Source organism: Coptis chinensis, chromosome 4, assembly GCF_015680905.1.
Source record: "Coptis chinensis isolate HL-2020 chromosome 4, ASM1568090v1, whole genome shotgun sequence".
NCBI lineage: Eukaryota > Viridiplantae > Streptophyta > Magnoliopsida > Ranunculales > Ranunculaceae > Coptis > Coptis chinensis.
In genome coordinates this window covers 3,584,041-3,652,787 of record NC_141459.1, presented here as the reverse complement: position 1 = coordinate 3,652,787, position 68,747 = coordinate 3,584,041, and the positions used below count along the sequence as shown (strand labels likewise).

Sequence of the window (68,747 nt, the reverse complement as noted above, 5' to 3'; positions counted from 1 at the left end):
AATGTATAAATCTTTGTACGTGTATGTTTACCAACAGCCATACTCCTCAAAATATATATATATATATCAAAACTAAGCGTATGCCATGATTGTTCCCCAATAACAGTGCCATCTAGGTCGATCAAATTAATATTTTTTTGTTTAATCTCAAAGTTCCACTAATAGAGAATTAAATATACAACTAATCTAAATCCCAGTAATAAATCAATTATATAAAATTAAGGTTTAGACTACTCACTGCGGATACGCTCTGTTGCCGAAAGAAATCCCCAAAGAAGAAACCTTCATTTTCTTCTTTGAGTAAAACTTCTCTCTCTCTCTCCACTATTTAAAACTCTCCCTCTCTCCCCTCTTTAAAACTCTCCGTGTAAACTCCTGTGTAAATACCCTTTTTTTCAAAAACCCCTTAAAAATAGGGAATGGGGTTTATCCTTTTTATCTTATCTCTTTCTAATCTTTATCCTTTTTATTTTTATCTTATCTCTTATTATTATTACTATTTATTATACTAGGAAAATATTAAATAAAAACACGGGGTGTTATAATATCTGTATTAGTATGTTTTGTATTTTAGGGCTACTCATACCACATTGTTTATAATGCTGACCCGATTTGCATGTTTGTTTATCGGGTGTGTTCATAAAATAAACCCAGTTGATAAGTCTTGACAGGATTAGTGTTGAAGAAGGTTGGTTGCTACTTATGGTTTGCGTTAGCGTCGCATTCAGGATATATTTTGTTTTCCCTTAAGGTGTAATAGATTTTAGTTGATACAATGTTTTTGTATTTTCAGTTGTAATTATAATTAAAGAGTTGTTGAAATCAGTTGTAATTATAATTAAAGAGTTGTCGAAAGGAAATTTGCAATTTAATCATATTTGTGAATTTTTGTAATGAATAGGACTTTTGTTTATTAAAAAAATTTATTGGTTTCAAATTATTAGAATAATTAAATAGATGAAGGGTTTTTGGAAGTGAAGAGTGCATCACACCTCAAAAATCGAAGAGTCGAGAACAAATATTGTTTTTTCAAATTCTGTCGAAATTCGGGGTGTGACAAAGAGTCACACCTCAGTGGTGTCAGCTAACTCTTGATAGGAAAGGGGGTATCTGTAGGGGTAATATTCCGTCAGTATCCTAAAGACATGTGGTAGAGTGAGATTACACTGAAGGATCGTTATTAGAAAGGGAATATAGCATAAGATAATGGCTCTAGAACTGATTTGGTTAGTTCTGGTCAATTCCTACGAGTTCAAGACAGTTCCTTTAGTTTGACTAATCAGTTCCGCAAAGTAGTTCGGGAACTAGGCAGGTCAGTTTCGGAATTGGTCTAGAACTGGATGACAACCTTGTGCAACTGTATTTTAGAAGGACTCTTGGACATGTTTAGAATAGGTGTTCCATTTATAGCAGACTTCTAGGTCTAAATGCTTATTATGGAAACCTAGTCCAACTATGTCTCCTTCTATGTGATATCTTCTATTCTGATGTTGATCCTATCTTGACAAGAAAAGAGTAAACCCAAGCGAGAGGATGGTTTCTTGAGAGTGAAGAAAACCTTATTCTAGGGTCTTCCATAAGTCACTATATATAGGAGGCAACAGTATGGGAATGGGGGATGGATCCCTAATGGCCAAGATACAGAGGCGGCTCTCTGAGGCCGACTTCTGGTCATCTCTTCTTCCCCACTCAATATGCTATTCAACCACATAAAGAACTACGATAGACTTTATTCCTGAAAGAGGATACGTAGGCAGCCACTAGTGCCGGCTCATTGATAAGTGCCCAAAACTGTAGTTTTATCCCCTTTAATAATATTACGCCATTTAGACCAATTATGCTTATAATAAATAAGAGTTAGTACTGTTTACGTGTGTTTGTGTATTTCAGGTATTGGAGTCAAATATGTGAAGAAAGATGTCACTTTTGCAATAAAAATGAGAAAAAGTTGGTTGCTAAGAAGTTCTATGATTAAAGCCCAAGTTTCAAGGAGAAAAAGCCTTTTTAAAGCCCAGTCGAAGCTGAAAAGTCAAAGTCAATGCGGGCAGAAATAGAGTAGAAAAATCAATATAACTTCCACAGGCTGTATCTTTGGACTCAAACCTCATAATTGGGCCTATTATATGTCAAAATAACCAGCTCGGAAAGAACTTTCTAATAGTCTAGGCCTTAATCTAATCAGAGAAGAAAAAGTGGACAAAAAAGTCTATTACAATAATTTCCAGTAGAGAAACCCTTTTTAGACATATGTAATTAGGTTTTGGGCTTGATTTAATGGCCCAAAACATAACTCTAAAGCCCATGTACAAAATTGTAAACCTAGCTCTCTCCTATATAAAGAGGACTAAGGCTAAACTCTCTACTCTACCATTAGATAATAAATTAGTTGTCTTCTTTAGTTTTAAAACCTAATTATTGTTTTCTAGCCTAGACACCATTAATAAAGCCAAGTTATTTATATTGTTTCAATTATGTCTTATTCTTATTCTTTTAATTATGATAGTCTAATGAATCTCAGCTAAACCCCCATTAGAGGGGTTTGATTAAAGCTTTGATGAAGACTTGATGTATTAGTGTAGAATAAGTTGTAGTAATATATTTCACTCTAGAAGGTAGTTAATTCACCATGAGAATGAGTTTAAATTGTCTCATATGCTGATTTTTATTTGGTAGAGATTGCTATGAATAATTAGGGATTAAAAAGACCTAACATTTATGTGAAAATATAAAGATTAGGATTACAACAAATCTATACTAACATATTAAGAATTAATCAAGGTGGAATCAAATCCCCCTAATCTCTTCTTCTTATTCACATCTTGTCAATTAAATTGTCATAGCATAAGTTAGAATATCTTAATTAGCTAATTTCACCATATTAGTATAATTTTATCATTGCTCTCATTGATATTATAAAATTGTTAACTTAGAGAAATTATTACGTCTAATAAACTAGGAGTGGAACGAATTCTGACTCCCTTTTATTATAAGATAATCGAGAGTAGAACTTTGATAAACAACTAGAGTAAATGCATGTTTTTACTTCTTCTTAGAATAAATCATTATTCTATAGGATAAAAAATAGTTTTTATAACTAAGGCGCCGCTGCCATCTTAGTTTTGTTAGATTAGTTTCCCATTGTGTTTTCAATTCTCCCAATATCCCAATTCACCCACCCACCCGATTGTTTGGTTATAACTGTGGATGTTGTTTTTTAGAAAAAAAAAAAAAAAAAAAAATCGAACAGTACCTTGAACGTGCCCGCCCTCTTGTTCTTTGGAATTTTTTTCAAACATTACCCTGAGCCCCTTGTGTGTACCCTATTTTGAGCCACGCCCTTATGAAGAAAAGCCCGATTTTCACAGGTTAGTTGCAGACTCTCCTTTTGTTCAAATTATTTTATATTCAATGTTTCCAACTTCTTACATATACTGAGATCGCGTATACAAGACACTATTCATACGCGTAGCAAGGAGGCATTCAGGTACTCCTTCTTTCACTCCTCATCTCTACTGTTAGAGAAGTTTTAATTATAGCATATCAAGTTGTTGTTTGACTGCTGCTAGTGGTTTTTTCATATTGGCCTTAGCTTTGCATGAGATTAAGGTCCGATACGAAAAAACTGTCTAACGTGATCTATCGTAAACGTCAACGCACACGCCTATCTAGAATACCACACATTTCACCTGCATTAATGGCTGACGAAACAGAGACTTCTCTCTCTGATTTTTACAAAGCCCTAAACGATAGCCCTAAGTCATGCATCATTCTTGCAGACCTAGTGGGGGATTTTTGAATTCCCCCGAATATATTTAATTTGTTACTGGTTTTTCATGGGTTAGACCACGAGAAGCCTTATCAGCATATGCGTAGGATAGAACAAGTTCTTACCACATTTCATCATCCTACCGTAGGTTCAAAACAAATTAAACTAAGGGTGTTTCCTTTCACCCTAACTGACAAGACATCATCTTGGTTAACTGCCCAAACGCCTAATTCTGTGGACTCATAGGCTAAACTTGTTCAATTGTTCATGGAACATTTTTACCCACTGAAGACAGATGAAATGCTTCAAAAGATTCATTTCTTCTGCCAGAATCCTCATGAATCCTTTTCAAAAGCCTGAGAACATTTCACTGATATTCTTATCGAGTGTCCACATCATAACCTTGCGAAAGACACTCTAGTTTGTGCCTTTTTCAAAGGACTTTTACATCATCATAAAAGGTTCTTGATATAATGAGTGGAGGTAGTTTCCTTAGTAAAGGAGCCTCAGAGGCTTATAGGTTTTAAAAGATCAATCTAAGTGTAATAATAACTGGGGGGTCATGACATCCCCCGCTCCGCTAATTCTTCTTCCATAGTTAAGGCTACCAGTATGTTTGAGGTTAAATCTTATCTAAAGCTTAAAACTTTAATCGAATCTCTCACAAAAAAGGTAGAAGCTATTTTTGTTCACCAAAAGCCTACTCTTGTCATGAACGTCAACTCTATTCCATGTAATTTCTATTTGAGTCATGAGCATCCCGACTCCTATTGTCCTCTCGTCTATGAACAACCATCCGCACAGCCAGACAATATTTGTTCCATTAATAGCGAACCTAATGCACCTTGGAGACAAAACCTCAACTTCGGTTGGCGAAATAATCAACAAGTTACACCTCCAGGGTTTAATAATCAAAATATTATGCCAGCGAACAACTACAACCAAGCTCCATCGAGACAAGGACAAGGACAAGGACAAGGCAATTATAATAATTATAATAATAATAGAGGTATCGTTCTGGTTAATAACAACTATCGCAACCCACCCGTTAATAATCAACGTGAGATAGTTTCTGTCACACCACCTGTGGCCACTGCACCTTCACAACCAGATCGTTTCGAAGCCTACATGCAAGCTAACCAACAGATTTTAAAATCCATACAACAGTTAACCCAAGAAAAAGCCCAACCGAAAGGTGTGTTTTTAGGTCAAGTTATACCAAATCCGAAAACGCCAAACACAGCTTTTGAAGTAACCGGTAATATTGGTAATGATAATTTTAACGTAGGTGAGTTAAATGTCATCACCACTCTCCGTTATGGCAGAGTGGTTAATAACATCGTAACTATGCCCATTAATATACCACCAGTGGTTGTTGAAAATAAAAAATTACTAAATACTGATATAGAAACTGAAGATCCTACTCCGGTAGATGTACCAGTTAAACCACAACCCAAGAGGAAAGCGGCCCAGGTTAAAACTCTTATCGATCTATATGCTAAATATAGAGAGAAACCATTGTTTCCCCAGAGACTAGACATGTTAAACAAGGATACAAATTTTGACGAGATTAGAGAAGTTTTTAAAAATCTAACGATAAACCTACCTTTTCTTGAAGCTATTAAAAAATTATCACAACATGCTAAGTTTCTAAAAGAGTTATGCACTACTAGGCGAAAAACAAACATTCCAAAAGACGTCTTTTTAATTGAACAATTTCCCACTATTTCTGAACATAATGGAATCGTTAAGTACAAGGACCCTGGTCGTCCTACTGTACAATGCACTTTAGGGGATACCCACACGACGACTGCGCTATTAGACCTGGGGGCGAGTGTTAACTTACTCCCTTATTATCTATATAAATAAATAGGTCTACAAGAGATGCAACGTAACCAACTAAAATGATGTTGCAATTAACTAATCGTTCTATTAAGTATCCTAAGGGTGTGGTTGAAAACGTGCTGGTTAAAGTTCAAGATTTTTACTACCTAGTAGACTTCGTTATCCTCTACACAGAAGTCGCTAACGACTCTATTCCTATCATCTTAGGGTGTCATTTCTTGGCAACTGCCAACGCACTCATAAACTGCCGTGATGGTTCGATGTCCATGTCCTTTGGCCATCTTTCTGTTGAGGTAAATGTTTTCAAAATGATACAATAGTTACCCGATACGACTATTAATGGAGAAGTTAGCATGATCGAGAGCTTAGCTCAAGATTATTTCAACAACATGTTTCCAGATAATCGAATGCATCAATTTCTTTCTTTCGGAAGTTTCGACTCTGACGCTTTCGTCCCCACACTAGTAGATACCCCTCTTATGGACAAAGACAAAGATCACAATTTCGACTCTTTGGACGAGATTTATGACTTTCTCAAAGATGCAGATGAATATCATAATTATGTGGATATGACCAAGCTAGATGAAGAATTCGACGAGTTCCTTAGAGCCTGTGATGATCCACCCTCTCAAGAACTACCTAGAGCACCACCCGCCTCGATTCCCCTCCCTCCACCTTTCCAAAGGAACCTTGAGTTTACACTTAATCTTTTTGATTCTCCTATGCTTCATGACTTCCTGAACCCATCTGGTAAGGACATAATACCCAAGAAAGAGTCACTTGACATTTTCATTTTCAGATGTGTGATAATACCAACTCATGCTACTAATGAGTTTTGTGCTAAACCCACAATCTCATTTTTTCCATTCCTTCCTTCTAAAACTTTTCCATATCCCACATATATTCCACAACCATCCATATTTTCACGATCATTCACTTGGCTACCCTTTCATTGGAGAAAAAAGAAGACATTGCATGCTAAGTTAGGTTCTAGATCATTCGGTATTCACTCTCATTCCACTACGCCACATCATAGGAAATCTTGGTGCCTAATTCTATTTGAGTTTGCAGTACATGTTAATTATTTATGGACACCGCAACTCTTTAGATTGTTGATATATTATAAATTGCATGTTAATACTTGTTTTAGATAAAATTTCGAGTGTCTGACTATAAACGACTCATTTTATTCTTTGGTGTATTCCTTTTCAATCATATATATTGGTAAGTGCACCATTAAGGTAATCGGGCCCTCCCTTTGGAGTATGTGGCTGTAAGTATCGGATCCTAAGTCCACGTTTAACGTAATTCACGCTTTCCACTCTTGCATGTTTTCTCGGTTTTTAAGTCATGCTTCTCTATGGAGTGATTCATGTCTTTATTGTTTTATTGTTTCCCTTTATATTAAACCTTATTCATAAAAAATAAAAAATAAATATTAAAACCCTATAAACAGTAATCTAGCAAGTCTCGGGAATTTGACTTTAAAATACCCACGTTTTTAAACAAATTTTCTAAACCCTGTTTTCAAAAATTTGTTTGGAGGTGGGGTGTTTGGTCTTTCCATTCTTGAACACTCAACTTTCTATTCTTATCCCTTCCTCATCTCATGGCTAGTTCGTTGATTGTATTATTGTTGCTATAGGAAATTTCCCTATTTTTAGTAGAATAATTTTTTGTTTTCAGTTGTTAAGTTAAGTAGTTAATTTTGGATTATGTATTTGGTTGTTAATTATTTGAATTACAAGTTAGTTGAAATTTTGTCCGAGCATGCTATCTATTTTTTATGAATCCCACATTCCTGACTTGTTTGGGGGTGGTATTATTTGCTTAGCATTGTATTTTATCTTATCCACCTGTATTTGGAATTTAATATGGGAAGGTTTTGAGAATATAGTTTGTGTGAGCATGTTGCTAATATGGTGTAGCTAGAATTAGCTACTCTTGGATTGTGCAACCTCAAGGATTAGAAATTTGGATGATTGCTATTTTTAATTCCATCCTAAAAGCTATAGGTTTGGTTTTAGAGCCTGTTTCTATTTTGGTTTTAGAAAATTTCTTTTTCCATCATATTTCCTTATCAATTTGGACAACTTATGGAACTTAGATTAAGAAACTAGTGCTCTATAAATACATAGTTCACTCTAAACTTAACACCACACTTCTCACTTTTCACTTCTCACTTCTCACTTTCACTTTCACTTCATACCACTTCCAAGACTTAGAGGCCAAGACGCCCCTTTCTTTTGCCTATACGTAGCGCCCGCGCCCAAGGACCTTGAACGCAGAGGTATTTGGTTGCTATGAAATCTCCTCAAAACATACCGAGCAGTCCTTCAAAGAATTTCTTGAGAGCGACACCTATGGATCTTGGTTTAGCGACTTGATTGTCGTCGGGATGGCGACCTCTAATGGTAAGTCTTGATGAAACTTATTCTCCTCGCGACTTATCGCTTATTTCTATGACCGGATAGGAAACAAGTGCTATCAGACTCATCACCACCAAGTGTTTGTCCATTAACAACACGGGGATTTAAAATAAACAGCTCCAATAAAGTTTCGTTTACAATCATTATCGAGTTTAATTTAAAACTATTATCTCGCTGAGTCCAAATCTGGTACACTCCAAAAAGTGGAAATGAGTTATTCTTTACAAAACCTCCAGAAAATGGAACTGAGATTTTCAACAATTTTATCCGGAGTTCTACTCTTTGGAATAGTTACAGTGTCCGGATTATCCAGTACAAGAATTGCACAACCTAGTTGCAAAAATATCAAAATATTAACTTAGAATTGCAATTTAAAGAGTATAAAAGGCATGTACCTCCAAATACTTACGATGTTGTGGTTTTAGTAACAGCCTCATTGTATCCAACATCACAATTACCTTGCTATCTTTATTACATATTGCTGCACACACCAAAAAAGTTTGGGATGAGCAGGTTTTAGATAGAGAATTATTACTTAGGGAAATGCTAAAAATGCTGAAGCACGCATTACTCTTCTGATCATACTCTCAAACCACAATCAAACAATCAACAAAACAACAAAAGGGTAGAACGATACAATTTTAAACATACCTGAAAAGAAACTAATAGAAGATTGGCAAGACCAGACGTGAAACAATAACACGGTGAGAATGCATCCATACAATGCCCACGACAAAAAACAAACGTATAAAACCCTTCTTCCAAATAATCTTCATTGGATAATTTGGCGACATTCGTCCAAAAGGAGATAAGAAAGCATTTAAAACATCTACCATTCACCATACAACTCACTTAAACATTTGAAACCGCGCAATACATATTACCTTTCGTTTGCTGAATATTACGATCTCCTCTACGGTTAAGCCGCAAAGAAACGGACCGTTGAGCTTCCATGTCCATTCTTCAGGGTCTGTTTGTGGAGATCATGAGAAAACGAAATTACCCATTCACTGTTTCACCGGCCTTCTTTCTTCAAAACCCTTTTTTTTTATTTGGAATTATTTTGCCTCACTATATTGAGAGAGGAATTTGAAGAGGGAGATTCAAGGAAAAGAGCCTGAAAATGAGGGGTTTTGTTTCTATTTTTGGGTTATTATTTCCGTGAACAATTTTGAAAGGATCTTTGGCAAATAAATTGAAGTAGCATCTCTATCTCTAAGATAAGATATGGGGAGAGTTTTTGGTTTTCTGTTCCTATTGTCTCGAGTTTTTTGTTTTTTTTTTTTTTTGGTAACAACTGGACAATTGAATAGAGGAGAAAAGGGCGTGGATTTACTTTTTTTCCAGCCGAACTTTTGTGAAATCTGACGTGTCCAGTTTAGAGTAAAAAGGGGACTGACGTGTTTCACTGGGAACATTCTCGAGTGTTCAGTATTAATGGTCTTTGATAGTGCAAGTGGATAATTAAATAATTGCTAGCCCAAATCCTCAATTGTGGTCTGTCGATATACAAATTAGTTCTTCAGACAACACCAGGAAACAAAACGAAAAAAAAGGAAAAACTCCTGTATGTTCTTCGATCTTACTAGTTTAATGGAAAACTACCTAAGGGAAACTGAAACAAACTAATAAGAAGAACATCCTGCAGTTTTGTGTTGATCAACCCAATAATTGTTCTTGCCTGAGTGCCTGACGTTAAATCAATGAGCAATATGATAATTTTTTTTTGTTTGAAGAAACAAAACTAATTCACTTTTTTGGCACTAAATCACTAATATGTGATCCTTGGAAGTCCTGATTCCTGATGCAACCGCCCACATTATATGAAAAAAAAAAAAAAAAAAAAAACAGTATACTTGAGACTTGAGGCTTGAGACGAAATTTATAAACCACCAATATCTCACTATTTTGATTTGTAAATATTGGTGTCTAAATATTGTATAGTCCTTTCCCACTAACGACGTCTCTTTAACAGACTCTTTTATGACTCTTGCTGCTTAAGTAGTATAGTCATGGATGGGGACATATTTCTTTCATCACAACTTTGACTTGAATCTGTAGCAATAAACAAAATATAGCTGCGCAAGGCAGTTTCTGATTTATTTGTGTCATATGATGGCGAAGTTGAATATGATTTGCACCGGCCTTTGGAATCTTTGTGAATGACAACTTGGTTTGATTCAATATCACACAACTATCTAGTTTCTCAAAGCATCTTTAGCAGAGCAACCAAAAAAACACCAAACAACTTTAAGAGCAACATCAAAAAAACATCAAGCAACTACGCGGTTTTGTCAAAACCGCGCCACTGAAGCCCAACTAACAGGCCCAAGCCCACGCGGTTTTGGCAAAACCGCGCAGTGTTCAGAACACCGCTTGCTACTTCTATATAAAATGACTCCAAAGCGGTGGTTCAATCACTTTCACCTCTTCTCACAATTATAAAACTCTTTCCTTAGTTAAAAAAAAACAAAAACCTACCTAAACTCTTAAAATTTGATATGGATCCTTTTGAACCTTTCGACGGTGATGATTGGCGATTAATGCAGGCGACATTGGTGATGAGGGAGAAGAATCACGATTGGGGAGAAGAACCCGAGGATGTCGCTACGACCGATAGACATCCCTATGTCTTTGGAGTATCGGATGAGCGACTTTGATTGGCAATTTACACTGGAGAAGCACTTGATATGGAAGTTGTGTTTTTACACGAGATACAAAACATGTGTCGAGTCGCGATTGGCTAATACTTCGGGTAATTAATTAGTTTTGATTAAATATTTTGAATATTAATTAGTTGAGTTGGACCAATTAATTATTTATCTTTATACGCATTATTTTTTTATATAATATCAACATGTTGTTGACTATGGAGTTAGATCGGCTTTACTTGGTGTTAGAGAGTGGTGGAAGGTTATTAGGAGTTTGGATGAGTTTGTACATATTAGAGATAGTATTTTGTATACACCTTTGGGTATTTTGATTGATAATGGATTATGAGAAGGCCGATGATTGGCAAGTTAATGGTCATAACTTTAGTAGAAAGATGGTGGAGTAGAACTTCATACATTTCATTTTCCTTGTCGCGGAGTTAGGGTTCACACCACTAGACTTCACTATGATTTCTGGGTTGAGTATCGGTATAGGCCAACCGATACCTTTTCATATAAATTATGAGAATATGGATAGTATGCTTATGAGTTTTCCTCGTTTGGGTGCGGATGCTTATGATTCTTCTGGGATTAAACTATCTCATATTAAGATTGCATATATGGAACCCTCTTGCATCGATACACGGCGGAGTTAGCTTTGGATCGTTCTAGGGTAGTGAGGGTCCCGTCGGTATGTTAGGGCTTTTTTGATGTTTTTTAATTATTGGGCATGTTTTGTTTCCCAATGGTCATTCTACGGTACGACTGGGATATTATGCTTATGTATTTGATTTGCATACTATGAGAGATTATGACCTGGGTAGCTCAGTATATGCCACATTGATATCAGCATTAGATAAAGCTTCACACGACATTCGGAAGTAGAAGTCCTCAGATTGCAGGATTTACGGGACTTTTAGAGATTTGGTTTTATGAGTACTTTCGATGTCTTTGTCCTAACATACACATGATTGCTGATGCTCGCCCTAGATTTGCTAGTTGGTCGGGGCCTCACTTAACTTCAGAATGAGGGCGATTAGGAATAATATCGTATGGCTCGTGCTTTCGATTGATATTAGATCATTGTCATCTATTGAGTGGAGACCTTGACGTTTGTCTCTTGCCTTTGACGATCGGTTATGCGGCATGCTTGTGTATTGTCACATCCGCGAGTTGTTTTTGCCACCGCGTATTTGTCGGGTTTGGTATTGTGGCGGCGGATGTTGGAGGCGGATATTTGGGCGTTATGGAGTTTCCATGTGCTCCCATGCCGGATGTTAGTGATGCAAAGTCGTGGGGTAGAATTCAAGTTTATGAAGTTCATGCCGGTGGTGGTCCTTGGCGGATCGTCTTCTTTTGTTGTTGAAGCGATGGCCGTCGTATTATAGATAGTGGAACGGTGTCTCCATGGGTCCGTTATTTGTTGCCTCTGTTGGTAATTAGCAACTTTGAGTTTGTGGGCTGGAAGGGATGAGGCGTGAGCTCACGTATTCCTCATCCGCCACCTATTTACAACCAACAACCTCTGAATGCATATCATCAAACTCCTATGTCTGCCAATAATCCTCAGATATTTGCCGTGTGTGGACTGATGGGGAGCCTACTTATATTTCCATTTACGAGGTGCCTCATACTTGTTTCTCGAAGTTAGAGCCGCGATATTGATCAAGATACCATGGTGAGTTTAATTGTTTTATTTATCTTCTTCATTATATATATAATATGTACTCCTTTAATGTATTTTATTGGATTTTTAGGCCGAGGTTCTAGAAAGATATGAGAACCGAGGGTTCTTATGTTTGATGGGATGAGGGCGCCTGTATCATTATAGCCAAGAAAAGAGGAGGCATATTCTCGGACATATCGGCAATCCCCGTGCATATGACAAGACTTCGAAAGCGTATGAGGATATGTAGCAAGTGTACGCACGATCAACATTAGGGATATGAGGAACTTCAGTGAAGAAGTTAACCTCCGTCGCGAGCGAGAGAAGATCATAATTCTCGATTAGGAACTTAGAGGGAGCGGCGGAACGTCAAAAAGAGAGATGAGAGATTGAGTGGTAAAGGGTGGTAAGAAGAGAGCTAAATAAATTTGATGTAATATGATAGGTTTTGGATTATTTTGGATATTATATGATTATATTATAATCATAGATTTTGGACTGCATAATCATAATCATAGGTTTTTAATTTCTTTAATTTTTTCGATTTTGAATTACAATTCTTAATTTCTTCAATTGCACAATTGTTAATTTCTTAACTTCTATGCACAACTCATAAATTTTCAAGTCCTATGCACCACAGTTCTAATTTTCAGAAAAAACGACGGTTTTGGCAAAACCCGTCCATCAGTTTGAAGCCCAGAACCAGCAGTTTTGCCAAAACAGCGCCATAGAAGCCCATATATAGCCCAAGCCCACGCGGTGTTGGAAAACCAGCGGTTTTAAGAAACAGCGTGAGTGATTTGATCTAAAGACCAAATCTGGAACCAAATATTGGTCGATTTGGTAGTTTGGTTTGGTGTTTTTTTGGTGTTTTCATCAATATGTAGTTTTCCTGAAGTTGAAAAAACACCAAATTCTAGATTGATGCTAGGTTGATATCACTGCTAAAGATGCTCTCAGAAACACAGAACTTTCACCTTAATTACTAATAAGAGTGTCAAAAATGAAAAATAAAAACTAATAACATGACCGTGTCTTAACCGGGTTGACTGTGTCCGAGCGGGTGGTAGGTGCGTCCGTGTTTTAGAGCTTGAGATCTGTTACAGCTTTTAGCTTTTAGATAAGTGTCGGTGGTAAGGCCTACAAGTTACGTTCTTTTAACGCCACAAGCCCGCCACTAATATTTGTACTGCGTGGCCAAGGTTGTGCCACTAACTTCTAAAAAAAGATCCCCGTTGCCATTAAATTAAATGCACAATAAAATTACATACACTGCCACTTCCTAAAAAGGAACCTGAAAAAAAATTCGTGTGTATAACACGGTCTAACACAAAAGGATTGGCTGAAATGGCTGCAAGATATTTATTATTTTTAAGATCACTACTAAACCTTTAAAAAAAACACCCAACATTTAAATGACAACGAATAATCAAACCACGTGGTGTAAGTATAAAGTATAAACCACTAAACAAATCAATTAATGGAACATGGAATAATTCTAGAAGAACAACCAATTATTCATAGTTTTTCTTCAGGTGAACTAGGTAATGCCACGTAGCAACCTGGAATATATATCACTGATAAAAACCTAGTGTCATTTCTCTCTCTCTCTTCATTATCTTCATTATCAGATAAAAAAAAAAAAAGGGGGTAGGTGGTGATTGACAGTAGTTAGAAATGTGGCGAAGTGTATCCCGGCAAATTACATCATCCTTAAGAAAGAAACCTTTTGTTTCTAGATTCTTCTCTTCTGGATCGGTAAGTCTTTGAAATATATATATATATAATTTTCCGATTTTATTGATTTGATTTGATTGAAATATGTTACTGTTAATGTTTGTTTGTAGAGTGGAGGAGGATATACAATAGTAGATCATACGTACGACGCGATTGTGGTAGGGGCAGGTGGTGCTGGGCTTAGAGCTGCTATTGGACTATCTGAGCATGGATTCAATACCGCTTGTATTACTAAACTTTTTCCAACTCGTTCTCATACCGTTGCCGCTCAGGTATATTGTTCTTTCAACATTTGGATTGATTTTTGTTAAACAGAGTTTTGCAAAATACAACAATTCTCTCATATATTCTTCTCCAAGTTCGGAGACAATATATAGATACACTTACATCCTCAAAGAAAGGAAACAACCTATATAACGTAAACTAAATATTCCTATACTTAAAATACAATCTACCAGATTACAGAATCAATCTGATATATTACACCTCATATCAGGGCCGGCCCTGGGTTTCAAGGGGCCCTATTCAAGCTCCCAAAAATGGGGCCTATATATTAATAAAAAAAAAAATAACAACAAACTCGCAAAATATTTTTTTCTTACCAAATCACTTCTGACTGTCCAAGGGGATATGGAGGACATGGACCAAGCATCACAGAGTCAGACACTACCTTCTCATAAAACTTAATTGCACGGTCCAGATCAGTCACACGAAGCATAACTTGACACAATGGCTCTGGAGTCGGTCCCCTCTGGATTAGCTCAAAAGTATAGTCATCCGGATCCTTCACAAAAGCAATGACTGTCTCCCCACCTAAAACTGCACCAGGTTCACATATGACCATTCCTTCTTTGGCTCGTACATTTTCAACTAATTTATGAATCTGTAAATGAATGAAGTTAAGAAATTCAAGTTTCCATATATATCAACGACTATATAATCATTCTAATCTCCACCTCAAACAAAACTCACATCTTCAGTTGCTATAGCAAAATGTCCAAAGCCTGATACAATATCATAGCTATCCTTTCCATAGTCTACAAATCAGCATAGGCAAAACTCGCAGACTCGCAGGTGCAGCTTCTTTCACTCTTCAAATTTTCTCAACTAAATTGGGTGTGACTGACTTAAAGAAGTACATCATTGAAAAAGTGTAAAATTTAGTGGAACATGGCAAATTATTGACAGAGTATGGTAGAGAAAATGCCAAGCGTAACAATTCATTATGCAGACAGATCGTGCAAAGTTGCATAATGCATTGGCCTTTGGAATAAAATAAAAAGCTGGTCAGGAACGAAACAAAGGAAGAACAAATCCACATGGATGTTTTCACATGGTCTTGTGCAAAACTGCAAATACCTAGTGCAAAAGTGCATTAGAAACTAAGCATTAACATGACATGGGAGACTAAGGAGAAACAAGTTACCGTGGGGTGGGGGAGGGGGATGGGGGAAATGGAAAACCAAAGTCTCTCAAATCTCAGTTCTCATATAGTCATAATACATAATCCAGCTAAGTGTTACCCATCTTGTGCAAAAGCATCAATAATATATATAACTACTTAAAGGATACCATGTAATAAAGTATATGGCTTTCTCTTTCACTAATCTTATAGCCAATAAAAAAACTACTAATAAACTACTATTAATCAAAAATAGATCTTGAAACATATTTACTTGCGAAATCACTGATTGCGCTTGCATAGTCAATTTTCTCCACCAATCCTTTCTCAATGGACAACATAGCTAACCCATTCAATCTTTCTTGTGACATGCTTGATCGCAGGTAAGATTTTATCAATTTCAACTTTGAAAAGTTTCGTTCTTCAGATGCAACTGTAACTGGTATGGTTACTAATATTCTGTAAGAAATCCATGCATTTGGAAAACAACTAGTTGTTAATTTCAAATGATCCAACACATCAACCGCCTTCTTTATGCTTTTTGGCAAATCTTCTCTCAATATATGTAGTTCAGAAAATAACTCTCCCATCAATATCAGATAATGTGTCGTGCTTCAGATACTTTTCAAGGTTCTCACAAGAAGCTTTTAAACTTGTATTATTTACAGACTTCAACTTCTTCAAATCATACAAAAACCCAAAAGTTCTTTCAAAATTTTGAAATTCTTCAAATCGACTCCTTAATGAAGAAAGAGCTTGGTCAACTATATATATAAAGTAGTGGACTCTGAACAACTCTTCAGCAGATTGTGGCAGTTCTTCAGTAGCATTCTCATCAAATTGTCTCTTTCTACGAATGATATACGTTTTTCACGAAAAACAGGTTCAACTTGCATGGCAGTAGCGATCTCCTTAGCTTTTACCATAGGTTCATCAAATCCAGTTATTCTATACCTCTCAAAATATGAAATGAGCCCTTCCAATTTCTTTATAATTGCATCCATGTGCATGTCTTCCTTTTGCCAGAGTTTGCTAACAGAGTTAACCTGTAACAATACATTGTACCAAATAATCATGTCAACCAAGAATTCAAAATTTTCCAGCTCGTGTGTTGCTAAAGACTCAGCATCACTTTTTGTCTTTGGATCATCACTAGTATCAAGCAAGTGAAGTAAAGCATCTCAAATTTGTGGAGCCTGCTCTTTTATCGCTGCAACACTGTCCAAACGGCTTTTCCAACGTGTTGGTGCCAATGTCTTAAGAGTAAGACCACCTTGAACCTTATCTTTAAAAACTTGCCACCGCGTTGTAGATGAAGAAAACACCGAATATATACGTTGCACCACTCCGAAAAAATATACAACTTTTGGACAAGAGTTCGCCATATCACATAGAACAAGATTAAGTGTGTGACAACCACATGGAGTATAGAATGCTCTAGGATTAACTTTGAGCAATCTATTTTGTACACCTTTGTGTTTCCCTTTCATATTGGATCCATTATCATAACCTTGGCCTCTAATATTACCAATGTCGAGTTCAAGAATATCTAGCATATCTTTCAGTTTATTAAAAAGTCTTAGACCCGATGTGTCATCCACTTTCCAAAATTCTAAAAAATATTTTTCCACCTTCATTGGACTTATTGAAATATCCACACACCGTACAATAAGAGACATTTGTTTTTCATGACTTATATCAGGTGTACAATCAAGGATGACTGAGAAATACTTTGCATCTTGGATTTTCTTCACTATTGCACCTTTTTAACCTCACCTGCCAACATTTCTATCAATTCATTTTGAATCTTGTGACCAAGATAATGATGATGAATTTCATGCTTTTGGATACGTTGGAGGTGTTTCTGGATAACCAGATCAAATTTAAATTTACCCATCATTTCAATTATACTCAAAAAAATTCTATTGTTCTCTTCATAAATCTTCTCATGCTTCCCGCAAAATGACAAATTATTCTTAGTAAGAGTTTTCACAACAAGTACCCTCTGTAAAAATTTCCTTAAATGTTCTCTTTCCTTTGAAATCTGATCTTGAAGATGTTTATCAATAGTTTCATTCTTGTCTAGTCGATCCACCAATTCAATCCAATATTTAAGTCGTCTTTTGTGCTCAGGATGTTACTCATGTTGTTTAAGCTTTGTTGTAAGATTTCTCCAATTGTCATATCCTTCATGAGTTAACAGAGTAAACTTTCCATTTTGCTTGAACAATTTACAACAAAAGCAATATACCTTGTCTAAAACATGTGAATTAGGGCAAGGATCGGGTTGGGTTCGGGTCAGATATGGTTATATCCGAATCCGAATACTCAATTAAATCCGAAATTTAATATCTGAACCCGACTTGAACCTGACCGACCCGATCGGATAACACTAAAAATTCAAAAAAAGTCCAAAAATTATATCCGAACTTGAACCTGACATACATGAATCCGACCCGAATACATAAACGGATATGAAAATCGACTCGAACTCGATATATTCGATAATCGGGTTGGGTTGGATTCGGGTTTACCCAACCTGATTCCCTGCCCTGATGTAAAATGTGAATAGACGAGTCAACTTTTATCTTGCTTCTCCCCATTCTCCAAATGTCGAGTGTAATAAGAGGAAGAAAATTGCCTCTTTTCAGAATTTCTAGGAAAATTACGACTATGATCTTACTGGACCCTTTTGTACAAGTTTCTAAATTTTTGGTCAATCTTATTCCAATTTCCTGGATCATAATAATTCACCAGTCCTTCATAATTATTATCGGTTTGTGCATGTTCTTCAATCACCACATTTTCAGATTCCACATTATCCAACTCTTCATTAACCGGTTTCTCATTTACCAATTCTTCAAACCCTTCATTAATTCGTTCCTCATTTATCAACTCTTCATGCCTTTCATTAATTTGTTCTTCATGTACCAACCTTTGATGCTCCTCAAGCATTTGTTCATCATTTACTTCTTCTCCATTGCCATTGTCATTCTCATGTATCTCGTTAACAAGATTTGCATTTGAACTCTCTGCTGTTTGAACTCTCTGCTTGTTTCGTAATCATAAAGAATTTTTTTATAGCTCCTGCTTGAGTTTGAGCCAATGCTTCCATTCTTTGTTTCTTTTTTCATTACCAAATGGATACGCTCTAGTCCCCGCCATTCGAAAAATCCAAAGAAAAACAACCTGATAGTCTGATACGTCTTTTCACAATTCCGTTAAAGTGGCTTGGCGCTTGTCTACTTAAAAACTTGATGAATGATAACGGATAACCTTGTTCAAATAATTTAATATCCAATTGAAAAAACAATAGGAGAAATTAAATAATCCCTCCTACTAGTTAAAAAAAGCAGTGAAAGCACCAACAAGCCATGCCTTGTTCATATTAAATAATCCCTAACTTAAAAAAGAAAGGATTGATTTGGATTGTACAAAAAAAAGAAATTAGAAATATCAAATACCTGATGAAAAAACCCTTTATGAATTTAAAAGGCAAACCACGAAAAACAAAGGCCAAAAAGAGGGAAGATAATACGGAAGGATAATTGGGTTGTGCTTCTTTTACATTGAATCGGACTTTTGTGCAAGTGGACTTTTTTTTTGGTGGGCTAAATCAACTTTTAAGTTGACACAGTAGTGGGTTTAAGTGGCGGACGGGGCCTTTATATTTAGCAAACATTTGGGGGCCCTATGCAAGGCCTTAGGCAGCATAGGCCCAGGGCCGCCCTGCCTCATATACAGCTCATGCCGACACTCCCCTCAAGTTGGAGCATAGATATCCATCATGCTCAACTTGTCAATAATACTATGAAACACCCTTCCCGAAACTGCTTTTGTGAGCATGTCGGCTAACTGACTTTCAGAATGGACAAATGAAAACTGTATGATCTTGTGATCGAGTTTCTCTTTGATAAAATCACGATCAACTTCAACATGTTTAGTGCGATCGTGTTGTACATGATTCTGTGCAATTTCAATTGTTGCCTTATTATCACAATGAAGATTCATAGGTTGTTTATATTCAATTCCCAAGTCTTCTAATACACCTCTGATCCACAACAACTTGCATATACCATGAGCCATACCACGGAATTCAGCTTCTGCACTTGATCTGGACACGACTTTCTGCTTCTTGCTCCTCCAGGTTACAAGGTTACCCTCAACAAAAGTAAAATACCCAGATGTGGATCTTCTATCTATTTGATCCCCTGCCCAATTAGAGTCCATGTATCCTTCAATGTTGGAAACATCATTTTTTGAGAATAGGAGTCCTTTTCTTGGAGCATTCTTCAGGTATCTTAAGATCCAATATACTGCATTCATATGTTCCTCCCTTGGTGCATGCATGAACTGACTTACCATGCTCACGGCATAAGCTTTATCCGGCCTCATGTGTGACAAATAGATTAATCTTCCAACTAACCTCTGATAACGACCTTTGTCTGCTGGAGCTTGATCTGGAAAAAATCTAAGCTTGTGATTCATCTCTATAGGCGTTTCTACTGGTTTGCAAGCAGGCATTCCAGTTTCAGTCAGAAGATCTAGCACATATTTCCGTTGTGAAAGGAAAATTCCGCGATTTTGATCTAGCAACCTCAATTCCCAAAAAATATCTGAGTTGTCCGAGATCTTTCATTTCAAATATAGTAGCCAAATACTCTTGTAATGCTGTCATTTCGCATGGGTTGTCTTCTGTTAGAACCCTATCATCAACATACACAATCAAAGCTGTTACCTTCCCTTCTTTGTGTTTTATAAACAAAGTATGGTCTGAATTGCTTTGTTTATAGTTGAATGCCTTTATTGTAAAAGAGAACCTCCCAAACCAAGCTCTTGGTGACTGTTTCATCCCGTACAATGATTTCTTCAATTTACAAACATTAGTTCTACATGAGGAACTATGTTTAACTCCAGGTGGCAAATCCATGTAGACCTCCTCCTCTAAATCTCCATTGAGAAACGCATTTTTGACATCGATTTGGTGCAGAGGCTAATCGGATTAGCTGCTATGGATATAAGAATGCAAATTGTGTTGATCTTCGCCACTGGTGCAGAAGTCTCTTGATAATCCAAACCGAACCTTTGTGTATACCTTTTTGCAACTAACCTTGCTTTATACCTATCAATACTACTATCTGCTTTAAGTTTCACCATGAACACTCATCTACATCCAATTGTTTTCTTTTCTTTGGGCAAAGGGGCAAGTTCCCAAGTCGCATTCTTCTGTAGCACCTCCATTTCCTCATTCATTGCCTTTGTCCATTTTGGATCAGCTAATGCATCTTGCACACTACTAGGAATAGATACAATGAATAATTGATTAACAGTAAATGCATACGATTGAGACAATCTATGAATCTATGGGAAACGTATGGTTGCTAATTGGGTACTTGGTCGTGGCTTTCGGATTAGGTTCATATTGTTTCTTGGGAACTCCCATATTTGATTTTTGTGAATACTTGGAAGTAATACATTTTGTAAAATCATGTATTTCATTAGATTCATCAATACTGGGTTTCGAAGTTACCTGAGGTTGATTCTAGGTTGATTCTTCAGTTGCCGGTGTAGACATAGGCAACTCTGAAGGAATTGATGACTCTGCCATATCGGGTTTATTTCTGGTGTTGGTTGCACTAACACATCACTCTCAATTCCAGAAATACTCTCATAGCCTTGCTGACCATCATTTCCAAGCCATTCATTTACTTTTTCTATAAATTCATCTCCTCTTCCATCTCCTTGTGAAACATTCTCTTCAGTATAGTTCTCTCCCTGAAGAGAAGGTCCATAAACTCCCCTCGAGTAATAAGGTTCTGTTTTAACGAAACGAGGCATCCAAAGTTACATGTAGTTTTCGGGTTTGAGGATCATACCACCTATATCCTTTTTGAAACTCAGAATAGCCAACAAACACACATCGTTTTGCACATGGATCAAGTTTATTTCGTAGGCTTTTTGGAATGTGAGCATATACAGTACAACCAAAGATTCCTGGTTCAAAATTTGGAAGGTGAGGAATCGAAAGTAAGAAGTGCATTTTTTTGGGGGGTCTAAAAGTCGATAACTCTAGAGGGTGTTCCATTAATGAGATAAGCAGCGGATTTCACAGCCTGTCCCCAATAAAACTCGAGGCATTTTCATGCCAAAAAGAGATGCACAAACCATTTCTAGCAATTGTCTATTTTTCCTCTCCGCCAATCCATTTTCCTGCTGAGTATAGGTGCAAGAGGTCTGATGACGGATTCCAAGATGACTCATAAATGTGCCAAAAGATGTATCTACGTATTCAGTACCATTGTCGGATTGTAGAACACAAATCTGTTTTTGGTACTGGGTGCCAACCATATTATGAAATTCCTGAAAAGCTGTGTATACATCACCCATTCTGTTAAGCAAAGACACCCAATTCATTCTAGTGCATTCATCAATAAATGAATAACCGCAAATCAATAAATGTAACAAAGTAATTGGCTTTAGAAATAGAAGGGATCTTTACAGGACCCCAAATATCAGACTGAATAACCGCAAAAGGTACTGAACTTTTATTCAAACTTGGTAAATATGGAATACAATGGCTCTTAGCCAATTCACAAGTGTCACACTTGAAATCTAAATCATTCAAAACTGAAAAAAGGTGTGGTTTTAACTTCCTTAGATAACCAAAAGAAAGGTATCCGAGTCTCCGGTGCCACAACCATATGGTTGTTCGAGCTGTCTCTTTGCTACTAGTTTGATTTGCCTCTGAATTTCGGCCCCCCATTTTCTGTCAACTCCAAATAGTAGAGTTTGCCTCGTCTAGCACCAGAACCAAGAATCTTCTAGTTAGAATGTCCTGAAAAACACAAAAAGAGGTCCAAAATGTTACAGTACAAGCAAGGGTGGAGGTAATTTGACCAACAGATAACAGATTATATTCAAGGGATGGAACAACAAGAAATGTATCTAAAGTGAGAGTAGTGGATAAGATGATAGAACCTTCTCCAGTACTGGGAGAGGCACTACCATTGGCTGTGGAGATAATCGATTGAGAAGGGAAACAAAATTGTAATTGATTGGAATCCCTAGTCATATGATCGGATGCACCTGTATCAATAATCCAAGTATTATTCTTAGAAGGTGTAGAGAATACAGAAGCCTTACTAACAACGCTTGGGTGAGCAACATTTGCGGTGGGTGGTGATTGATCGTCATCGGTAGATGCCATCATAGCTTGTCCTGTAATCTTCTTTCGAGGTTTCTTTGTGAAGTCCCACCACTCAGGATAGCCAATTAGTTTATAGCATCGCTGTTTAGAATGACCTGTTTCACCACAATGAGAACATACCAGGCCGCTAGATTTACCAAGTGTTTGATTGTTACGATTCTTTGAAGAGCCCCATGATGGTCCTTGTCGAGTATGATTAGCCAACATAGCCGAGCTTTCAAAGATTGGACGAGAACCTCCCATTGTTTGTTTCTGTTGGTGTTCTCTCCTGACATATGCATATGTACTTTCTAAATCGAGTTTTGGGTCTTTTCGTAAGATTTCTCCACGGACCTGACCAAATTCGGAATCAAGTCCACTGAGAAAAATATGAACTCGAAACCTAGCCATGGCATAATGCAACTTGACCACCCCTTCAATAGTTCCTTCTTGAGAGATAGTCCTGTGATCAATTTCCTGGAAAATAGCAACAAGTTCATTATAGTAGGTTGACAATGGTCGACCACTTTGGATGGTATTAAAGGACCTCTGTTTTAATTAAAAAATACAGGTTTCATCCGATCCATCATAGAAGGTTTTTGATACCGCCTCCCATATTTCCTTGGCTGTGGAAGACAAATAAATCGCGGCATCAGCGACGGACTCATTGAGTCAATAAACCAACTTTTGACTTTGTGATTTCCAGTAATCCATGTTCCAAGATTTGGATCTCCAAGTATTGGTTTTTTCGTTTCTCCGGTGAGGTATCCAACTTTGCTGCGAGTGCCAATATGCATCTCCATAAGTTGGGACCATAATGAGTAATTGGTTTCATCGAGTGTAATACTAGCAGGAAACGTAGAGTTGTCTTGATGGACAATGATCTGTGGTGCTGGTGTTGAGACTAGTTTGGTTCATTTGCTTGTAGTGATGGCCATCAGACTCACTACAGATTTACGCCATTCGGAAAAAAAAATTCCCACAATATCGAACTGCTCCTCATACTATGTTAAACAGAGTTTTGCAAAATACAATAATTCTCTCGTATATTCTTCTCCAAGTTAGGAGGCAATATATAGATACACTTACATCCTCAAAGAAAGGAAACAACCTATCTAAGGTAACTAAATATTCCTATACTTAAAGTACAATCTACCAGATTACAGAATCAATCTAATATATTACACCTCATATACAGCTCATGCCGCCAATTTTTTTTTTATTATTATTTTATCTAATGATTTGGATCGTATGTAGGGAGGTATAAATGCGGCATTAGGTAATATGACTGAGGATGACTGGAGGTGGCATATGTATGATACAGTGAAAGGAAGTGATTGGCTAGGTGATGATGTTCTTCATTTTATTTATTTGGATTGGAAAGTCTTTCTCTGTAATTGACCATCAAGGTTCAATTATATTATTAAAATATGGTCTCATTGATCTTTTGGTTCAAACAAGATATTACACTCCTATTCTGGTCCGTGATGAATACGGATTGGTTGATGCAGATGGGAGTCTATAATTAGCTGATGGGAGGATTTTGTTGTTTTTTCTTTTTCATTTTCTTATGTAACATGTGGCATAGGGTATCTCATCCACTTCTAAAAAGTGGAAGAAATGCTTCTCTGAGATAACAGGGGCTAGAAATAGTGAGATTTGTGTTTCTTTTCCCTTTATAGTTTATGAATTGTAGCTCATTAAATAACTCTTTATTTTGGAAGTTAGACAACATCTAGTCATTTACTTTGGAGATTAGACATTTGTTGTTTTGACACTGATATGGAGAAGCGTCTGGAAGACAACATTCAATCACTTCTTTGTACTGCGTTTGTAGTTTGTGCGATCTGGTGTTTACTGTGATTGTAAAGGAATTTAACTTATAATTAGCCCAGAAAAATGAAACCAATGCATGTGTACTGGGTTTGTCCTGGAATTTCTTCAAACATATGTAATATAAGGGTTTCTGTATGTTTAGAACATTTGCTTTAGCTATTGTTGTTATAAATCCAACCCAAGGAAATAGATAATGGGTACATGTTGCTTTAAGTTTATAGGGTCACTTGGAAAACGGTTCTTCTTGTTACCTATCTATCTGTGATTCGATTTTCTTTGAGAGCCCTAGTTTCAAGTTTATCCATTGGGGTTGAACTATTGCAGGTGATCAGGATGCTATTCACTATATGTGTAGAGAGGCGCCAAAAGCAGTGATAGAACTTGAAAATTATGGATTACCATTTTCTCGAACCGAAGAGGGGAAAATATATCAACGTGCATTTGCTGGCCAGAGCCTGGATTTTGGAAAAGGTAATCAGTTGCATGTTTCAGTAGAAGAGAAGAAACTTTCTGGTATGTGATCATTGTCAGATCTAATTTTGCTAGTTGTATGCTGCTATTACAGGTGGACAGGCCTATCGTTCTGCCTGTGCTGCTGATCGTACTGGTCATGCCTTGCTGCACACATTGTATGGTCAGGCGATGAAACACAACACACAGTTCTTTGTAGAATACTTCGCCTTGGATCTAATCATGGACAGTAGTGGTAAATGCTTGATAGTTTCTTAGGTTCTCGCATATTAAATTATACCAATTTCCATGATGCTATTTCAATCACAAGTTGTTTTTCGCCTTTGTCGTTATTGAAAATGGTGTAATGCAATCTAAGCTTTTGCATATGTGTGTGATATGCCAAATTGGCAAGTTTTAAATAGTAAAGTTTTGCTGGGGTTGTTCTCTTTTCAGTGGTGTTGCTTGTCCAATAAAGTGGCACAATTGGAGTATATTCTTATGACTTATGGACTATTTTTATTGTCAATATCTTCAGGTACATGTCAGGGAGTAATTGCACTAAATATGGAGGATGGGACTCTACACCGGTTCCGTGCTGCTTCCACAATTTTGGCCACTGGGGTACTAATCCTAGTTTATATTGCTTTCTCTCATTGACATTGGTTCAATATTATATTTTACTTAAAATTTATACTCCATCAGGGTTATGGTAGAGCATACTTCTCTGCAACCTCAGCTCATACATGCACTGGAGATGGCAATGCGATGGTCGCACGTGCTGGGTTGCCTCTTGAGGTTTGTGTCTTTCGTGAATTTTGAAATTTTTAATTCCGTTGGGTACTGTAATTACGAAAGTTCTACTTTACACCACAAACGTATTTATCTCCTTTTCCTTGCAGGATCTTGAGTTTGTGCAGTTCCACCCCACGGGTATCTATGGCTCTGGTTGCCTCATAACAGAAGGTATCTACTCTTTTTATATAGAATAAATGGTAGAGCAAATTTCACAATAGCCGCCCCTGATAATTGGGTTAAGTCACATAAGCAGAATTGATAGCGATTTTTGGTTTTTATTGATTGTATGTTTGGTATCATCAGGAAAGCTTGAATTACTCTTCTTGAATATAAGCAAGGAATGACCATACCTTTTGAACCTATTCATTTATGTCATTTTTTCTGTTATATCTTCATTCTTGATTTTTATTGAACTTGCAGGATCTCGTGGTGAAGGGGGTACCCTTAGGAATAGTGAAGGTGAACGTTTCATGGAACGGTATGCCCCTACTGCAAAGGATCTTGCATCAAGAGATATTGTATCACGAGCCATGACCATGGAAATTCGAGAGGGGCGTGGTGTAGGTATGCAGTTGTCTTAGTTTGATGATCTTATTATCTTCAATTGTAACAGTAGTAACACACCCAAATAAGGAATAGAAAAAAGGAAAAAAAAAATGTAGTTATTTTTGGTAATTATTTTGAGTTGCATCAAGTACAAGTAATTCCTTCCAGTTGCCATTCTTTCTTCTACTTTCTTGTAATGTGGTTTTGATTGTCTACAGGACCACTGAAAGACCATATCTATCTCCACCTGAATCACTTACCGCCAGAGGTACTAAAGGAAAGACTTCCTGGAATTTCTGAAACGGCTGCCATTTTTGCGGGTGTTGATGTTACCAGGGAACCTATTCCTGTGCTAGCTACTGTTCACTACAATATGGGAGGTATCCCAACAAATTACCATGGCGAGGTAAGAATGATATGCGTGATGAATGAAGTTGACATGAGGCTTAAGTTCAAATATATATTCATTTCAAGCAATTGGCGTGCGCTACTCTCTAGGTTGTTCAAATCAAAGGGGATGACCCAGATTCGCTGGTTCCTGGACTAATGGCCGCTGGTGAAGCTGCTTGTGCGTCAGTACATGGTGCTAATCGACTTGGCGCAAATGCTTTGCTTGACATTGTCGTTTTCGGTCGAGCTTGTGCAAACAGGGTTGCAGAAATTTCTAGGCCAGGCAAGTGGTTTACATGTTACAAGATTGCTGCTGTCACATTTGTTTTGAATTCTGAATTAATTTAGTGTAATTTAATTGTCATCTTGTAGGCCAGAAGCAGAAACCTTTGGAAGCTGATGCCGGGGAGAAAACCATTACATGGCTGGATAAAATAAGGAACTCAAATGGTTCATTGCTTACGTCAAAGATTCGTTTGGACATGCAAAGGGTTATGCAAAATAATGCTGCTGTTTTCCGTACGTGTGAAACTTTAGAAGAAGGTAAGTATTGTAGCTTCTCTAACTTATGAGAAAATTGCTTTGGATTTTCTGTTGAACTGGAGCTAGTTTAGACTATCTTTCCACTAGCACCCTTTGTTCAACTTGTCTGTTCTCCCAGATATTGTGTCATTACAGAAGTCTTCAACTGTGCACTCGTTAATATTATGTTGGAGGGGCAACAAGGATGCATTTGTCTGTCACTCAACTTTTGTTAACCATATTAATCTTCTTTGTGGCATCTTCCTTTTTTACTTCGTCAGGTTGCCAGTTAATTGACAAAGCATGGGAGAGCTTCCATGATGTAAAGTTGAAGGATAGGAGTCTGATATGGTGAGTATATATACATCCATCTTAATTGATGGTTACATTTTGCAAAATTAAAGATATATGATGGATCAAAATTTTGACTATTATATTGGCAGGAACACTGAGTTGATAGAGACAATTGAACTGGAAAACCTTTTGATAAATGCATGTATCACCATGCATTCGGCTGAGGCTAGGAAAGAGAGCAGAGGAGCGCATGCCCGTGAAGATTTTACGGTCAGTTCATGCTGTCTGCCAATTATTCCTCACCTATTTTATATTTGTAGTACGCAAGTAAAGTTAATATTATTTCTTTTTGGTTGCAGAAAAGGGACGATGAGAATTGGTTGAAACATACTTTGGGGTAAGTTGGTTTTCCAATCACATTGATCAGTAGGTTTTCTTTAAATTTCTGACTAGTAGTGGTTCCTACATAGTTTAAAAGAGTTTGAATATAAATATCGAGATCTGAAGAGTTGTGAATTGAAAAGTTTTTATTTGAAGGAGAAGGTTCACAAAATATACGTGCATGCATGCTTCACGGATTTTGCTTTTCAGACCTATTGTGATTGACAACCACGTGCATCTATGGGCTATCTGGGCCAGGCAAACTACAGTAGTGCTCACCACTAGGTGGATGTTATTAAGGATACACATATGCCATTGCATGTGTATCCTTAAATAGATGTAACTCACCACATTGAAATGTTCTAATAGCATGGTTTATCATGATGGTTTTATAGTCAAATTTAAGGGTCTGACGGTCCCGAGTGTCAATTGAGTTTCAGTTTTTTCGTAATATGTTTATTGTATCGTCTTGGGTGGTTGACTCCTGTCTCGTGCTGTTGCTATATATATACTGCTGAAAATGTATGCATGATCAATTCTGTTCATTTCCTTGCCATTGGAACTGATATTTACGTGAAACTGCAGATATTGGGAGAATGGGAAGATTCGACTAGATTACAGACCTGTTCATATGAACACATTAGATGATGAAATTGAGTCATTCCCTCCAAAAGCTCGTGTGTATTAAAAAACTCCTACCTCTTACTGGGGATGAGTATAAAATAGATTGTAATGAAGTGTTGTTGCACAGCCAAGCTTCAAGGCAATGATTGTAGCCATACATCAGAGTGATTATCTAATGTTATGATTTATATCATTTAACACTTATTAATATTTGTGCTTTTTTTAGCCCCAGCAAAATCTCAACTAATAATTAGTCTAGTAAGTAGTAACTCCTGGTACTTTTACACCCTATATGTGTTTATGGAGACGAGTATTCATTTTGGTTTTATTTTTCTAATAGTAATCTTGTTAAGAAATTTATACAGGACATGCTTCTCAAGTTGTGACGTTTCCTCATTATTGGATTCCAGCTTTGTTTTCCTTTTAGTTGATCCTGGAAGTTATTTTTTCTATAACAGTGCTTCTAATGCAAAGAAGATCACCTGCATGATCCTCAAAGGAATTAAGGTTCCTGAGTGTTGTACAGGATTGTAATGTCAATTATTGTCCTATATTTACTAGGGCAACTGATAGGATTAAATCTACAATTTCCCATAAGAAAGATAGAATTTCCTTGGGATTGAGGGCCAGAGTACATGGAGTGTGTATTTTGCTCGTTCTGGATGGTGACTGGTATGGTTTCTTTCACGCAATGCCACTCTTTTTTGTTCTAAGCCAACAGAAGTTGGACTAAAACGTGGCCGATTGATCCAATGCAATGTAATACGTTTTCTTTCACCTAGATTGTTCCGTAGGGCTGCTACCTCCTTTAGATAGATAATGTAGCCCTGGGTTTCTTGCTCTGTGCTTTGTCACTATATTAACTAACAATTCATAATTTCCAAGTCGTTTAATTCCCTAGTTCCCAAATCCCCAATATATTTCTCATTGTAAGAGAACTTTTAAAATAAGGCTGCAGTTCATAGATCAGTTCTATCGTTAGTGTATGATGATGATCTTGAACGTAACGATCTTGATCAAAATTTGCAGCTGATGAAACTTGGATTGTTTATTAAACGAGTTTTAAGCTAAGTTCAAGTTTGGTTCGTATATTATATGTCGGTAAAATTTTTGAGTGTGTTGGGGTTAATACCGATACCAATTGATTCCCACTACACAGATAATTTGTAATATAAAATATTTCTACTCCAGACAAATTCTAAATATCAACTATAACCTAGCTAACATGCCCAACTCTCTAAACAACTATCAACAACAAATAATAATGTAAAGATAAAAACAAGTATACCACAATACAAAGATATACTGTGGTTCGGCTAATGGTGTCTACTTCCACAAGAGCTAATCATTTTATAAAGTGGGAAGGACGATTGCAATCACTCCTTTCAATCTCTCACCTTACTAGATCACTCCCCTCTCTGTACAGGCTTGTCTCTCTGTAAAGGTTTTCTCTCAAACTTGATTGCTCTCAAGATTTGGTTTTCTCTCTCTGTGTTGTCTTTTTCGTGTGTTAGGTTTTCTCAAAAACCCAAACCTTATATTGCAAATTCGCGGTTTCGCAAAAATAGAAACTTGCTGAAAAATAGACATGAGCGTATGGCCCTTGTCAAAAAAAATTCGTAGCACCTCTTTATGATTTTTCCTCGAACAAAAAATCCAGTAACATGCGCTTTGGTGCTTAGGTTAACTGACCGGCTTGGTCGTCGCTCAACCTTCTTTACGCAAACATTACTGATTTTCCTTCTCTTCTTCATGTGAGGGATAACTCCAACAGGGTGATGATACTAGAGATCTGGGGCTCGAACCCCGCCAGCATCAAAGAGTTACTGATCTCATTTAAAATAGATTTGCCAATAAATAAATAAAAAACTTGGTTCGTATATTATAGACATAATGACCTAAAAATACAATGTACTTTATTGTTTTTTACATTAAATATAACGTATTTTTTTTCTTGTCTAAAAATACAATGTACTATCAATTTTTTACAATCGATACTAACTATTAAATTTGGTTGGACGGAATGTGGTTTAGCTGTTATATATTAAGGAAAAGACTTGAATACCCTCAACAACAATTCAAATTTTCATTATGTACCAAAATTTGAGTCGAACTTAAAAATTGAAGTACTTTAAATATAATTGATTGTAGAAAATTTAAACTTAAACTTTTGCAATTCATGCTTCAAAAGAAACCCAACACGAAGACTTAAACTTGGAACATATCTTTAAAAACAACACCCAACTTCATGCCTCAACACTAGCTTTCCTTGCAGCCCAACCTCATTACTTAAAAACTCAACCAAACAACCATTGAAATCCCTCAAAACATTCTCGGTTTTGATTCATCGACGCCCCAACACCGATAACACTTTGAATCAACGATAGCAAAGCAGGTTTGCCTTTAAAACTCTCACTTCTCAATAATATAACAAATTTAGACAATACCCTTTGTAAATGAGCTGGTTCTCAATCACTATAAGCTTCAATAGCTCATGTTAAACAAAGGGTAGAACCCATTTGTGAATTATAATATTGTTCAATTCAAACAACATTGTCTCCATTAATTTCAAGTACAGTGTATGGCTGGAAAGTATGTGTTATGAACTCGTACTAGACAATTGAATATTTGATTTGTTGTTAAGGGTATTCAAGTCTTTTTCTAGATAAGAAGGACATTGAGGGTATTTTAGCCATATTGATCAAATAAAACGACAGGTGTAATTCGCGTGATTTTTTATAACGGCTAAATCACACCAATCAAATTTAACAGATAGTATCAATTGTAAAAAATTGAAAATACATTGTATTTCTAGGCAAGAAAAAAAATATATTGTATTTAATGTAAAAAACAAGAAACTATTTTGTAATTTTAGGTCATTATGTGTATATTATATGAAGTTATGAACGAGCCTAAGATGAACAAGTAGCGAGCTTTACCGCATGAGGGCAATATATGAACATACCAAGTCGAATTTAAGCAAACTCGTTTATATAACGAGCTTTCACATAAGCTCCCGTCGGCTCGTGTATAGTAAATAAATAAATGAACCCGAGCTTATCAATTAGTGTGCAGCTCCGCTCGAATTCCACCCCTAGGGCAATGGCCAGTGCACATTCTTGCTATGTATTCGAGAGAGGTCTAATTCCACGACGAATTAATTTACAAGCAAGGACTCTACCTTGCACTTCATGCAAGTAATCTGTCGTGGCAGCGTGCTTGACACTTCTCAAGGTGGTGCTATATCATTTCTGAATTATTTTGGTGCATTTATTAAATTAGTTTTCTTTTCTATTATCAAAAGGAAGGGTTCTAGGAACATATTTTATCTTGACATATAAACAAATTCAAAATCGTTAGGGCATTTATAAGTTTCGGATTAGATTAATATTTTGTAGATATGATCTCCTAACTATTTTAAACATTATCACAAATAATCAAAAAAATCAAAAAAATTTAAACTTGTCAAATAATTAAGAGATCATATCTACAAAATAGCCAAACCTCTGATTTGGCTTCCACTACCTTAATCCATGTTGATAGCAGGATAATTTAAAATATAATATTTTAACTCATTACATCCCCATAATGGCGAGCTGACAAAGAGTCGCGATCAATTACTTGGTGCAATAGTGCAAGTGAATAATTAAATAATTGCTAGCCCAAGTCCTCAATTGTGGTCTGTCGATAAATTCTTCAGACAACATCAGGAAACAAAACGAAAAAAAAACGAAAAACTCCTGTATGTTCTTCGATCTTATTAGTTTAACGGAAAACGACCTAAGGGAAAGTGAAACAAACTAATAAGAAGAACATCCTGCAGTTTTGTGTTGATCAACCCAATAATTTTTCTTGCCTGACGTTAAATCAATGAGCAATATGATGATTTTCTTTTGTTTGAAGAAACAAAACTAATTCACTTTTTTGGCACTAATATGTGATCCTTGGAAGTCCTGACTCCTGATGCAACCGCCCACATTATATGAAAAAAGAAAAGAAAAAAAAAATAGTATACGTAAAGACTTGAGAGTTGAGATGAAATTTATAAACCACCAATATCTCACTATTTTGATTTTGTAAATATTGGTGTCTAAATAATTGTATAGTCCTTTCCCACTAACAACGTCTCTTTAACAGACACTCTTTTATGACTCTTGCCGCTTAAGTAGTATAGTCATGGATGGGGACATATTTCTTTCATCACAACTTTGACTTGAATCTGTGGCAATAAACAAAATATAGCTGCGCAAGATGGGCAGCGCAGTTCCTGATTTATTTGTGTCATGATGGCGAAATTGAATATGATTTGCACCGGCCTTTGGTGTCTTTGTGAATGACAACTTGGTTTGATTCGATGTCACAACTATCTAGCTTCTCTGATGCACAAAACTTCCACCTTAATAACTAAAAAGAACACCAAAAATGAAAACTAATATCTTAATAGAAGAGTATGTTGGTTAAATTTTAGTTAATGGAAAATAAATAAAATAAATTGGAAAGGAAAGTAAAAACTGGGAAAATAAATAATCATGTTTGTTTGCAAAAGTTATGGAAATGAATAATTGTATTATTGGAGAGTCCTTGCTATCCATTTCCTTTTCTTTTCTCAAAATTTTCAAGAGTTAGTTATGAACACAATTTTTTTTCCATTTACATGATTTTGTTTCTTTATGGAAAAGCTTAGTTTCTTTCCATGGGTAAACAAACACCTTACAAACTATAAAAAAGGTTGACCACTCTTATTTTCCTTTCTTTTTCACAGTGTCTCCATTATAACAAACACACCCTAAATGAAATTCCCAACATAAACTTCTAATGAAAAGTGTGATTAATTTACTTATCACAACAACCTTTGAATATGTGTTGATTAAACTTTTTGCTTCGCAATTAGAAATGTTCTGTGCTTGCTCATTTGTTTTTCCCTTGGAAAAATGCATGTGACAATACAATAGTTGAAGTATTAACGATCTCTGTTGAGAATTTAGGGGTAGAAATATTTTCATCCTTGTTAGACTTTGTTCTTACAGGGAGTGATTATCAAGGACAAAACTGCCGAAAACGTAACTCTCAAGGAAACTTTTTTTTTTTGGTAACTCACAAGGACCGGGTAGATGAAAGGTCAAGTATACTCTTGACACGAAATAAAAAATAGATTGGGTAGATGAAATGTCAAGTATACCCCTGACTCGAAATAATTAACAGCCCGGTCCAGACGAAACGACATGGTGTATTCAGTATGAACAATCATTGTTCATACCTTTAAGCAGGTGTGAACACTCATTGTTCATACCCACAATTACAAACATTAGCTATGAACAATGAGTGTTCATACCTATTGGAGCTATGAACAATGATCCAATAGGTATGAACATTGATCCAGTTATGAACATGGATTGTTCATACCTATTTGGGAGTATGAAAAATCATTGTTCATACATCAAAAGTGTTCATATATCAAACATGAACAATCATTGTTCATGACTACTTTTAATTTTTTTTCAATTGGTAGGTATGAACATTGATTGTTCACAGTCCTTAGGTATGGACATTCAATGTTCATAGTCCTTGGGTATGAACATTGATTGGGTATAAACATTCAATGTTCATAGTCCTTGGGTTTGAACATTCAATGTTCATAGTGAACATTCAATGTTCATAATCTTTTGGGTATGAACATTCAATGTTCATAGTCCTTGGGTATGAACATTGATTGAGTATGAATATTTGATGTTCATAGTCCTTTGGGTATGAACATTCGATGTTCATAGTGAACATCATAATGTTCATATGAACATTCAATGAACATTGATTGGGTATGAACATTGAACAATGTTCATAGTCCTTTGGGTATGAACATTCGATGGTATGAACATTCAATATTCATAGTCTTTGGGTGAACATCAAAATATTGATTGGGTGTGAACATTGAATATTCATAGTATTTGGGTATGAACATTGATTGGGTGTGAACATTCAATGTTCATACATCAATATATTGTATAAGGTACATTCACCTATTTGGATATGAACAATTATTATTCATACACCAGCAGAAGGTGTGAATACTCATTGTTCATAGTAAAATGGCAGAAATGGTAAAATCAAAAAATATTTATTTTAAATCCAGGTCATTTGTCCTTGAGGGTTATTTTCACCGAAGGTTATAATTGACATTTAAAAAAATGTAAAAATGCGGGGCCAACTTATTTTGTTTTTTAGGGTTATTAATTTTGAAATAGTGGGTTCATGAGTTACTTTTCCCCAAAATTTGTCCTTGTGAATTACTCACAAAAAACCGTGTTCTCTATACTTCATTTTCTCCAAAATTGGGCCGTGGGACCAATTTCTTGTTGTTCTTAAGTACAAAGTCCAATTGATCTACAAAGATCAATTAGAAACAAAGAACGAAAACATCTTTAGGTATTCTCTTTATTTTTTATTATATTTTTCCCATTGAGCCGAGTGAAATCAAATTGGAAATTGATATTTTCATGTGACCATTCCCATTTGTATGACCATTGATGCAGGACAATAACATTAGTTTCTACTTAGGATTATAATTATAATTAGGATAATAATTATTTATTTTAGCACTTCCTAAATAGATTACGAGTTCCACTTTAGTAGCATTTCTATTTCCATTAGCCTTGTAAAGTCTATAAATACAGAACAATTAAAGTTTGTATTTAATGTATTTAAGAAATTCAATTATTCAATATATCAAACAATTTATTAAATTTTCTAGTATCTTTTACTTTTTTAATCGCTTTCACTTCATCACCCATGAAACTAAGGTAAGAATGATGATGATGATAAATTGAACCTAGGAAATTTGTTTAATATAAAAACAAATTACTATATCTTCTACACTTATAATAAGGAAATTAAAATCAGATTTTGTGTTTAATCTCCCTCGTCAAAAAACCGGTACATAAAACCTAACAAAACACCCCTCCTTTCTAAAACAAATTAAACTGACAAAAATGCCCCCCGACACCACTGTAAACAACCCTCGCATCTCTTTCCTCTTTTTCACATTTGAAAATTTTTCCCCACACCATAAACCCTCACCGCTCTTTTCTCTCTCTATTTTCCAACATGCACCACCGTAAACTCTCTTTACTCTTTCTCTATTTCCCGACACCACCGTAAAACAAAGTTGATAAAATGGTCGAAGAGAGAAAATACCTAAAAGTAGTAGAAAAAGGAAACAATGTTCAACTTCTAACAAAAGAAAGAAAGAAGAAGAAGGTTAGTAGCGAGGAAAAGTTGATAAAAGTCATAGATTTGGTAATAATTTGTTACTATGCATTCTTATATTTTCGTAGTAGTCAATTCAAAAATTTATGTTGTTAGAGTTTTATTTTTAAATTTTCATAGATGCATTTGTTATTAATTGTTTCTCTCATTATAACATAAGAAGAAGTTGTACAAGACATTTAGATCTTCCGCAGTAGCTTTCTGCTGGGTCTTGTGCAAGTTTTTAAGGAAAATCTTAGAGATGACCATATTGCGAAGCTAAGAGAAACACCATTTGTAAAGTTCTTTATGGTGTTTCACGATGGTACAATAACGAAGACAATGTTAGAGAAGCACAACCATTGCATAATCAAAGTCTTACAAGCCTACTTGAAGAAAATGCGAAAATTCAAATTCGGAAAAAATAAGTGGGTGGAGCTGACTCCAGAAGATGTAGCTGTTACTTTTGGCCTTCTAGTGTAGGAAAAGATAGTGACATTCCAGTCGATAACACTTAGGCAGAATGCTATTGAAGCTTCACCGTTTATGTAAAGATACTGGAAAAATGAAGCCAAAATAACAACTGTGGTTGTATTAGCTACATTGAAAAAATTTGTCAACAAAGAAGATAATGAATCTGTTGAAGACGTTGCTAGACTAATAATCATATACATGGTTATGACCATGTTTGTCAGTAACGGAGCAAGTGGAATTGGATGGTCATTTCCAACACATGTGGAGTCTTTTGATGTGATGTGGAGTGTTGCATGGGCCACATCTATCCACAAAGAGTTGATGACCAAGGTTCATAAATGGGATAGTAAATCTCCATTCACTATATCAGGATGTGTTATTCAGCTCTTGAGAGGAAGAAACAAGTTGGATGGAAAAGAGGAAAGCAAAGAGACAAAATCAGATGGAGAGGAGGAAAGCGGAGACACAAAATCAGATGAAGAGGAGGATAAAAAAGGTGAGGGAGAACCTAACTCGATGTTTAAGAAAGTTAAGGAAAGGGAGAGGATGAAGAAAACATCAATGATATATGAGTTCGGAGATATTGAGAAGCAAAAAAGGAAGACTAAAGTTACTGAACCAGTGATTGATGTAGATGATTTCGAGACTCCACCACCATGCATGGGAAAACCTATATCTACTTGATAAAGAAAAGATGTCGTTGGTGGAAAGCTTCTTCTAAAAAGCAAACCAGAAGTAAAATTTATTTTTCTAAAATATATGTAAGTTTTTATGTTTTCTTATCATCTATGTAGTTGCACTAAACTTTTTGATCGTGTATGTTGTAGTACAATTGCGTGGATGGACATCCAAATGCATTTGAAAATACATGGGGAACAATTAAACCACATGATGTTGAACTTTTTCATCAGTGATAAGATAATTCTTTGATTATTCAAATCTTTTGAAATGAAAAAACTTGTAATTTAGTTATTTTTCTTATCGTTTATGGTAGATTATTGATTGGTACATGCACTTCCACCTCCCCAAGGAAGTGGTGAAGCTAATTGGATGTTCTCCACCAAAGTGTCTCTATTTCTCATCATTTGCATGGGTAAGCATCTTCCATGTAATTTAATTACTAAAGTTGAATGTGTAGTATGTGGTTAGTATGCATTCTTATATTTGCAGACTAAATTCACAAAATCTCTGGTGATGTAGGTTGTGGTTACTCTGAATTCTTATATTTTCATAGTAGTTTTAGTCTTGAAGTTGAATGTGTAGTCTGTGGTTAGTCTGCATTCTTATATTTGCAGACTAAGTTCACAAAATCTCTGGTGATGTAGTCTGTGGTTACTCTGTATTCTTATATATGCGTAGTAGTTTTAGTCTTGAAGTTGAATATGTAGTAAAAAAATGTCTGTGGTTACTCTGTATTCTTATATATGCGTAGTAGTTTTAGTCTTGAAGTTGAATATGTAGTCTGTGGTTAGTCTGTATTCTTATATTTGTAGACTAAATTAACAAAATCTCTGGTGATGTTGTCTGTGGTTACTCTGCATTATTATATTTGCATAGTAGTTTTAGTCTTGAAGTTTAATATGTAGTCTATGGTTAGTCTGCATTCTTATATTTGCAGACTAAATTCACAAAATCTCTGAAGATGTAGTCCGTGATTACTCTGCATTCTTATATTTGCGTAGTAATTTTAGTCTTAAAGTTGAATGTGTAGTTTGTGGTTAGTCTGCATTCTTATATTTGCAGACTAAATTCACAAAATCTCTGAAGATGTAGTCTGTGGTTACTCTGCATTCTTATATTTGCGTAGTAGTTTTAGTCTGCACTTTTAAGTTTGCATAGTAATATAACTTCTTTTTGCCTAACACTTGAGTTTTTATATTGAAGTCAGTTACAATTATAACACATAATACTCTTACTATGCAAACTTCAGAGTGCATAGTAAAAATGTAAAGTGTTAAAACATTATTGTTTAGTGATGCATTCTTATTTATTGTAGTTGGCTTTAAGAGATCAACAGAAACAAGGCATGAGGGTCTATGTCAGAGATGTTCTAAAACAGTCGGATAGCAAGGTCGCCCATTTGTTTTTCATCATAAATAGTCCAAGCTGAGAAAGTACAAAGATGGTCACCATTGGACTTTGCTTCATGTTGATACTCTGAATTGGGAATGGACGCACTATGACTCTTTAAGGCCAAAGAACTACAAGAATAGAAAATACATTCCGTTAGAAGATGTTGAAGTTTTGGTAAGTGAAATGTTATTTTAAGTTACTATGTAAATTTAAGTTTACATAGGTAAGTTACTATGTAAATATAGATTTGCATATATATTTATATTTACATAGTTTTGGTAATGTTTTGTTCAAGTTAATGTAGCAAGAGAGGGTGGTGGAAGCTATTAGATGTAGGCGTTAGGAGCTAAGGTTGCCAGATGTGGATTTGATGAAAGATATCAAACTTGGAGCATGCCCACAACAAGGAGCATCATAAGAACTTAACTTCCCAAACTTAAATGTATTTTTAATCTCTTATCTCTTATCTGAAACTTCTTTTTTGGCATTTTCAGTTTAGATTGTGGATTTTTCGTCATTATGTTCGTGAAGGCTTGCAAGATATAACGGTAGAAGACGCGAGACAATTAAGGGTTGACCTGACATATGAGATTGAATCAAGCCAACAAGAAAAATAGGATCTAAAAGAAGAATGCAAGAAATGAAGAGCTAGTTTTCCGTATTTCTAGTTGATTACGTTGTGTTTATTTGTGGTAAAACATTGGAACCATTCTAACTTGGGAGTGTCCGATTATGATGCACTATTACTGTTAATGTGTTGGAGTTGTTTAGTATTCAGGTTCTGCATATTCTGTCTTTGCTGGATTATATTTTTTTGTATGGTTACTCTGTCAAAACATTTTAGTATGATGGATGAAATGTTTATAGCTTTTCTGAAAATATTATGTGTGCACAGTCCCTTTCTCTGTCAGGTTAAGCACCAATATAATTATACTATCTATATTTGTGAATCCAAGGTTACTTGAAAATCACTCTTTGTCCTAATAACATACTTCATTATGGTTTATTAAGATAAACTATTTATTTTCGTCACAAACACATAATCTCCAAACACCTGGCGATCACCATTTCATTCTCTATCCCTAAATTGGATAGCAAAGCTAGCTCAAACATCTACTAGTTGATGCTATATAAATTTAACTAGCCACTAATTTATACATATTGACTATGTAAAACTACAGTTACATAGTTTTGCAATGGGAATAATCCAGAAAGTTAAAAAAGTTACTATGTAAATTTAAGTTTTCATAGGTCAAGTTACTATGTAAATATAGATTTACATATATAATGAGTATGTAAACATACATTTACATATATTCTGTCAGTGTCATGCTAATTTCATTCCCAAAAGTTACTATGTAAATTTAAGTTTTCATAGCTTTAGTGACTATGCAAATATAGTTTTACATATATATGCCTATGTAAAAATACATTTACATATATTTGGTCAGGTGTCGAGAACTTTTCAATCCCAAAAGTTACTATATGTTTGGGTAAGAACTCACGCGTAAACACACCAATAATCTTGTTGGAGAGGTTGTTATGGAATGAGAGAGATTATAATGGCTACCTATGTATCCAAATCGCTTTCTGGAATCAAGTCTAAAAAATGCACGTAGTTCTTTTGGAAATGAAAATGAGATATTTATAGGTGGGCTTATCTCCTTAAAATCTTATTCAGGTCTTTTTATAGAAAGATATCTTGCCTTGTTTGTATATATACCAAAATCTGCCATATCAGGATGAGTGGGCCAATTATGCTAGCCATACAAGAGGGTAGTAAAAAGTCGGCCAGCTTAGTTGGCCATAACAATAGGCCAGCTTGGTTGGCAATAAAAGTAGGCCACTTTAGTTGGCTAGCTCGGTTGGCAATAAAAATAGGCCTGGTGATGCGAGTCGGTCACATTCGTAGGCGCGTGCTAGTGTGCAACCTTTGGTACCCAACGAGAATGTTTGTAGGGGTAAGAATGTAGTCGTACATACACTATGTAAATTTAAGTTTGCATAGGTCAAGTTACTATGTAAATATGGATTTACATATATAATGACTATGTAAAAATACATTTACATATATTATGTCAGGTGTTATGCTAATTTCATTCCCAAAAGTTACTATGTAAAACTATCTTTACATAGTAATATAAAATCTCTTTTGACTAGCTGTTTTAAAAATCTCCAACTAAAAAATGTAACATATAAAATCCAACATCAGAAAAAAGAAAACAAGTTCATCGACATCTTGCTTTTCATATATGAGCAACATCAAAGAATAGATGAAAAAATGCAAATTCATTGACATCTTGCTTTTATATAAAAGCAACCATCAAAGAATAGATAATTGAACCAGGCAGAGCATGTTGTAGGAGTAGAGCCCACTCTTGGGTTGAGGTGGCCATATCAAGGGCCCTTGTTCTTCTTCCAACCTCTTGCAGCACCCGTGTTGTGCTTCCGTTTCTTGTCTGGTCTCCCCATCTTCTTTTTCATATTCGGAGGTAGTAAATCAGGCACACTTGGTATCTTAGCAGGCATTTTACTGTTCTCCATAGGTACCATATCTCTTGAATAACTATATCGGAATGTCTGAGAATAGAAGAAGTTATCACAGTAGGTATACACATTCAATCCATCAGCCAAAATGGAGCGCAGTGCGTGCACACAAGGGAATCCTTAGATTCTCCACCAATTACAAGAGTAGTGACTTCTATTCAAGCCAACCAAGTGAGTATGAGTAGCATGCACCTCAAAAATACCCTCCCTTGACTTGAGAACCACCCAACTTCTCCCCACCTCGATCCTCTCAGCCAATAAAGTTTCCATAGACGGACATAAGATAGTAGTCCAGCTCCTAGCTGACTCCCGCCGATTAGACATCATTTTCATAATTTTCCCACGGATCTTCTCCACCATTGCAGTGCATGGCATTCTAGCAGGATCCAAGAGTTGAAGCTTTCCGCAATATTGGAGCACATATCGCCATATATATTTCCTTGCAAAATAAGCATTACACCAATGCTCATAACATATAATGGACAAAAATGTGTTCGCTTGATTGCCGCAAACATCTCAAAAAATTAGCCATCACTTTCTCAAACTCATTGTGCGTCCCAGCATAGGCAAGGTCTGAAAAGAGATCCAGGGTATACAAGCGGAAGCAATGGTTGCTGGGCATAGCTGAATTAAGGTTATTTTTAAAGTGCCACAAACAATAACCATGATGGGAATCAGGAAAAATGCGAGAGACACCCACGAGCAAACCATGGTTTTTGTCAGATATAAAATTTAGCCTACGATCTTTGGAGACCACCAACCTAAGTTGCTCCAAGAATCAATCCCTAATTGTCATCAGTTTCAGAAAATACAACCGCCATAGCTACTAGAAAAATACTTGGAACACAAAAAACATCAATTACTGATTTGGTTTTGCGTACCATACTCATATTATGAAATTAAAACTTAACTCTTATATGTAAAAATAAATTTTCATAGGCGAAACTATTATGTAAATATTAAAATACATAGGTTAAACTACTATGTGAACGTAAATTTTCATAGTTTATGTTCACACGCTTGTTCAGTTTTACAAACTACTATGAACTACTATATGAAAGTCACAAACTCAAAAAGACATACCCCCATTTGCATTTTTGGTAGTAGCTGACAAGACACACCCCTTGTATTTTGTTTTCACGAAAGTTCCATCGAAACAAAGCATAGGACGACAGAAATTAAAGCCGTGAATACAAGCACCAAATGCAACAAATAATCTCTTAAACTTTCTTGTTGCTGATTCCTTTTCCAAAACAACATGACTCCCTAGATTGGTTTCTTTCAGCTTTCCAACATACCAATATAACTTATGATAAGATAAAGCATGGTCCCCATGTATCTCCTTCAATGCTAAATCTATACCGGTATGCGCAAAATAATAATTCAATTTCACACCATATACCCTTAGAAAATGGTTAGTGATTTCACCTGGCTTAATCAAAGGCTTGTCTCTCACCATATCTAAAACAATACTCTTTACAAGTTTACTATTCACTGGGGGATTGTTGACGTCAACAAATCCAGCTCCACATGTGTGTTTTGCTCCCATTGTCTTTATTTCAAAGAACTTTGGCATCTTATACTTCTTAGATGCGTGAACTCTCCATAGACACTCGGTTTCAGTCTTCAAATAACACTCAGCCATGACTCTATCGGGATCATTCTTCTTATTAGAAACTCTGTAACGATTAACAAGACAATGTCGTAAAAGCTCAACACGAAACATAGCAGCACCACCAGAAATATGTCCTACACCAGTCAAAATAGGCAAAGCGGCGACTTTTATATATTTTCCATCATACGCAACATAAGATAAAGAAGAACTAGCAACCAAATCTCTAGAAGTATAACAACTAGCAACCAAATCTCTAGAAGTTGAACCGCTAGCAACCAAATCTCTAGAAGTAGAACAACTAGCAACCAAATCTCTTGACGATGCCGTTATTAAGAATGTATCAAAACCTTTAACCAAATTGAAGCAAACAAGGGATTGAAGCTCCGAGTATCTATTACAGTACACTTCGAATCCCTTACAAAAGAAAGGTTTATAGACAAAGGAGTAAGGTCATACCACTTTTCACAAATTGTGCTTTTTAAATCGGCAATCATACAATTCGTCCCAACACGGGCACTCATCATTTGCGTCTCATAGATAATAACAAAAAGAATAGTCTCATCTATGTTTGCATTTGCAAAAAACAACAAATTAAAGAAAAAAATGACGAATCACAATTATTATTCTTGTAAATTGATGAATCTATAAAACTTAAAAAACTCGGCCATTTTAAAACATGGCAATATCACCAATGAAACACTATATATGTAAAACATGACAATACATTTTCATGGCATGAATCTAACAATTAAAATAAAAATTGAAAAGAAGATTGAAAAGAGGTGAATCAAAAGGTCAAATAAGTGTATTGCCGAACCTTATTCTTCAATGAAACAATTGTGAAATCTCTTCAGCGTCAAACTTTAGTTCGTCAACAAGAGAGGTTAAACCTTATTTATGCTTGGATAAACCACGCTCTTCTTGGTTGTAAACTTGTAGTGACGATGAATTTTCTCAAAAAGGTAAAAAAGGAAATAAGATAAAACGGGAAATAAAAAATATACCGGATTTTAGCTCTTTTTTGGAAAACAATGAGGTTATCTGGTATGGGCCTAAATAATGAGGTTATCTGGTATGGGCCCTTGGGAAGGTGTTTTTACTCAACCGGATTAGAACCAATGGGTTGAGCCTCATTTCTTGAAATTAAAATTGCATTAACTTACTAATTGAAATTTTGATTTTAAGCCAAAATTCACAAACCACATGCCGTTTTCCGTCACTATGGATTGAAATCATCAGGGAGTGACTCTCAAGGACAAAAATGTAGAAAAAATAACTCTCAAGGACACCTTTTTATTTTTGTAACTCACAAGGACTGGGTAGATGAAAGGTCAAGTATACCCTTAACGCGAAATAAAAAATGGATCGGGTAGATGAAATGTTAAGTATACCCCTAACGCAAAATAATTAACGTCCCAGCCCAGACGAAACGACCCGATATATTTAGTATGAACATTGAATGTTCATAGTTCTTGGGTATAAACATTGATTGGGTATGAATATTCAATGTTTATAGTCATGAATGAACATTGTTTATAGAACATTCAATGTTATGAACATTGACATTCAATGTTCATAGTCCTTGGGTATGAACATTGATTAGGTATGAACATTCAATATTTATAGTCCTTTGGGTATGAATATTCAATGTTCATAATCATTTGGTATGAACATTGATGTGGGTATGAACATTCAATGTTCATAATCCTTTTGAACCTTTGGGTATGAACATTCAATGTTCATAGTCTTTGGTATGAACATTGAATGTCCATAGTCTTTTGGTATGAACATTCAATGTTCATACATCAATATATTGAACAAGGTACATTCATCTATTTGGATATGAACAATCATTGTTCATACATCAATATATAAGGTATGAACACTCATTGTTCATAGTAAAATATATAAAATGGTAAAATTGAAAATATTTATTTTAAATCCGGGTCATTTGTCCTCAGGGTTATTTAGTAAAATGGTATAATTGGCATTTTAAAAAATGTAAAAAGGCAGGGCCAACTTATTTTGTCCTTGAGGGTTATTTTCACGAAAGGGTATAATTGACATTTTAAAAAATGTAAAAAGGCGGGGCCAACTTATTTTGTCCTTGAGGGTTGCTAATTTTAAAATAGTGGGTTCGTGAGTTACTTTTCTCCAAAATTTGTCCTTGTGAGTTACTCACAAAAAACCGTGTCCTCTAGACTTCATTTCCCCCAAAATTGGGCCTTGGGACCAATTTCTTGTGAAATAATTGAATGAATTAAATACGAAACCAACACCTCTCTATCTAGTGCTTTGGAGGCTCCACACATGACATTACCCAATTAACGTTTCCTTGGTTTAGTTTCACATTTCTTTTCAATGAGTTGGGCAACCTCGGGTTTAAGCTATATCATCACTTGATTACCAAAGAGAACCAATGCCATTTTCTAAACCTATGCAAAAGCAATTCACCCAATTATTAAAATTAAAACAAAAACACCAATTAGTTCTATAACACTTTACACAAAATACACCGCTGTAGAGTTGTCAAGCACGATTGAAAATATCGACCGATATATCAATATATCAGTAATATATATCTTTTTTTGAGATACCAATATGGATATATTGTGATATATTAGATGTATATATTGACACATTTTTATATCTGATGTATATATGATTTTATGATATATCTATATATATCGATCGATATATCTTATATAAATTGTTGACCGATTTTTATTAATATATCAATGATATTTTTGATATTTTTTGATATATCGACATACAAAACAAAATTTTGACCTATCAATAAAAAAATATATATCCACCAATATATCGATATATCCGATATATATTGGTTTTTGGGATCTGATATATCACCCGACATCGAAATATTTAGCCTTGGTGTCAAGTGTATGGACACCATTCACCATGTTATTACGTATGTAGTGTTGCATCTTTGTATTAGTGGCCAATTCTCTTTTACATGGTTTATAAATTATAGCCATTGTTCTTTAAGGCTAGGCAAATAAACCTTGTGCTAATTAATCCAAGTTCAATCCCCTGGATGCAAGTTTGATTATTCAATGCTACCTTGACCTTTCAATGTCTGGTTGAATGTCATTTCTTTCTCTTTTTGCATCTAGTCCTTTTATAGTTGCTCTACATGATTTCATCCAATAGTTTTATGACATGTGTCCCTTTTTTTTTTTTCTACTTGCAACTTAATGTTGGAGTTATCCCTCACATAAGGAAGAAGGAGAAAATCCGGTGATATTTGTTTAAAGAAGTTTGAGCGAGGGAATGTTCAAAACTAGTCTTGCCTAAGGAGCCTTGGAGAAAAATAAGATAGTTTTTTTTCTCAGCTTTTTTCCGAAACAAGTCTACTAGAGTTTTATGTGAAATTCGAAGCGAGGAGGGCGCGCGCGCGCTTGAAATGGCCTGTCTGAGTCCCCCGCTCATGTCCATTTTCACAAGTTTCTATCTACAGTAACCACGAATCAGTTTTTTGGGTTATAAACCAAAAACAAGGTTTTGGAAAACCTAGACAACACAAAAGTCACAAATAAGAAACCTAATTTTGAGAGAGACCAAGATTGAAAGAGATAACCTTTGTAAAGACAAAAAACCTGTAAAGAGAGAGGAGTAATCTAGTAAGGTGGAGAAATTGAGAGGAGTGATTATAATCTTCCTTCCCACATTATAAAAGGATTATCTTTTGTGGAAGTAGGCACCATTGGCCGAACAACGATATATCTTTGTGTTGTGGTATATTTTACTTATTTGCATTATTATTTGTTGTTAATAGTTGTTTAAAGAGTTGGGCATGCTAGGTTGGTTGTAGTGGATATTTAGAATTTGTTTGGAGTAGTAGTTGGTTAAAGTACAAGTTATCTGTGTAGTGGGGATCGATTGATATTGTTATTCCCCAACAAGTGGTATTAGAGTCAGGTTAGATTAGCCTAGGTTGTTATCCAAATTTTACTCGGAAGGTGTTTGACAAAATTCCTGAGAGAAGATTTGAGTTTAAATAACTTGTAGAGATGGATCATTCTATGAACACTCGCATGATTAGCATGAATAGAGCAAACTACACTATTTGGAATGCCAAGATGGAAGACTTGCTATACTACAAGGACTTGTCACAACCCATTAAGAATGGGGAGTACAACCGGAAGCGACTGCCGTGGCTAAGTGGAACAAGCTTGACAGAAAAACAATAGGGTACATTCAAAAGTGGATTGACGGCAGTGTCTTCCACCATGTATCCCAAGAGACTACTGCGTTTGGTTTGTGGAAGAAACTCAAAGACCTCTATGAGAGGAAGTCGGTCGGAAACAAAGTGCTGCTCATTAAGAAGTTTGCCAACACGAAGTACAAAGAAGGTTCTTCAATGTCTGAGCATCTTAATGAAGTACATAATACCATCAATCAATTACATTTGATGAAGATTAATATGGGTGACAAAGTTGAGGCTTTGTTCCTATTAACCTCTACCCGATAATAGGGAGACGTTAGCAGTTTCTCTTAACGAGCTGCTAAGAATGGAGTTATTTCTATGGAGATGGCTACCGGGATATTGTTGAATGAGAAGACAAGAAAGGGTTCAAAAAGCAGCTCCTCTCACTCAGAGATCATTGTCACAGAGAAGCGGGGGAGAGGTAAGAGTAGAAAACCATCTCATTCTAGAGGTGATGACAGAAGCAAATCTAGGGGTGAAGCTAGAACTCCTAAGGTAGAGAGACAATGTTACTATTGTGCCACCAAGGGTCACTTCAGGTATGAGTGCAGAACACTAAAGAGGGATGAGAAGAATAACTGTGTACATGAAGACATGGTACAGAGGAACGGAAACACAAGTAGAGATACTACCACACTAGTCGACGATGGTCTAGTGGAAATTATGTCAGAATGTGGTGTGTGCTGTCTTAGTACCTCATGCCGGGATCTGAGTGGGATGATAGATGGGGAGCATCCTATCATGTCACACCGCAACGACGGCAATTAGGGATTTGAAATTTTCAACAATAATACTTTTAAATATTCGGTCCAATAAAAGTTTGGTAAAAATATGATAAAGACGGGTATAATACTTAATGCATTCTTTTAAAATTGGAGTTTTCATTTAAAAGATATTAAGTATATAAGTTTTTATTTTTGGGGATTTTGTTCATGAAAAAATAATACAAAGAAACCAATACTAACACATTTATATTTGGTTCCAACTAACTTTGACACTAGCAAATTAAAGGATTCAAAAGCCAAATTATTCATTTTGTCCCAAACCTTATAATTAAGTGGGCTAATAGCCGCAATTTAAGTTTGGCCCAATTTGGAAAGTATCATTCAAAGATGATGATTGTATTATTTCTAAACTCGTTTGGTAATGGATTCCACTACCTATGGGTGAGTTTGGTGAGGTAAAGATGGGAAGTTCTATGGGGATGTTCATATAGAAACCCAAAGGGACAAAAAACTTGCCTAATTTTACAAGATGATGATGGCTAAAGTTTGTAATCCGGTAAAGCAAAAGGTTCCATAAAGCCAAAGGGAAAAAACTTGCTCTCTTTACAAGACATAGGATAGTTTGTGAAGTATAAAGCTTCCTCCGAACTATGGCACAAGAGACTATGTCATATGGGTGAAAAAGGCATGGAAGTTCTTGCCAAGCAAAAGGCATTGCCAGACATTAAAGGTACCCATTTAAATAGATGTACTTATTGTTTGGTAGGAAAGCAACACATGGTGTCTTTCCAAAGATTCCCATCTCACAAAAAGGACACTGTCCTTGAGCTAGTTCACACTGACTTATGTGGTCCTATGAAAGTAAAGTCCCACAGGGGAGCTTTGTACTTTTTGACTTTCATTGATGATGCGTCAAGAAAGAAATGGGCATATAGTCTGAAGACTAAGAATGAAGTACTTGGCATGTTCAAGATTTTCTATAACATGGTGGAAAGAGAGACAAGGAAGCCTTTGAAGTGTATTCGCTCAGATAATAGGGGTGAGTACATTGGGCCGTTTGAAGAGTATTGTCAGAGTCATGGGATTCGTCATGAGCATACCGTTCCCAAGACTCCGCAACACAATGGTATAGCCGAGAGGATGAATCGTACCATTGTAGAGAAGATGAGATGCATGATGTCTCACTCTAAGTTACCAAAAAGTTACTGGGTAAAAGCAATGCGCACAGCCATACATATGATCAACCTATCGCCGTCAAAGCCTCTGAATAGTGATTATCCAGAGAGAGTATGGTCATGCAGAGATGTTGATTATAGATACTTGAGGGTATTTAGGTGCAGGGCATTTGTTCATATTCCCAAGGATGAGAGATCCAAGCTTGATGACAAAGCTAAGCAGTGAATTTTACTAGGTTTTGGGGATGAGAAGTTTGGCTACAAACACTATGATCCGATTAACAAAAAGGTAATCCAAAGTCGAGATGTTGTGTTCTTGGAAGACCAAACCATAGCAGATTATGAGGAGGGTGAGAAGCTACAAGCTTTCACTAATTATTTTATTGATTCAGAACCAGAAGTTCCTACTGTGGAACGTGTAGAAGGCATTGAGAATGTAGAGAACCATGAGTTTGAAGCTCATGATGATGATCCTATTGCTCATGATGGGATAGAACCTATTGATATAGAAGATGCAGATGAAGTGCATGAACCACCACTGAGCAAGCAGAAGTGAATCCTCCTGAGCCACAAGAAGATGGGGTAAGGAGGTCTGACAGAGAGAGACTAGCTTCAACTAGGTATCCACCACATACATATGTTTTACTATCTGATGGTTTATAACCTATGTACTATCACGAGGCTCTTGAAGGTACAAACAAAAAGAAGTGGTTGAAGGCCATGCATAATGAGATGGATTCTTTGCATAAAAATCATACTTATGAGTTAGTTGAGAAACCGAAAGGAAGAAAATTCTCAAGAATAAGTGGATCTACAAAGTCAAGGATGAGGAGAATAATCCATACCCAAGGCACAAAGCTCGCCTTATTGTGAAGAGATTCGGTCAAAGGAAAGGTATTGACTTTGATGAAATTTTCTCTCATGTAGTGAAGATGACTTCTATCAGGGTGGTATTGGGTCTAACTGCAAGTATGAACCTAGAGGTTGAGCCGCTAGATGTTAAGACAACTTTTGTTCATGGAAACCTTAAAGAAGATGTCTACATACACCAGCCAAAGAGGTTTGAGGTCAAAGGCAATGAGCACCTAGTATGCAAGCTGATAAAGAGCTTGTCTGGGTTGAAGCAGGCACCGAGACAGTGGTACATAAAGTTTGATTCATTTATGGCGAAGCAAGGATATAAGAAATCTCCTTCCAATCATTGTGTGTTTGTTTAGAAATTTTCAGATGGGGATTTCATAATGCTCTTGTTGTATGTGGATGATATATTGATAGTTGACCCAAACATCAACAAAATATTCAAGCTGAAAAAAGACTTGAGTAAGTCCTTTGAAATGAAGGATTTGGGTCAAGCAAAGCAGATACTTGGGATTCGGATCACTCGTGACAGAAAGAGTGGGAAGTAGTGGCTTTCTCAAGAAAGCTACATTGAAAAGGTGTTGAAAATATTCAACATGGATCAAGCAAAGCCAATCAGTTGTCCGCTTGGTGGCCTGTTTTGCATGACCAAAGAGATGTGTCCAAAGGGTGAGCATGAGCAGAGTCAGATGGAAAAGATTCCTTATGCATCCACAGTGGGCAGCTTGATGTATGCAATGGTGTGTACAAGACCGAATATTGCTTTTGTCATTGGTGTTGTAAGTCGATATCTGTCAAATCCGGGTAAAGAGCATTGGGAAGGTGTTAAAAGTGGATATTGAGATATCTCAAGGGCACTTCCAAAGCATGTTTGTGTTTTGGTGGAAGTAAGCCCTTACTTGAAGGCTACACTGATGCAGACATGGCAGGTGATGTTGACTCGATGAAGTCCACCTCCGGTTATCTGGTTACTTTTGCAGGGGGAGCAATTTCTTGGTAATCTAAGTTGCAAAAGTGTGTTGCCCTCTCCACTACAGAAGCCAAGTATATTGCAGCCACTGAATGTTGCAAAGAGATGTTATGGATGAAGAGGTTTTTCGACGAACTAGGGCTAAAACATAAACAGTTTGTAGTTCTATGTGACAGTCAGAGCGCCATTCATTTAAGCAAGAATCTAAGTTTTAATTCTAGATCCAAGCACATACATGTGCGTTATCATTGGATTAGAGAAGTTCTCGAAGACAAGCATTTGTGTATTGATAAGATTTATACCGACAAGAACGGGTCGGATATGATGACCAAAGTCTTACCGAAAGGTATGTTTGATGTTTGTCTTGCTATCGCCGGAATGGTAGCACACTCCTCCTGTTGATTTGGAAATTACATGGAGGTATTCCCCACTGTTCGGGGGGGGTGATTGTTAGAGTTATCCTTCACATGAGGAAGAAGGAGATAATCCGGTGATGTTTGCGTAAACAAAGTTTGAGCGAGTAAACGCTCGAAACTAGTCTTGCCCAAGGAGCCTTGGAGAAAAATAAGATAGTTTTTTTTTCAAATTTTTTTCCGAAACAAGTTTACTGGACTTTTCTGTGAAATTATAAGAGGGTGCGCGCGCTCTTGAAATGGCCTGTCTAAGGGCGCGCCTGCGCTCATGTCTATTTTCGCAAGTTTCTATCTACAGTAACCGCGAATCAATTTTTGGGTTATAAACCAAAAACAAGGTTTTGGAAAACCTAGACAACACAAAAGTCTCGAAAAGGAAACCCAATTTTGAGAGAGATCAAGATTGAGAGAGATAACCTTTGCAGAGACAAAAAGCCTGTAATGAGAGAGGAATGATCTTATAAGGTGGAGAGACTGAGAGGAGTGATTGTAATCTTCCTTCCCACGTTATAAAAGATTAGTTTTTGTGGAAGTAACCACCATTGGCCGAACCACGATATATCTTTGTGTTGTAGTATGTTTTATTTTTTGGTATTATTATTTGTTGTTAATATATAGTTGTTTAGGGAGTTTGGCATACTAAGTTGGTTGTAGTGGATATTTAGAATTTGTCTGGAGTAGTAGTTGGTTCAAGTATAAATTATTTGTGTAGTGGGGATCAATTGGTATCGTTATTCCCCAACACTTAAAATGAATATATCGACTCTCATACTGATATTGTATTAAAAAATAATTGAAACAAATCAAACAATAGGTAATATAAACAATAGGTAATATCATTAGTATTCGTTAGTATACGATATTTACCCCACCACAATAATAATCTTAAATCATAAATGCATAAAATTGTTGATAGAATATACACATATAAGAAAGAATTGAATTCATTCAATAATGTTAATAAAACGGAACACAGTCAAAAGAGCTAGACACATTTAAAACAGAGAATGAATAATCTGTCATGGACTCTGAACAAATTAAACACAAAGAATTCTTCTGCAAATATGTAAAGGTATTTTTTTTTTCTTTCGAAGTTGCAAATATGTAAAGGTATATCCCCATTAATGTGGTTCGAAAGAGACATGCAGTTATGCATGGCGGAACATTATATTGAACAAAGAGAAGAAATGTAATGGAAATTCGCAAATGACACTCCCAGAGTACCAGCTCCTGAACAAAAGACTTATACTCTCAACCATTCTAAATTTTCGTGAGTAAAATGGGGTTGCCAATCCAATAGTACACACATTCATATGATCTCAATTCTCAAACTATATGCTAAAGATTTAGATCTAATCATACTCGATTTTAAGCAATATTATTTTAGATTTCGCTCCATTTAGATTAAACTAAAAATAGTAAGCTGCCTTCACCTTAGGATCACGATATGATCAAAAGTAAAGTTTCTTACTAAATACTTTACTGCCTATTGGATACACCAAATGAAACAGTCTCCACAACAAATGCAATGTGGTTTTCACTTTTCACACAGTTTTGGTCCGGTTTTGCTGTCCTAAAATACTGTATCCTAGCTGTCCAGACTCAGTGTGTATTGTCCGTTTGCATTAAAATATACATAGATATTTGTGTACAAATCTCGAGATATTATATAAGCGGTTGCGAATTATTTTGGATAGCTGGACAGCAAAATTTGGGACAGCATAATTCAGTTCGTTTTGGTGACTGTCCACGAATTTGCACTCCATAATTTCAGGTTAGCTACAATTGCAACCTTACATGAAATCACAAGCAACACTTGCCCATAAAAACTGAATTTTATGCAAATCTAATGGATTAGGAATCGATTTTTTCAAAGGTTTAAATGAAAAGAGATTTTTTCACAGGCTTAAATGGGTGGCGCATAATTAGCTGAAATGTTTTGAACAACTTCCTTTTACACGCAAAAGCAACAACTTATCTGAACTTTGTACAAACAGTGAAATTATCAGTTTCATTGGTGCAGGTACCAACAAATGAAACTGGCAGCACTGCACTGTGTACCTAACACTGCTACCGGAGTCTACATCAGGTTTTCGCGGTCCCCCTGTCCGTAATGTTTACCAAAAACATTGAACATAAATTGACCTATTAATTGGCCCCCTAGTAAAACAAGAGTGAGTTAAACCGGGGTGGGGATGATTCAGTCCACCGATTTCTGCAAATACAACTGTGATGTTGCTTTCCGAGTGTCTGTTCCAACACAATCTTTCTTCCCACCATTGCTTTTTCAAGCTTTGTTGCAATTCAGTTGGTCCAACATATAGCTATATGGGCCCTATGATCAGTAGCTTTCTTCAATGGGTCCACATGGTCCCCTAAACCGTCCATAAAGAACGGAGGTTAATTCATTGTAGGGCAATTCTACTCTTTCCAAGTAGACTACTCTCTTTTGGAAATTAAACTAAGACATTTTCTCAGTCTTGATGCTACTCTTTTCCCTCTTTTCTTTCACTTTTTTCCCTTCACCAAGATTGAACTTTTTGACCTGGGGTGAAAACATATACTGATTGTACACTTGTATGTCCAAATTGACAACAGCTGTCAACTTAGCACTAGACATAGTGTTATCTGATTGGAGAACAGAGATGCATACTATTTTTACCATACAGGGTCCTACTATACAGTGATCCCTCGATTTTGAGACCAGCGATAGAGATTTGTTCCTCGTTTCAATACGACTGTTGGCGCTCTAATGACGACATCAGACGGCGACGCGCCGATACGCCGTATAAGACTGTGGCAATTTAGTTCTGCTTGGCACGTGTCGAAATTTAAAAATAATTCCGGTCGGTCCCACCTTAGTATGCGTGACACGTCACTTGAAAATGGAGATCTAGGTTTGGATGTCTCTTTTCAATAATTTTCGTGCTTAAACAAAGAGTAGAGTTTCTCGGGCTTATTGGCTAGTGGGACCCAGTTGGTTTTGGTTTCTTTTCATCATGGGCCCTGATCACATAGAAACCTCTCTTTTTAAACAAAGCATATTTGTTTCTCGACCCTCCTACTCTTCTCCATCTCTAGTTTCACATTTGCGCTCGATCTCTCTCTCTTAAGCTTAAGCAACAACACTATTCTCTTATTTGTATTTTTCTTATCTTTTCTGCCTTATATTCCCGTTGGACTCTCAAACCACCACTTTTCACTCCTAAATTCTCGCATTTACACTTGGATCATATATTGTGTTTAAAACCCATCACTAAACCCCAAACATTTTTCTCTCTCTTCCTTCACTTTTTATCTCTTTCAACTAAAAACAAAATCTCATTGCGTCACTGATGTTTCTTCGTTAAAAGATCTTGCAGATAGCCCTGGATTTTTGTTAAGTGTTTCTTGCTAGAGAATGGCGTATATGTGCGCCGATAGTGGAAACTTGATGGCAATTGCCCAACAAGTCATTCAACAAAAACAACAACAACAACAGCAGCAACAAATCCAACAACAGCAGCAGCAGCAGCAAGAATTACTTGGAGCAACAAACCACCACCAATTTTCTTTAAACCAATGGAGCGGGTCACACACACAGTACCCGACTTCTTACGGGTACGGGTACACAGGTGGTGCCGGATTATTACCTGACCAGTACCCTATAGTTGGAAATGTGACAGAAATCGGTGAGTCAGGTCTTCCGTTTGAGCAAACTACTTCAACTGAGTTTAGGTTTGGAAATGCAGAAATCGGTGGTGAGTTTGACTCGGATGAATGGATCATGGAAAGTATAATGTGTGGTGCTGGAGGTAGTGAGTCTAATTCTGAGTTCACTCTTTGTGGTACCGATCCATTTGTTTCAACTTCTAGTCAACTCACTATTCCTTCACCTCTTTTCTCCGATTTACCCAAGTCCCCAATTCCGTTATGGGCACCCCCAAACTCACCACCCCCACCGATTCAAACTACTGAATCCCCACCAACTCACCAAAAAAAGAAAGAACCCATTACCGTGTCAACTCAGTCCCCACCCGAAACAGACTCTTCCCCCAGTTCTCTCCTCAAATCTCTCATTCTATGTGCCCGTACAGCCGATAGCGAACCTGAAAAGGCCGTAAAATCGTTAAATAAACTCCGTGAATCTGTATCGGTCCGGGGCGATTCAGTGGAACGAGTAGCATTTTATTTCAGTGAAGCATTATACAGTCGGATATCAGCAAAAGCAGTTAAACATTTGCCAATGTTATTCGACACGAATTCGGAAGAGCTTGTTCTTTCTTATAAAGCTTTAAATGATGCTTGCCCTTACTCAAAGTTTGCTCATTTAACAGCAAATCAAGCAATTCTTGAAGCAACTGAGACAGCTACTCATATACACATTGTTGATTTTGGAATAGTTCAAGGTCTTCAATGGGCAGCACTTCTTCAAGCTTTCGCAACTCGGGTGTCTGGTAAGCCGAGTTTAGTCCGTATTTCGGGTATTCCAGCACCGGCTCTTGGGAAATCTCCGGTTTCTTCGCTTGTTGCTACTGGTAACCGGCTTCGGGAGTTTGCGGAGCTTCTTGGATTGAATATTGAGTTTGAACCTATTTTAACACCAATTGAAGAATTGAATGAATCGAGTTTTCAAGGTGAAGGAAATGAGGTACTAGCTGTGAATTTTATGCTTCAGTTGTATAACTTGTTGGGTGAAAGTTCAGTTTCAGTTGAGAGAGCACTTAGACTCGCTAAGTCGTTAAACCCCAAAGTTTTAACTCTTGGTGAGTATGAAGCAAATTTAAATCGAGTTGATTATTATAATAGGTTCAAGAATGCTATCAAATACTACTCTGCTGTTTTTGAGTCGCTGGAGCCTAGTATGGAAAGAGATTCGGAAGATAGGATTCGAGTCGAGAGATTGTTACTTGGAAGAAGAATCATGCGCATGGTTGGACCTGGAGAAGGGGAAGCCAGAACGGGAAGAATGGAAACCAAGGAAAATTGGAAATGTATGATTGAAGGTTGTGGTTTTGAATCTATTGGTGTTAGTCATTATGCAGTTAGTCAAGCTGATATTCTTCTTTGGAATTATAATTACGATTCTAAGTATTCTGTAGCTGAATCGCCACCTGGGTTTCTTTCAATTGCTTGGAATGGTACACCCCTTCTTACGGTTTCTTCGTGGGCGTTAAAGGGCTTGGCGTAGTTTCTCCTTTGGATTTGGTGTTTTTAAGTCCGAATTCGAGCGTTATTTATTTTGGGTTTGGTTATAGGTTGGTGAATAGATAGGATATCTAATGGCTCCGTTGTTAGAAGTTCTGCTGGTGGTTTCAAGAGAGAAGCAATTAGGATGGCAGCAAATTCTGCCATTAGAGAGTATGGTTGTTATTTTATAAGTCCTCTTCTTTTCTTTTTATTTTCTTTTACATCCTTTAGTTTGATTAACTGTAAAAACGAATTAGGGTTTTTGTGGGTCTGTGATTCTGTAAATGAAATTAGACCAAGTTAAATGACTTTTAGTTCATTTGGATCCTTACAGGTTTATATATTTAGTTCATTTTACAGTGACTAGGAGCAATGGAAAGAGTGGTTTTCCAGTTGTGGTGCTTCAGATTTATTGTTTGCAAATTAAAAGTGATGCGCAAATTACAAACAAAGATGGAAATTTATCACTTTCTTTCTGAACCTGGATTGTTTGTGGAAGCTGAGTGTTTTCACTGTGATCTGTTGAAGACCATGCCATTGCTATGAGATTTTCATATTCATCTTTGGGTTAGCTTGGCATTCAAGACATGGAAAGAAGTGTAGACTTCAGAATTGAACTTCATTAGAGCACCTGCATACAAGCATATCTTGAATCGTTGTACAAATGGCTCCTTTGATGGTTCTTTATGACGATATCCCCTATTTTTGTTGCATCTCTCTGTCTCTAGTTCTTACAATCGATACTCTGATCTTTCCTTTCTGCTGCCGACATGCAAACTAGATTGATTTAAGAACCCCTCACTTAAGCACTATGAAATACCCTCATTTAAACATTGTTCCTTTCATTAGAGAATTTCAGTATAAGCATCTCGTTATATGAATGGCTCCCTTGATGGTTCTCTAGGACTCCCCAGTGTCAAAAAATTTGCCACTATATTTGTTTTCATACAATCATAGTACGCAACTATGAATGCTTACTTGAGGGATTTAAGAACCCTCATATCAGCAATCTTGCTCCCACACCTATGCAAGTTTTAAATTTTTTGCCCTTGCCTCTCTTCAACATCCTTACTTTTTTTCTAGCCAGCTTGTCATGGAATTTCTGGAGTTCATCTCAACCATTCCACAAATTCTGAAAGAAAATGATTGTAAGTTCGAGTATTTTCTTGCTACATGTTTCACTGTCTAGAGTTCTTCTCCCTGCCGTTGATTTGTTATGAAATTTTTTACCGTTAGTTAATTTTGTTACCCAGAAGGCCAGAACTGATTCAAGTTTTCTCTGTTACGGGACCATTAGTCGTGATCTTTTGTGTGTTATAATGAGTTAATCCGAGTGACTTGATAAAGTTGTGCAGCAAACATAATTAGCATAACGTTACAATTCTGTCAAGAATCAAACTAATATTAGAAAATTATCCATGCAGTGGTGATCTGTGGGACTGACTAGCGATAACTAAAGAAGTGTGAGACCATATTTAATACACTAAATTGGAGATCTACATTGCATACCTTCAAAACTTAATGATATATTACTTAAACTTCATTTAAATATACGGTCGAAGTCAAGTTGTTTTGAGTGTAATCAAACCACTTGCACAATGAGGTCATATTTGTCAAAAAGGTTATGAAAAGTTGAAAACAGCATTGATCTTTGGGATTTTGAAGTACGTTGCGTTGATGTTAGATTAGCTGTATAAGTGTTTGATTAATGTTGACATCTTTGCTTCTTATAAATTGCCAGTTTGCCACTATCACAGAGTAACTCACAAAATAAGCCTTTCACTATGAATTATTGGACAAAGTTAAATAGCATAAGAACGTTTCTAGGTGGTGGCAGTATTTCTTTCAAATTTGAATGCGAAATTTTGGACGCAAATTTTGACAAATTCTAATTGGTCGCAAATATGGACCGCAAATTTGATTGTAGGGTATACCACGCGCACTATTGGTAATGTCGCGCGTCAGTACTATTGTCACGCATTAGTACTACTGTTGCCGAGATTGAAAAAAGTGGAAAAAAAAAATTCACGCGACATTCCCAATGTAGCGCCCAAATTGAAAAAGTCGAAAAAAAAAAACTCACGTGACATTAGGAGTGGCGCGTGATAGTACCACTGGCGCAGTGTGTTGGTTAAAGTCAAAAAAAAAATTTAGGGCGACATTTGCAATGGCGCGTGACTTTACCACTGTCGCTCCGCATCTGCATCCGAAATCCCAAATTTGCGAACAAGGATGCGGCTAGATAGGTAATGCGACTGAATTTGCTTCCACCTAGAGTTGGATTTCCGTGAAATTCCAAGTTTTGGAAGCAAATTTGAAGAATTTGGGAGATGCTCTAATGATTTTTTGATATGGCTCTTTTCACAATTTTTTTTAAAGATGAACTCTTTTTACATTTCCTCTTGAATCAGTTTTTCCTGCCCAGTTGGAAAATCTCTCAACTCCATACTTCTGCATAGGTATTCAGGATTCTTAAGGTTGGTACAAAATGTGTATCTTTACTGCAAAACAAATTGCACTACAAGAATTTTGAAATGTTTGTTTGCTAAAATTGATGAATACAAATACATCCCTCAGCTCAAATGGGTGGAGCAAAGTGTTGAGTGATTTGACCTCACCCTGATTATGAATTCTCCTTAGTCCTTAGCAGTCATAGAGACAGATACTGTGAGTGAGTTGTGTACTGCGAAAGTGCTACATGACATCACTACTCTGCTGGAATGGATGGCTCAGTGCCTCATGGACGGTCATGGTACTAGCACTCGCAACTCGCGGAAGGCAGAATTCCAACTCCACTTGCTAATGGCACCCACTTCCGAATGTGAAATTAGAAGACAGCAAGCATTGAAACAAGAAGAAAACAACTCCAATAGATGCCTATAATTTGTTAACATAATTCATAAAGAAGAAACACAATAACAACTGGGATTTTTGTGTTAAAACAGTCATACAGATTAATTCAATGTTTGTTTATCGTATGATCTTTTTCTAGTATATGTTTTCTCTTCAAACAAAACGAATTAAGCTTGGAAATGTTTGTTAGCTACAAAATCATAGGGAAAAGTATGCTCCCGTGGGGGCTATATATTAGCTTGAGGGTGATGTGCATAGTGCAGAACTGTCATCTGTTTTTGTTTACCCCGACAGATTTACACTCACGGTAAATTTAATTTCACAGGTGTTCACTTCAAAACTAGGAAGTTTAATCTGATTTTGTATTCATAATATGATAACGGTAAGAATTTGGTGGAGGAAACGCCTATCAAGTTCTTGATTCCTCCTCTTCTTGTTCAAACATTCGAAATGTTTACAGTTTTGCATGTAAACTAGCGCAATTTACAAGCATGGCAAAAAGTTGCACCTGATATGGGGCAATGGGAGTACTTGTATCAGCCGATGTACGCTTATTTTTTGATTATCATCATGGACAAGTGGACAACACATTTGATCAACGGAAATGTCTTAATGTTAATTTTTCACTTTAATTATTCTTCTAATACTGCTTTTTAAGATGCTTAAGATATACTGATCAGTGTTCCTGATTTAGTGTATCAGAACCTTTGTACTCATTCCATAAAACAACTACTTTTACTTGAAAACAATGCAGATCGCAGACTCATAGTACAAGGCACAGACTCAATCTTTAAATAGTGCACATGTGATGTCAATCTTACAAGCTACAACCTCATTTCATCTCTGTAACTGTTTCTCTTCCGTTTCTTTCATCTACTAACACCTATACCAAGTACATCACAAGCAGCCAAGCAGGTAAAATATCTTGTGGAAGGACTTGGACACGTCGACCGCCCCCACCCTAATAAATTATTAATATCAAACAGATTTAAAGTCTGGAAATACCTTCCTTTATTAATACGACTCCCGCTGCCCCCGCCGAACTGGCACGCTGTTCTTCACCAATGCAGAAAATTTTCTGCAGTCTTATCTTCCTTTTTATCCTAGTGTTGGGTCCATATAGGAAATGAGACAAATGTTACAGGTGGTACTGTGGTAGACATTACGCATTGACTCAGTTTTGCAGTTTGGATGATAAAGTTTGACTGTTTGAATGAAAATGTATAGACTTTAAAATGTATCATTTTGTACCTTTGGCTGGGTTTAGATTTGTGATCATGAACTTTTGAATTTATTGGAAAATGGTAACCTGATTAGCGAGAAGAAATGAAGTATACTGTACACAATACTTATATCTGGAGGACTGGAGGTCCATTGCACAAGCCCAGAGGACAAGTTGTGGGCCATAAAGCAAGATATGCACTTAGAAGTCGGAACACATGATGTGATTTTGTTATGCAAAACAGGTCTTCATCCCCAATCTCCTGAGGTTTACAAGAGCCAACACAAATCAATAACAGAGTCTCCATTAAATTGTCGCCAAAGATAGCAATAGCATCGCAGTACTCCTGTTTAGCCATTCACAATGCAAGTTCAACAGCGACAAGTTTTGTTTCAGTCAGACTTACACACTATCTTTCTTGGTCCAATCTTGCAAACCAGCTCCGTAGCTATTTCACTTAACAATAAGAACTTAAGAACAACAATACACTACTGGAAAATTGGAGGATAAAAATGAAGCTGATATCTCACTGTCTTCTGTTTCTTGTTTTCAGTATACTACAGTTTTACCAACTAGTAATCCTTTCGTTTGAAACTATTTCCTCATGCTGGGCTAAATGAAATGTGGATTCAGCTATTTTTAAGTCTAAAGTCTAATAATGTTACACACACTAATACACTACAGGAAAATTGGACATTCGCCAGAGCTTTTACCACGGCTGGAAGTCTGGAACCATCACAGGACCGTGCAAATGCAGACATTGCATAAATTAACAGTTTTTTTTAAGAAAAAAGAACTCTTTCATGTATTTAGATAACACCTGCAGATTTCCAGTCTATCAAAACCTGCAGTTCGTGCAATCTTCTACCTTCCAATTAAACCCACCGGATTCATAATTGATAAGTTAGAGAGAGAGATAGATTTGAGAGAATATTTACTTTATTAATTTCTACTGTTTTCACAGTTGTTTATATAGAGCTTACAAGTTCCTAATCTGTACATATTGTTGTTAACTACGTTAATAGAGATCCTAAAACAAATAGGAAACAGAATATACAAGCGGTGAGAGCTGTCTACTGTAATGGAAGGCTCGGGCGCGCTCTAGTTGTACTAGAATAGAGGGCATGCGCACTCTGACTTATATTACTCCCCCTCAAGAACGCCCAACTTACGAATTAACCTGAGAAGATGTCCTTGCCGAGAGGTTTAGTGAAGGTGTCAGCAACTTGAGCTGAGGAAGGAACGAACTTAGGAGAGAGTAACTTGGCATGTATCTTGTCGCGTAAGAAATGACAGTCCAATTCGATGTGCTTCGTTTGTTCATGGAAAACTGGATTTTGAGAGATATGGAAGGCGACCTGATTGTTGTAGAACATGGTCATCGGAGATGGGTGAGAGATACCTAAGTCATATGAGAAGATACTTCAACCATTAAAGTTCACTCGCAAGGGTAGTCATGGATCGATATTCGGCTTCAGCAGAAGAACGAGATACAATGCTCTGTTTCTTTGTTTTCTAGGAGATAGGACTAGAACCAAGAAAAGTGATTGCACCACTAGTAGAACGACGAGTGGCAGGGCAGGCAGCCCAATCAGAGTCACAGAAACCAGAAATGTGTAAATAACTAGTAGCTGATAAGAGAATCCCTTTGTTAATTGAACCTTTAAGGTAGCGGAGTATACGATGAGCATCATCTAAATATGGTCCGTGGGGACTGCATGAAACGCCTAAGATAATGAACATAATAAATGATATCTAGTCGTGTAATTGTGAGATATAGGAGACGCCCAATCAAGCGACGATAGACAGTAGGATCCTGAAGTAATGTGTCATCATTAGTATTAAGGTTGATGTTTTGTTACATAGGGAACTCAAAAATACGACAACCAATGGTACCACAATCAGACAGAATGTCCAAAAGGCATTTGCGCTGTGTAAGAAATAATCCTTCTTTGGATCGAGCCACCTTAATACATACCCAAGAAATATTTAAGACGTCCCAAGTCCTTGATATAGAACTTTGCTTCTAAAAATTGCTTCAGGTTATGAATGATAGATGGATTGTTGCCTGTGATCAGAATGTCGTCCACATAAACAAGAACAAATGTAAAATTATAACCACAAATATTAGTGAACAAAGAATAATCAGACTTAGATTGAGTGAAGCCGGCAGTGACAAGAGTGGTAGATAGTTTGGCAAACCATTGCCGAGAAGCCTGCTTGAGTCCATATAAAGACTTATTGAGGCGACAGATCCTGTGCTCCCCCTGTTTGGTGAAGCCAAGAGGTAAGGTCACTTAGACAGTTTCATCCAAATTACCTTGGAGAAAGGCATTGTGGACATCCAGCTGATGAAGGGGCCAATATCTGATAGCAACAATAGAGAGAAGTAATCGAACAGTGACTAATTTAGCAACAGGTGCAAAAGTGTCATGATAGTCTCGTTCTTCAATCTGATTATAATCCTTGGCAACAAGACGAGCTTTGTAACGCTCAATACAGCCATCTGAATGATATTTAATCTTGAAAACCCATTTACAACCAATAGGCTTATGAAGAGGTGATAACAGAGCAAGAGTCCATGTGTTATTCTGTTCTAAAGCTGTAATTTCAGCAGCCATAGCAGCTCGCCATTCTGGAATTTTGATAGCTTGATAAAAAGATGTAAGAACAACTAAAAAAGACACTTTAGACAAAAAATTATGACAAGTAGAAAAATTAGTATCAGAAACATAGAAAACCATAAGATATGGAGTGGAAGTCCGTGTTACCTTAGAATCCGATTGAATGAGGTTGGTCGAACGAGGAACTGTGAGTGCCTTGGTGAGAGTAGGGCAATGATAATCTTTGATGAGAAGTGGTGGAGGGTTTCGTACTCTAGTAGATCGAGGTGAGGTAGGAGGGTTGAGTTATGGTGGCTGAGGGGGTTCCAAAATTACGGTGTGGTCAATTTTGTGGGGAAAGATTGACTAGAGGAAGATCGATGAAGGGAATGGGAGGCTCGATTTTATCTTGGATTAAAGGCGCGGCGCTTCGGTATAGGAGTTGTAGGTGTTGGAAAATCGAAAGTGGCATTGTCAGCAATGGGTAATGGATAAACAGGCATATCTAATGGTGGGGAAGATAAATGTTGATAAGGGAAGACATTCTCATGGAAAATCACGTCACGGATGTAAAAAAAAATTGGAAGAAAGATCATAAATTTGATAGCTTTTCTGAGCATAAGGATAACCAATGAAGATGTCAGGTTTATCTCGGTGATCAAACTTCTTTTTAATGAAAGTGTTATGAGCAAAACATAAACAACCAAAAACAATTGAAGATGTGCAAGAGTGGGAGGGGTTGTAAACAAAGACTCATGAGGTGATTTGCCATTTAACAAAGGGCTAGGAATTTTGTTAATAAGATAGCCTGCGGTGAGAATGCATTCACCTCAGAAAGATAACGGGAGATGAGATTGAAAACGTAATGCTCGTGCAACATTAAGTAAGTGACGATGTTTTCTTTTAACAACAACATTTTGTTGGGGAATAGCAACGCAACTACGTTGGTGGATAACCCCATGTTTGGAAAATAATTGTTGCATGGTATGGGATATAAATTCAGATCCATTGTCAGATCGAAGGACTTGGATTTCATAAAAATGGTCATCAATGTTGTCATTGGCTAGATATGAGCGAATGTATTTTAGAATGAAATTGAGTATGAACCATGACAAAAAAATATTGTAAATGCATGGCAGTTTCAGATTTGACAGTCATAAGATAAATCCATGTAGCACGACTAAAATCATCGACAATAGTTAAGAAAGAACGAGCATTGGAATAGGATGGTAAATGAAAAGGACCCCAAATATCACAATGAATCATTTGAAAAGGTCTAATAGTTTTTATTGAACTATGGGAAAAAGAAAAACGTGTTTGCTTAGCTTGCGAACATACATGGCAAGTAACATTATTGGAAATAGAAATAAAAGGAAACTGTTTAGCTAAAATCTGCAAAGGAGTGGAAGAGAGATGTCATAAGCGATAGTGCCATAAATTATTAGTGGTGGAGTTGTGGGATGAGCAAACAGAATCTAGTTGAAGATAGTAGAGTCCCCCATTAAGCCTTCCCAATCCAATCTTCTTCTTCGATAACTGGTCGAAAAAAGGCAATAATCATTAGTGAATGTGACAGAAATAGGGTGAGACTTTACTAGTTCACTAATGGAAAGCAAGTTAAAATGAAATATGGAAATTGAACAAACAGAACGTTGTCAAGATGCAATAGAGGAGAGAAAATAACACTATCAACATGAGTGATTAAATGGTTTGTTACATCCGAAAGTTTAAGAGTGGAATATGTTAAACAAGTATGATAATGAGAAAACAGATTTAAGGATGAATAGACATGATTGGTAGCACCAGAGTGGATAATCCATATGGATTTAGAGAAACACGAGAGAGAAATACATGTCAGGTTGGCTTGTGAAGTGGTGTTACCTGAATCGAGCAAACTGAGAAGTTTGTTGTATTGTTCTGTGGAGAAAACAGGAGGATTGGAGTCTGTAGCAACCGAATTAGCTTGAGCAGGCTTAGGGGGATATCCGTATAGTTTATAACATGTACCAATATGATGTCCAACTCTGTTACAATGATTGCAAAACGAACGCGATGATAAAGGGTGTGCGCCCTCTATTTGCCTTGGATCTGAGGGCACTCGCCCTCTAGGCTGTTGCGAACCACTATTGCTCTGCTGAGGTTTGAACGAGCCTGGTTTCGAAGAAGAAGTCCAATTGGGATTTTTAAAGTGTGTACTCAGGGCAACAGTGTCTGGAGCAGAAGGAAAATATAGTGAATGAATTTCTTGTTGCTTCTCTTCTTGTCGAATTAAAGAATAAATCTTGAACATACGAGGAAAAGGATCCATTAAGAGAATTTGACTGCGAATGGATGTAAAACGATCATCGAGACCTTGCATGAATTTCATAGAACGACCATCTTCAATATCTTTGGTAAAAATAGATACATGACCACAAGTACAAGCAGGCATAGTAGACAAAGAATTTAATTCATCCCAAAAAGATTTAAGCAAAGTGAAGTAAACAGATACCGAACGGTTGTCTTGTTTGAGAAGAGTGAAGGAATCCTTCAGTTAAAAGACTTCGGGTGCGTTAGTTTGTGAAAAACGGTCACCTAGATCTTTCCAAATTTCGGATGCAGAGTTGGCATGGAGGATGCTTCCACGGATATCTAGAGTAACAAAATTAAGAATCCATGAAGCAACGAGATCATCACATCGCGGCCACTTGACTTTCTCTTTGGGAGTAGTGGGAGGTGTGACGAAGCCATCGACAAAACCAAACTTATTCTTTGCTCGAAGTGCTTTAGAGATAGACCGCAACCATATCGGATAATTGTCACCGGATAACATAGGAAATACGAGAATAGCTGTGGGGCTATCTGAGTGGTGTACAAAGAAAGGATCATCGAAGCCTGGAGGAGAGTCATTATTGATGTTTGAGTTGTCGGCCATTGAGAATTGATAGGAAGCGGAAGCTTAGAGCGGCTAGGGATAGGGTTTGGATCGAAATTAGGCTGATACCATAATAAGTTAGAAAGAGATAGATTTGAGAGAATATTTACTTTATTAATTTCTACTGTTTTCACAGTCGTTTATATAGAGTTTACAAGTTCCTAATCCGTACATATATATTGTTCATATCAACGTTAATATAGATCCTAAAAAACTGTACAAACGGTGAGAGCTGTCTACTGGAATGGAAGGCGCGGGCGCGCTCTAGTTGTAGAATAGAGGGCGTGCGTGCTCTGACTTCTATTAATAATTTAACATTTCTATATAAATGAACTGCAATCAACCTGAACAAGAGAAAAAAGACACACGAACATTTTAGTTTTTGATACATTTTTTTTAGTATGTAGAACTTGAACTATACACCTTCTCACATAAAAACTCGTGTGAGATGGCAAATATCAAATTGAGTTAGCACTAGCCATTAAGTTCAATATCGTCTTAAGGGAACATATTTTTTTTACTCATATAAGCCCAAGGACCAAAATATTGCCGATATATATCGTTTTTTTGGTACACCGACATCGATATTTTCGACATATATCCACCGAATATTAAACCCTTTTTTTCAATATATATCGGAATTTTCAATATAAAACTTTATATCGCCAATATAATCAATATATACGATATATATCGTTTGACTTTTTGACCATTTTTTAATATAAATCTGATATTTCCAATATATTTATGATATATTTATGATATTTCCAATATTTTAAGTAGTTTGGACTGGTTACAAAAAAAATAGATATATTCGATATATATCAGTTTTTGAGTACACCGATATATTTACCGATATCGATATTTTAGTCCTTATATAAACCATCACTACTAACAACTCCAACAACAATCACTGGTGGGATTGGCGGCGCCATCCATAACAGTCACAGCCCTGCACTCCTCTTTTTTATAAAGTTCTGCATGAGAAGTGAACTTGTAATCTCCACCTGTTCGACATCTGACATGTAGTAACACTCAAATGGTTCCTCAATAAAATGCAACTCTTGTCAGGCACCCTAGAACAGTTGATATCTCATTGAATAGTAATTCAATCCATAAATGATCATTTCCAGCAGAAAAGTGGGAATGCCAAAAACAAAGCTTGCTGAAATGGAGAAGAGAAAAAGAAAAACACAAAACATAAAGAAGCAAGCACAAGTCTCGAAACAATTCTAAGGGTACTCGAAATATACAAAGTGTTTCCATTGCATATCTCTTCCAGAGCACTCAAATTGACTTAAACAGATCATGAGATTAATTCCAACAACCTTTTTCTCTAAAATATTATTGCACTAAATTTTTAGCATAGATGTTTTCAACCAAATAAACCAAAGGTCCTTACTTATAATAATCCAAGAGTGAACATATTTAGCGAAGAAAAACAGACCAGATGATATTGTAAACTTACTATGGAGTATGGACCATGATATCCCAAAGTTCCCAACACTCTAGCTGAATGCAGACGAGCTGCTGTATCTGGGGACTGATTGGACAAATTGAAGTTCGCTATCTTTGACCAAAAATTATCAAAGACAAGAACATTGCTTGATCTATCATCCCGATGGACTATTGGAGGTTGGACCTTATCATGAAGATACTTGAGCCCTTCTCCTACGCCATAAGCAATTTTGACTCTTTGGTTCCAGCTCAGAACACGACCAGGTTCCCTGTGTTGGGGAATAACAATTCTTGTAATATGAATATATTACTACTCCAGACAAATTCTAAATATCCACTACTACCAATCTAGCATGTCCAACTCTCTAAACAACTATCAACAACAAATAATAATACAAAAAAAAGTAAAGCATACCACAACACAAAGATTTAACGTGGTTCGGCTAATGATGTCTACTTCCACAAGAGCTAATCCTTTTATAACGTGGGAAGGAAGATTACAATAACTCCTCTTAAGTCTCTCAATCTTACTGGATCACTCCTCTCTCTTTACAGACTTTTCTCTCTGCAAAGGTTATCTCTCAATTTTGATCTCTCTCAAAATTAGGTTTCAATTCAAGACTTTTGTGTTGGCCTTATTTTCCAAACCTTGTTTTTGGTTTTATATCCCAAAAACCTGATTTGCGGTTACTGTAGATAGAAACTGCGAAAAATAGACATGGGCGCGGGCGCGCTCTCAGCAAGGCCAATTTTGAGCCCTCAAGTGCTTATTCCGTTTTCACGTAACAAGGGCGTGGGCGCACCTTGGGCTAGACCAGTCTGAGCGCTTGCTCTTCACGTGAACAGAACTGATTTCTCTCCTCTTCTTCCTCATCCTCATGTGAGAGATAACTCCAACAATCTCTCCCTCCCGAACAGTAAGGGGGAATACCTCCATGCAATTTCCAAATCAACAAAGAGTGTACTACCATTCTGGCGGTAGCACAACAAACATCAAACTTACCTTTCGGTAAGACTTTGGTTATCATATTCGACTCGTTCTTGTCGGTATGGATTTTCTCAATGCACAAATACTTGTTTTTTAGTACTTCTCTAATTCAATGATAACGCACATGTATGTGCTTAGATCTAGAATGAAAACTCGGATTCTTGCTCAAATGGATGGCGCTCTGACTATCACATAGAACTACAAACTGTTTCTACTTTAGCCCTAGTTCATTGAAGAATCTCTTCATCCATAGCATCTCTTTGCAACACTCAGTGGCTGCAATATACTCAGCTTCTATAGTGGAGAGGGCAACACACTTTTGCAACTTAGATTGCCAAGAAATTGTTCTCCCTGCAAAAGTAAACAGATAACCGGAGATGGACTTCATCGAGTCAACATCACTTGCCATGTCTACATCAGTGTAGCCATCAAGTAAGGGCTTACTTCCACCAAAACACAAACACGCTTTGGAAGTGCCCTTGAGATATATCAATATCCACTTAACACCTTCTCAATGCTCCTTACCCGGATTGGACAGAAATCGGCATACAACACCAACGGCAAAAGCAATATCCGGTCTTATACACATCATTGCATACATCAAGCTGCCCACTGCAGATGCATAAAAAATATTTTCCATCTGACTCTGCTCATGCTCACCCTTTGGACACATCTCTTTAGTCATGCGGAGCTGGCCACC

The 68,747-nt window shown here is 36.5% G+C and overlaps 2 protein-coding genes and 1 long non-coding RNA gene across 4 annotated transcripts; 2 read left to right on the top strand and 1 right to left on the bottom strand.

Annotated features, from left to right (window-relative positions):
* Positions 1–8,120: 8,120 nt before the first annotated feature.
* Positions 8,121–9,389, bottom strand: LOC147501272 (uncharacterized). 2 transcript variants are annotated; one of them, XR_015219794.1, is made up of 3 exons: positions 8,692–9,389; positions 8,450–8,521; positions 8,121–8,370 (listed from the first exon to the last, which is right to left on the bottom strand). It is a non-coding gene; the product is annotated as an uncharacterized LOC147501272 (long non-coding RNA). The 2 variants fall into 2 exon arrangements; XR_015219793.1 differs by having other exon boundaries at positions 8,925–9,323.
* A 4,370-nt stretch (positions 9,390–13,759) lies between these two features.
* LOC147501271 (succinate dehydrogenase [ubiquinone] flavoprotein subunit, mitochondrial-like) lies at positions 13,760–28,733 on the top strand. The gene is made up of 16 exons (XM_086606311.1): positions 13,760–14,115; positions 14,205–14,366; positions 23,940–24,027; positions 24,843–24,989; positions 25,084–25,224; positions 25,507–25,592; positions 25,674–25,766; positions 25,871–25,934; positions 26,187–26,330; positions 26,531–26,718; positions 26,811–26,985; positions 27,075–27,245; positions 27,506–27,575; positions 27,668–27,788; positions 27,878–27,915; positions 28,485–28,733. The coding sequence occupies exons 1-16, from the start codon at positions 14,035–14,037 to the stop codon at positions 28,585–28,587; spliced, it is 1,872 nt and encodes a 623-aa protein (XP_086462437.1). The 5' UTR covers positions 13,760–14,034; the 3' UTR covers positions 28,588–28,733.
* A 25,170-nt stretch (positions 28,734–53,903) lies between these two features.
* Positions 53,904–56,336, top strand: LOC147501270 (GRAS family transcription factor). Its single transcript, XM_086606310.1, has one exon. It carries the CDS (start codon positions 54,241–54,243, stop codon positions 56,008–56,010), a length of 1,770 nt encoding a protein of 589 aa, XP_086462436.1. The 5' UTR covers positions 53,904–54,240; the 3' UTR covers positions 56,011–56,336.
* The last annotated feature ends 12,411 nt before the right edge of the window (positions 56,337–68,747 follow it).

Excerpts from the sequence above, each read along its gene's own strand:
- LOC147501270 (XM_086606310.1), top strand. The coding sequence starts at position 54,241 with ATGGCGTATATGTGCGCCGATAGTGGAAACTTGATGGCAATTGCCCAA.
- LOC147501271 (XM_086606311.1), top strand. The coding sequence starts at position 14,035 with ATGTGGCGAAGTGTATCCCGGCAAATTACATCATCCTTAAGAAAGAAA. Across the intron at positions 25,767-25,870 it reads GTGCTGGGTTGCCTCTTGAG|GATCTTGAGTTTGTGCAGTT; the intron begins GTTTGTGTCTTT and ends TTTTCCTTGCAG. Across the intron at positions 27,916-28,484 it reads TGGTTGAAACATACTTTGGG|ATATTGGGAGAATGGGAAGA; the intron begins GTAAGTTGGTTT and ends GTGAAACTGCAG.